The sequence below is a fragment of the Alosa sapidissima genome, chromosome 22 (assembly GCF_018492685.1).
Source record: "Alosa sapidissima isolate fAloSap1 chromosome 22, fAloSap1.pri, whole genome shotgun sequence".
Taxonomy (NCBI): Eukaryota; Metazoa; Chordata; class Actinopteri; order Clupeiformes; family Clupeidae; genus Alosa; species Alosa sapidissima.
In genome coordinates, this window is record NC_055978.1 from 8,483,300 (window position 1) to 8,555,388 (window position 72,089).

General features: G+C 39.7%; 2 protein-coding genes and 1 long non-coding RNA gene across 4 annotated transcripts; all 3 read right to left on the reverse strand.

Moving 5' to 3' along the window:
• Nucleotides 1–7,749: 7,749 nt before the first annotated feature.
• LOC121697813 lies at nt 7,750–12,065 on the reverse strand. Of its 2 annotated transcripts, XM_042079560.1 has the most exons (7): nt 11,931–12,065; nt 11,053–11,211; nt 9,450–9,700; nt 8,976–9,163; nt 8,379–8,471; nt 8,061–8,221; nt 7,750–7,950 (listed from the first exon to the last, which is right to left on the reverse strand). In XM_042079560.1, exons 1-6 carry the CDS (start codon nt 11,961–11,963, stop codon nt 8,169–8,171), a joined length of 777 nt encoding a protein of 258 aa, XP_041935494.1. In that variant the 5' UTR covers nt 11,964–12,065; the 3' UTR covers nt 7,750–7,950; nt 8,061–8,168. The 2 variants fall into 2 exon arrangements, with proteins under 2 accessions (XP_041935494.1, XP_041935495.1); XM_042079561.1 differs by lacking the exon at nt 11,931–12,065 and having other exon boundaries at nt 11,053–11,240.
• An 11,471-nt stretch (nt 12,066–23,536) lies between these two features.
• Nucleotides 23,537–33,719, reverse strand: LOC121697879. Its single transcript, XM_042079668.1, has 6 exons — nt 33,533–33,719; nt 33,129–33,392; nt 32,615–32,737; nt 32,502–32,536; nt 24,043–24,117; nt 23,537–23,787 (listed from the first exon to the last, which is right to left on the reverse strand). The coding sequence occupies exons 1-6, from the start codon at nt 33,717–33,719 to the stop codon at nt 23,701–23,703; spliced, it is 771 nt and encodes a 256-aa protein (XP_041935602.1). The 3' UTR covers nt 23,537–23,700.
• Nucleotides 33,720–56,496: 22,777 nt separating this feature from the next.
• On the reverse strand, nt 56,497–58,002 carry LOC121697381. The gene is made up of 5 exons (XR_006026439.1): nt 57,820–58,002; nt 57,559–57,672; nt 57,459–57,478; nt 57,171–57,260; nt 56,497–56,866 (listed from the first exon to the last, which is right to left on the reverse strand). It is a non-coding gene; the product is annotated as an uncharacterized LOC121697381 (long non-coding RNA).
• Between the last annotated feature and the right edge of the window lie 14,087 nt (nt 58,003–72,089).

Here is a 72,089-nt window from a genome sequence, read left to right on the forward strand (position 1 = left end):
AATTTTTGCAATACCTGTCTCAAGTCTTCAACCTGTGATTTATCACTAAGGCTTGCATCATACCACCTTCCCAGACTCTTCACTGGTTTCTCCAGAACTGTGGGAATCACCTCTTTATTTATAGCAAACTTCTTATCTATTATCTTCCCTTTAACAATCGAGACTCCTAGACTTACTTGGCTTCACCTTCATTCTGGCCCATTGCAGATAGCTATTTAACGTATCCAGCAACCTGTTGGTGCATGGAACGGTTGACGTCAAGGTTGTCATGTCGTCCATGAAAGCCCTAATCGGGGGGAGGCATGGCACTCCCTGCAACTTCTCCCCACCCACTACCCATTTTGAGGCCCTAATGATGTACTCCATTGCCATTGTAAAATCAAGTGGGGAGATGGTACATCCCACCATGATTCCTATCTCGAGTTGTTGCCACCCTGTGGTGTACTCAGCTGTAGTAAAACATAATTGAATATCCAGAAAGTATGCTCTTACTAGGCTTTTAATGCTACCTGGGATTCTGAAATAATCAAAGGCCTCCCACAACAGACTATGCGGCACTGACCCAAAAGCATTAGCCAAATCCAAGAACACAACGTGCAGGTCTTTCTTCTCACACTTTGCTAACTGAATTTGGTGCCAAATCATGCTGATATGCTCTTAGCACCCAGAGAAGCCAGGAATGCAATCCGTGTATGGTTCGTTCATTCATTATTTGGTTTTTAAACCAAAACAGAAAAACCAAATAATGGTGTGTTTTTTTGGTTTTTCTGTTTTAAAACCAAAATGGAAAAAACGAAAAAACCAAAACAGAAAAACTCGAACTGTCAGTGTCTGTTTCTGTTTCTGAAATCCAAAACGGGATAATGAAACAATGGTCGGTTGCCTAGGAGATGACCGAAACATTCTGGAGTGCGAAGTAGGCTAGGCTAACAAAAATGTCTGTTAATGGCTATGAAAATTACATTAAGGAATTATTTCGAGATGGGAAAACCCATTCCGAAATAGCAGCCGCATTAGCAGATGCCGGAGCACCACATCATTCCATAATGACAGTGCGAAGATTTTGTAAAGAAAATGATCTCCGCAGAAAAAACTTTGTGTCTGATGAACAGCTGGAGCTGGAGGTGATGTCAGCCATGAATCAGGTAAGCTCTTAAGTCTGTGTTCATTTTGTCTAATATTGTTATGGTGACAGTATTCACTATCGTTTAGTTTAGTTTATAATTTAGCCGATCCAGTCCGATATCCGAGCAGTTCAAAACAGCTGACAAAAAAGTGGTCAACTTCACCCCTCCCTTCCATCAATAGAGTGGTGAAGTCCCGCCCCTTCCGTTTGCCTCCATGGGACCTATCTTTCAAAAAAATTTGAACGGCAGTCTATGGCGAAAAAGAAATTATTTTCTGGTCCCGGTTGACTTGTGCCTTGAATTACCCATATGATGTTTGTCAATTTTAAAGACAATTTTTCATGTAAAGACATTTGCAGTTTGTTTGTAACTATTGAATTACAACATTGTGAAAGATCGTAATTCCAACGACTACAAACCCATCAGTCGCGCTAGTGACGTTAGCTCATTCACAGCCACACTAGATTGTATCAGCATACCAGCAACAGGTCTTAATTGGGCTTTCCTTGCCGAAGAAAATACCATGAGTCAGAGGATTAAACACATCAGGTAAGTTGTATTCGCCCATAGACTGTACATTACATACTGTTAAGTGACATAGCAGGCAGCAAGATGCAACCGTTAACTAGCATAACAGCTCTTATCGTTTCATTACGTTGGTGACGTACATCGTTCGAGACGAGAGATGTAGTCCACTGAGTGGATTCGCACAAAACCAACCTAACTTTTGAAGTCTATCGAACAACAGTACTTTCTTGACGTGAAAAAATATCTTTTAAATTCACACACATCATATGTGAAATTTGTGGCACAATTCAAACTGGACCAAAAAATAATTGTTATCTCTCCATTAACTCCCGTTCATAATTTTTTGAAAGATAGGTCCCATGGACCGGAAGTAGAAGGGGCGGGACTTCACCACTCTATACGTTAGACCGGCACATCTGGGAACTTGACTCGTGACAAACGTTCCCGCCCCTTTCGGGGGGAAAACAAACAACCCCTCATTAACTCCAACGCAAATTAGGGTCAATAAACGTAATTCGTACAGAAATCGCAGGAGTAAATAATAACAAAAAATACCACAAATCAATATGACCACTCAATACATAACCACTTTGCCGGTCGTTGACCGTGAAAGATACCTACAAAAGCTTATTTCAATTAATATAAAAACATGTCTCTTCAGTCTCCAGAGTACGAAGTGGTGCAACAACCCCACTCAGTGACCAGAAGTGTCATACGGTCTTCTCTTCTTATGGCTTGTAGCCATAATTTTCTTCTGTCAGGATTTTTTTTGAGGACATGGTAGGCAAAAGAAACTCAGGGAGGGGTTCTTAGCTGTGTGGTTGGTACATGTCTACCGGTTCACTCTGGCTTGTTCTGAGGGAATGTTTTCCCCTCAAAAGGGGCATGGCGCAAACAACCTGCTCTGTGTGACGCGGGTCCGGTTGTAAATTCTAAGCCTCGACAACATTTCCTCCCAGCCCCCTCAAATAAAATCAGTGCGCTCTCTATTGTGACCACTATACATGCTATTGCGTTTCTATTTTGTTGTTATTTCACGTATGGTCTTCTTTCGTTAGTTATAGGCTACATGTAGCGGCATAAAACTCACACAGCCTCCTTGCCCCGCTCTCACACACACACTCACACAATGGAGACTACCCTCCGTGGCCTCACGCATATACGCTGCAAATGAAATAGCCCGCAACAGGCACTCTCCCTCTCACGCTAAACTGTTGCCTTTTAGAAGCAAAACTGATGCCGCAGCTGGTCTGGGTTTGCTGAAGTAACCAAGGCTACAGGCTGCATTTATCACAGAAAATCAAGCGACATAGCCAGTAGGCCTAGTCTACACTATTTAGAGACAGGAGCTTAGCTTTACCGCGACAACAACTGTCACTAGTTCACATCGTCGTAGGCTGCGCCGATGCAGACTAAACGGTAGCACTAAATGTTAGCATACTGGAAGCCTCTATCCTTATGGATGTGTTAGAGCTGTAGGTGCACATAGTTGTTAGCGATTGACCAGGTTGCTTTTTCAAATGAAATACGTTTGTTAGGCTAGCCGATTGTCAAAATAGGGAAATCAAAGTGCGTGCCTATACATTACACAATTGTATAGGCACGCAATAGGCCTTTATCACGGCAGCCGAAGTAGGAAGTGAACAGCCCTGTTCCTGTGTGAGCACAGGTGTTTCTAATTAAGTGTCAGATTCGGCCACAGTTACTTCAACCAGAGGTCTCATTAATGTTTTTAGGAACACCTGTGGTTTGCCTGCCAACAGGAAATTGAACAGCCCTGCTTCAGCTGCCCGTGGGCTGCCGTGATAAAGGCCTATTACATAACATTAACAATCTTAAATCGCGGAGATAACATTCGTTAGACAGGTAAAGTTATCAGCAGCAACATGCATAAGAGCCTTAATAATGTAAGAACACAGCTGGGTATCGCCCCCCCCCAATAAACAAAATGCCCCCTTGGAAATCGCAAATGCCCCCTCTGTCACTGTACTCTGCAGCCGGGTCTGTGCACTACAACCGGCTCATGTAACGCAAAGCATCTGCTATCAACACTGAAGATAATGAAATAGATTGCAATGTGTGGTCACCGGAGAAAAAGATGAATTATATTCGCTTACCTTGCCTGAGGCTAGCTATGCTAACCTCCTTCCATGTTCTCTGTGGTGTCTTCATCGCTCTTCCACTCTCCATATTTGTTTGTAATGTCCATAAATTCCAACAGAAATCCAGTACACATCAGGCAAATTGTCTTTCGGTGATAAATCCAATGTGACTGAAAGACGTCTTCTCTAAGAAAACGAACTCGCATGGCTAACGGTGCAAAAAACTAGCTGTAGCAACTGCTATGTTGATAACTTTGGCATGATCTGTCTAGCCAACAGGTGGCTTTGTCCTCATTTAATTTTAATGTAATTTCAACTAAACTCGACTTAATGAAACGTGCTAAGGTCCATTAAGCACCACAATTATAGCCTACAGAGTCTCAAAAATACAGTATGACAATCAGGCTTGGAATTTCACCATTCTGGGGGCAAGGCCACTTGGCCTTCAGTTGGGCACATTTGGTGGGGGGCACAAAGGCCACATGTCAGGGCATCAAGGCCAAAGTTAACTATACAGTAGTAGGCTATAAAAATTATCAAAGTTATATTTAGCCTATTCACTGCAGTAGACCTGCATCATTGTATGAAACATTACAAAAACATGAAACATGACATATTACATATAACTGTAAATCATCTGATCGTCTAATAAAAACAGATATCTAGGCTATATATAAAATTTATTTTATATTTGGCCTGCTATGAAATCATGTATTGAACAATTTAAATTTAAGCACAGCTCAGCTTTAAGAAACTCAAATAGCCTAGATGCATGCTAGCATTTTGTGATCATTAAGGCTACTTTCACAAACTCTTAGTCAGTTGTCCTCTGATTTACCAATATCTAGGCGATATTTGTAACATTTATTTTGTATTTGGCCCGTTATGAAATCATGTGGAACAATTTAAACACATTGTAAAACTTAAAGCCCAAATTTGGAGACATCCATGCATGTCGAAATTTACTGCAAATTCAAAACTGGATTACTCTGGAACGTCTAACTGTACAGGGGACTGCTTTACACTTTTGTGTTCGGCAAGGTCTGCTGTTTATTCTGATATGTGGTTTGTCATGTGTTAAAAGAAGGGTTCGTGAAGTATTCTACCGAGATGAATGGGTAGGGAGATCATGGACGCAAAACCTTCAGTAGAATGTATTATTAAATTAAATTATATTATTTACTTTTCTCGCGAACCGTTCAACACAGCAATTATCGGCTAACATCGTTTAAAAGCTGAGAAAAAGCTCTTTCATGTGATACTTGTGATGTCTGTGTGATGAATAGGCTAGTTCGCGAGTAGTTCAACTAAGAAGAATGGGTGAATTTGGACGCACTTTCTTGCGCTGTCACTTTCTCTACTGCGTAAAAGACTAAATTAATTTGCGCTGTGAATGCTAAGATTATTTTGACAGGCCACAGGCTAAATAAAAATCGCTATTAGTAGGACACAAAGCAGAATATTGAAAGAAGGGGGCACCAAGGCCACCGTGGCCTGTAAACCTATGATTTTCAAAGGGGCTTCACGGCCAACGCAAGGGGCTACGACGGCCATGGCCGTCGTGGCCGCCGTGAAATTCCTACCCGGATGACAATGCACCTTTCCGCATGGGCCTACTCGAAGGTCAAAGCAAACCGGTTGTTTCCCACCTAGATTTGATTGGCTAGTCATGATCCCATGTAGCCATCAGTCAAATGAAATATACTGCTAAAAAAAAACATTTTAAGGGAACACTTCAATCATACACTGGATTGGTACTCTGACACTGTTTTGTTCTGAGCTCAAGTAAAACTTTTGAGGAGAGTATTTCATTTCTCAAGAACTAAGCTTAAATTCTGTGAATGTAGTTGAGAATGGAGAAAAGGATGAAGGTTTCAAAAAATGTGTTTTGAGCAATGTATATTCTGTGTTTGTTTTATCATAGTTAGGCCTCTGTCATAATGAGTGAAATAATATCTGCCAAACAACTATAGCATATTGCAGTAGTTTGAGTTACAGTTTTAGTTATTATTATGGCCTATTGCCACCAAGACAGTTTTAATCCCATTTCAGCATACAAGCTACTTGTAAGTGTTAGGGCTTAAATACTGATATAAAATGCAGGCATCCATAAAGCAATTTATACGTAGGTCTAATCTTGAATCTTTGACAACAGACTGGTCCAACCTTTGGCCGAAAATTCATGACTGGGTACCTGTCATCAGTTGGAGTGCATGCAGGAGAGACCAGAATTGGAAATATTTTAAGAGAAGTCCATCAGCCATACCATCAACTGCGACGAAATGTAAGATTTGTGAAAATTTATTTTGTGTGCGTTGCCAAATATGACAGAATTTTTTTTGTCTATATACCATGTAAGTATGAACCAAATATGGTGTCAAATTTGTTTGTGTCACTGCCTCTGTAGTTGCTAACAACATGAACAGCTTTTGGGAAAGACACCCCTTTGCTTGTAACCAGTGGTTAACCTTGTAGTTTTTTACCAGTGGATAAATGCATACTTGATTTGACTTTGGTTATTATATTAGTTGGTGACCAATATGTTAACTGTGCCTTTATATAATAGGGTGCTCGGAATCTGAACCCCATCCCTTATCATGCAGAAGGTATGGGCCATAAACGTCACATGGACCAGAACGAGAAGCTCGGCATGTTTGGTACTACACACGTAGTTGCTGTTGATGGCTTCAGCAGCAAAATAGTGGCACATTCCACCATGCCAACTAAGAACAATCTAATTATATATGAAGAGGTCTACAGGTGAATATTGCACTATATCTTGCACTATTTCTTACTGTATGAGAACTAAAAGTGTTTGCTAATAGCTAAAATTAATTTTAATTAGTGCCACATTGCCACCTAGAGGACAACAAGTGCAACAGTGGAAAAAAGAACTACAGCCACATTTATTTATAGGTTATAATTTAATATGCTCAGATTATCAAACATTAACATGGATGTTTTTTTTTTTTTCAGACATGCCATTCTGTCCCATGGAATGTGGGATCAGGTTAGGGTTGACCATGGGCGGGAATTTTATTTGACCCTGTTCATGCAGGAAAACCTGGCCGTACACCGCCATAACATATCCCGTCAACCCTACATCCAGTCCACATCTTCCATGGCAAGTGTGATTCCTTCTATTTAGTCAGGGGCAATTTCCATTAAATTCTTAAATTCTTACATTACAGACTTAAATTCTTTTCTTGCGGTCCACAAATGTCACCCGAGGTTCAACTTAGATTTGCATTCTTTTCTTTTCACGTCATCTTTACCACAGAACCTGAAAGTGGAACGTATCTGGCCTGAAGTAAATCAGAGAGTAAACTATCCCCTGAAGGAGGCCTTGGTGCTGCTGATAGACCAAGAGGCAATTGACATGCAAGACAGTTTTGTTCAATTCTGTGTTTCAAACTTGTTGTGTCAATTAAGCCAGACTGGAGTAAACCGTGTGGTGCAGGCCTGTAATGCACACAGGATTCCTGGTATGTCCTTGCAGAGAACAAATTTTCATAATGTGAATAAATAAGATCCTTTATAAAAAAACTAAAAAAATGTGCCTGTCTAGGTCGAGGAATACCCAACAATTTAGCTGGTGACGGGTGTCCAGTACGACTGGCCGAACACCTGCTGCCCAGTGCTTCAGTGGCAGCAGACAGGCTCTGGGAGCCTCACTCACCAGGGAATCAACATTTGGCACAGACCCATTCCGGAATGAACAAGACAGACTCGAAGCCGAAGCAGAAATTGTTGAGGCCTTCCCCGACCTGTCCATCATTTTAGACAACGTAGTAAACAAAAACTTTGCAATTTTCAATGACGCACTTTTTAAAACACTGAATGTTACTGAGAGGTACATGTTTTAATGAAATAAAGAACTTATAAACACTACACATTTTTTTTTATTAATGAAATAATGTTACATGTTTATTACTAAAGGATATTTAATAATTTAAGATTTTTACATAACAATTCACTTGCAATTCACTTCACAAACATCACTTCTTAAGAAAACAGGAGCTGAATAGCAGCCAAGGCTTCATCTAACCCCACCACTGAATGCCGATGAATGTCAAAAACAGCCCCTCTGCACTTCGGGCAGTAGTCGTGTTCCTCCATCCACCTGTCCACACACGCACTGCATCCTAGCAGGCTTCGACAGCACTCAGCAAAAATGGGTTCCTTCATCATTTCTGCAATTGTAGAACAAATGTAAAATGTAACAGTAGTATCATACGTAACTCAGCATAGGGAGTCTACAGTAGTCCAACATTTCCAAGGGATATAGGCTAATTTGACATACCTGTACACATTAGACAGCTGAAGGCAGTTTTAAATGCCTCCTTCTGAGTCAGGCTGAGTGGGGTTGTGAGGGTCAGTGGATTGCTGTTGACATAGTCAACCAGCTCTCTTAGCTTTCTGGACACAACTTCCAGATTGTCCTCCACAGACACAGTCTGGTTGCTGTAAAGTATGTGTGAGCACTCATTCAACCAGCACAGTATTGATGTCATGCATAACTAGGACTTGTCAAAATCTTTCAGGCATCTACACATACACATATGCTACATACATAAATCGCCAGAAAAAAAATTATAGACTTTGTCTGTTTAGCTAGTACCTTTCTCGCCTTCTTTTGTGGCTTCGCAGCCTCTCTTTTCTGCCTCGGGCACAGCAAAGACCTTTCTGGCATGTTGTCGCCAGAAAGCAGAACCTGTGTTGGGTATCCAGAGAATGTTATTGTTATAAAATGACCAGTACAGTATTTTTTTAAAAGGGTGTATTAAAAAGGCTAGGTACTGCCCATGGAATGGAAGGGGTGGGATATTCTCAATGCATGTTTAATCCCATCTAAATAGTATAGTTTGTGTTTAATAAGCTTTCCTGTCATAATACAGGCTAAAATGTATAGGCAGCTCCCCTGACACATGTTTTAGTCACAGTCTAGATGACCTCAGAGGTCAAACTGAGAATGTCTCCACATCTTAAATTAAAGCTTAGGTCATCAAGAACAAACCCTGAAAGTTGCATGCTTCTTTCATTTTTTGCACAATTATATGTTTAATAGCTTCAGTAATATGGTCCCTTGGTGAAAGTAATTGCCCCAGGTCTAGTCTGTACCAAATTCCAGCATTATTTTTCCTATGGACAGCACCTGATGAGCTTAGACAATGAGGAAATGGATCAATTGGCTATGGATGTGAAAAAAAGATCATACCTCTTGTGCCATCAGAATCTACAAGTTGATTCCCTTGGCTATCAACCAAAATGAGACTCTCTTGGCCCAAAGCTTCATTAACTTTGGTAGAGATGCTTGGCACCGTGGCCTCAAATTCGGAGAATTTGACTGTGACAGCTCTTGATGTCACCGGTTTTCCGTCAATTATATCTGCAATCAGGATACTCCTGAGAGAAAGAGTAAACATGTGTCTGCATTACAAAAATAGTCCTCTTTGAAATTATCCAAGTGCAAGAGAGTGCTCACATATGGGAGAATGCCATTTTTACAATTCAAATAAATAAAAAAAAAAAAAACATGGTTGGAAACAAGTGAAATGTGCATAAAAACTCTAATGCGCTATTATATATTAATGCGCTAAGATATTTTATTCGCTAGAGAGGGTGGATTACCCCGATCCGCATAAGGTATAACGTGAATAAAGTTGATGGAAACAGTTAAGACAAAACTCACTTCTGCATCATTTTGGGCCCCGAAGGCCTCGGAGAGATCCCTGCTGCAAATGGAGTGCTGGAGGGGCGCCGGAACGCAAATTGCACCTGAGGGCTTGCACTTGGCCGGCTGGCCCCATCCTCTTCAGTGGCATCACCATTGACCTCATAATGTCCCCCTGGCACCATTCGGTCTTGGTCAAATATGCCATCCTCTGATGGCAGGAACACCTGGTTATGGTCATCCAGTAAAAATATTGATGACTCCTGAACCTATGTTAATAAGAAATAATAATTAAATAATAAACAGCTTATTATAATATCTCAATCCAACTTCCAAAAACAGAATGGCATGCACGAAAGATCATCATTCTCAGACAAAGAATATGGTATAACTAGAAAATGATATCTCTGGGCCCCAAACACGATCAGGGGTGTCAAACTCATATTAGGTAGTGGGTCGGATTTGTTGGAATGAGACCTCGTGGTGGGCCGTCATGGTCATTAACATTTTCTGCATGGGTATCAGAGTGTTATTTGATGATATCACTTATGAGCAAACAAGTACAAATAATGCTGTCATATACTGCTGTCATATACTGCTCTTTCTCTCTTGAAATGCCCTATTTCCATGTTAGTTTTCCGCTTCTTCCATCCTGTGGATGGTTTGTAGTGCTAGGTTATCAATTTATCATATCATAGAAATATTGCTTATTACACATTGTTGAAGACAACTGGTATTTTTTCCTAATTTTCCCTTCCTACCTAAAACATCTGGGGGGCCGCATGAAACCTGCAGGCGGGCCTTATGTTTGACACTCCTGCACTAGATCAAGGGCTCCTACTACGCCTAATTCCACTCAACCAATCAGAGATTACCACAGCATTTTGGTGCGAATCGCTTCACTATATATACCGGATGGACTAAGCCTCATCGAATGGCAGGCACTGGATTTTGCCCTGCGCTTGTCTCTTCTTCAGAGAACGGTTCGCATTGTCTATGTGAACTGTGATGAATCAACAATCTCCAGCTCTCGAACTTTAACAAACTGAATGCCACAACTAAACTTAAAAAAAGGCCTATGTCTAATATGTGTCGGCACGGGATAGGAAAAGTTCTGAGCTACAGAATAACAACCCATAGTGCTAACCTAATGTCAAGTAGCCTAATGTGTGGAGACGGGATAGAAACAGACTACACTACAAATCGCGTTGAGGATAACTATTTATTTGGCAGCGTTGGGCAAGTTACTTGGTAGTTAAGCTACAGCCCAACACTGTTATTTAGTTAGCGATTAGACTAGTGTGGCCACTCTATATTAGGTCAAATGATTAACGACAGATAGGGACGTCCAATGAGACCCTTCAACCAACAAATCACTTTTAGGCTAGGCCTATGTTACCTTATAAAGTCCGTCTATGACAAATCGCGACAACAACAACAACAATTAGGCCTATAACAAATAATCTTAACAGCTACCATAAATTGGCTTGAAAAATGAAAGGCGTAAATAAATGAATAGGATACGCTACGCCACTGCGATATGATCTGTCAGGTAACGTTAGATGGAGTTTGTGAGGTAAAAAAATCAGCTTTTTAACAACAGCAACAAATTAAGTCTTACCTTGAAAATTAGGGAGATTTTCCCTAATGACAGGTCATCTGGCCTGAGATGAAGCCGCTTTGTGCCTCGAAAAAGGAGGTAGCTGTCCATTTCACAAGTTGTATTTGTCTGATGACTGACGGACGGAATGAATGAATGACTTGACAGTTGACAGATGGGCTTTAAAGGTCCAGTATGTAGGAAATAATGGAAAATAAACTGTAACCATTCCAAAAATGATCACCATATGTTGTCAGAGAGTGAGGAAACACGATGAATTGAAGTAATGGCTTATTTGACAACATTACTCTAACCCGTGAAACCCATGAAAAAAAATCAGTTATGGGGCGGAATCTCTTGGAATTTATGTTTTGAACGATTAATTCTAGAATTGCGTATTAATAATGGGCTAGCGCGTCCTCCTATTTGGGTTGCCAAATTAGCAAAGGCCAACTGTCAACAGCTGTCAGTTGTAGTCATGAACGCCTACAAGAGGCAGGCAAATTTCCAAAATTAAAACAAGAAACAAATTAAGTGGACATCGGAGGTGCTTCCTGAGATGGTGACGTCTTCGTCAAACGAAGAATATCAAGTCTGACGCAGAGCTGGCCATATTTCTCCACAACAGGTAGCCTATGCTCAACTTCATCTGCATCGCTAACTTCAGCTAAATATGTTACGTTGGTTAGAGAGGTATTTTTTGTTTTCACTGTTTCCGTAATGTGTAGCTGGGTCATGGTTGGAGAAACGTTAAAGCAGCTGCAGGTCAACTAACGTTAGCTAAGTCTTTATTACATCTGGCAACCCAGAAGAGGCTCGCATCGGGTAGTCTTGAGAACGTTCACCGGTGTTTTGATTTTGGCCAACAGAACGTTCGGTAACAATCCTACAAATCGCACCTTTAACTTCGCACTCCAGAATGTTTCGGTCATCTCCTAGGCGACCGACCATTGTTTCATTATCCCGTTTTGGATTTCAGAAACAGAAACAGACACTGACAGTTCGAGTTTTTCTGTTTTGGTTTTTTCGTTTTTTCCATTTTGGTTTTAAAACAGAAAAACTAATTGATACCGTGGTATCAATTAGTTTATTCCTTTCAAGTTAACTTTTCATTCTCCGTGCCACCACACTGAAGAAAACCTTACCTTCAACATTCAGTAGACTAATTTGCCTAAATTGATTAATCTCCACTGCATCCTTTTCTTTGGGAATAAATATACCCCCAGCCCTCCGCCAAGCCTTGGGAATACTCTGTTTTTTCCAAACTATTTTCATTAATTGCCATAGAAATCTTAAAACATCTGGTGCACTCTTATACAACCGGTAGGGCACTCCATTAGGTCCCGGGGCTGAAGAGGCCCTTGCACGTTTTATTACTTCTTGCACCTCTTTCCACCTTGGTGGACTATCGTCGCATTGGCTACTTTATTCACCAATAGGTGGGATATCAGTGGGAAGTACCATCTCTCTGAACCTCTCCCTATCTTTGTGCACTCCCTCTAAATACTCCTCAAGCTTCTGCTTCCAGGTTCCAAAAGACTCCCACTCTTCTGCATTACAAATAAAGACTTAAAGAAGCCCTATGCAAGTCTGGTTATTCCTTCGCTGTTTCTGGGTTTTTGCCTGATTTTGGCTCGCATTTTTCACGGCATAGCTCCCCCTGCAGCTTCGGTAGCAAGTGACTGCTACGCTAAAGCCCCACTAGCTAGCGAGCTAGCCATCAAGAAACCAAGCTAAACACATACAGGGCTCACAATAAAACGGTCGAGCAAACACATTGTTCAAGAGACTATCAAACCACATTACAAAAATGAAGTTCACCCAAGGGTAGGCTACAATTTCAGCAGCAACAAAGCCAAGTCGGAGTCCGTTTTGCAGTCTTCTTAGAAACTACAATCTTACTACATTTTCGAGGCCTTCCGCCGAGTCACATCCGGATTTCTTCGGTCCGGGACCAGAAAGTTGCATATTCGGTTTTTCCACGGAAAAGCACTAGGAGGAGACGAAGCACCCACCAAACGACCCAAAAAGTGTTGTAGAACCATCAGAACGACTCTCAACCTGCATAATTAAGGTCATTTTTGCTAAAATTGTTGCATAGGGCCTCTTTAACAAATTTAAATGTGTCTTTATAGAATGCTAGTCGAGCTCGTGATTTCTTCTTCCTATTTTTCCTAATAGGATGTTCTACCAGTCTGTTGTTGCCAGCGTCCTCTTCTATGCAGTGGTATGTTGGGGAGGAAGCACAAAGAAGAAGGATGCAGGGCGACTTGACAGGCTGGTAAGGAAAGCTGGATCTGTAGTGGGAGCTGAACTGGAGTGCATCACTTCAATATCTGACAAAAGGACCCTGAACAAACTGATCAACATCTTGGACAATGAGTGTCATCCACTCCACAGCACTATTGTTAAGCAGAAGAGCCTGATCAGCTGGAGACTTCGCTCACTGCCTTGCACAACAGACAGACTGAAGAAGTCATTTGTCCCCAGGGCCATTGAACTATTCAATGCTTCACTTAAGGGAAGAGGAGAGATAGACTTCTCCGCATATTCTGTCTGCCTCTTCACCCCCTCCATGTTTTGAACTGTCTGTCCACTAGCCACTTTTTACCACTGTCTTCTGCCTCACTGTTTGCGTGCTATATTAGCACATATGCACAACCCCTCACTCCATGCCATAGCCAAACTGTGGCCACACTTATACCTTTTCTTAATATAGTTATATATATATAGATATAGATATAGATATATAGACTTTATTCTTGCACTGTTGCACTGTTTGACTTACTCATTTGCACCATCACCATGACACTCACTCACACAGAGCACCTTACCTTACCTTACTATGCACAGAGAATCACAGGCTCAGTCCCTGCCTCAGTCATTGCAAGCGCCTCTTGATTGATTAATCACCCACTATGTGGATACTGTTTTTTAGAATTGATTTAGATTAAGTTTTATTTAGTATAATTTGTATTTTAGTATATTTAGTATATTCTTTATCTTCTACTGTTCTTATTGCTTAGTTGTGTTTTTTTTATATTATATACTTTTAATGACTTTTTCTGCTGTTAGTGAATGTGTGTGTGTTGTCTGTATGCTACTGAGACCTTGAATTTCCCCTGGGGATCAATAAAGTATCTATCTATCTATCTATCTACTGTATCTATCTAATATTTGCAGCTCTTCTTAGCACTGCCAACCGCTCCCTCACATCTGCCTGTAGGCAGTCAATACCTTCCTTCTCATCATCTGCCTGTAGACAGTCAATACCTTCCTTCTCATCATCTGCCTGTAGGCAGTCAATACCTTCCTTCTCATCAAAATACCTTCCTTCTCATCATCTGCCTGTAGGCAGTCAATACCTTCCTTCTCACCATCTGTAGCTTTTCTCCACCACTTCTTAACATCTTCCCACATTCTACATTCTGCTGTGCCTGCATGGCCATCTGACCCCAGGCCTATGACCATTATTCTTCTCCCTCTTTGGCTGACTGGCCTCTCTTTCTGCCTCAGTGCTAGAACTTTCCTCAACAACAGGGGTGCTGATGTCCTGCGAACTGTGGGTTTCTTCCTGTCGCTGAACTTCAACCGACTGACTTGATGCACTTCTTAAGAAGTAGCTATCAATGTATCCTGTGTTCCCTCTACCAAGCAGTTATTTTTCCCTTAATGAATTTTCAGGCTCTTTAATAATATATTATAGAATAGATAATAATAAAGATAAAATACTAAATACTAAAAATACTATAAAAAAAACTCAATCAAATATCCACACAGTGTGCTTAAGGATGATCAAGCATGAGGCTCTTGCAATGATAGGGCAGGGAATGAGCCTGTAGTTCCATATGCATGGTAAGGTGCTCTATGAAAGTGAGTATCATGGTGATGGCGCAAATAAGTAAGTCCAACAGTGCAGGAATACAGTCTAGAGACCAGCATAAAACAAATATGGACATGTGAGAATAATGTAAACAAGTAATATAAAAACTAAAAAGGAGGGCAATGGTACACCACAATTTAGCTAAAAATGTTGAGAAAACAATGCAATCAAGTATTTTGGGTGATGTGGAGTCACAAGCCAGCAGCAGATTAAATGCTCACGAGAGAGATAGAAAGATGCGGTTTTAAAAGGATGTGGTGGCTTATTTTAATCAAATAATACAAACTCAAAAGAATTCCAAACAACGTAGATAAATACTGCAGATGATGGCTTTAATACATTCCAGAGAATAGGTTCGCGAAGCCAGCTACATCTGATATTTTGTGCATAGGTCTTATACCCTTCCTTCTCATGTCGTCACTTGTTTGTGTGAACTCAGAATAGAAAATATCTCTTGTGTCATCTTTTACCACATTAGGAAGTACATACAGTACTGTATGTGCCTAGGTATTTTCCTTCTGATTACCTCTGATCCTGGTGAACAGCCGCTTAGGATGACCAGTGTCTCTAGGCCTGTCCTTATAGGTAAATGTCTAGCTGCATAACTTAGCTAAAATTAACCCCCTGCTGTTTCACCACATGGACCTCAGACAGTTATGACAGAATATGTTTTCATAAAATTACTGCGTAATAATAAGAATATCTTTTCATAAAGCTACATAACTAAATAAAACGACCACAAGGACGTGCAGATCGAAGCTGAGGCCTGACGGTAATTGTAAAGCAATTTACAAAAGATTCACTGAACAAAAATGCTGATGTGATACATGAAAATGTAGGTAAAATTGTGAAGAATGCAATGCAATCAAGCATTTTGGCTGACATGGGAGACACAAGCCAGCAGCAGAGCAAATTCTTGGCAGGCTACCTCCAAGAGTGAAAAAAAGATTTTAAAAGAATGTGCGAACGACAATAAGGACCAAGACCAAGAACAGACATTTAATCTGGAAAGGCAAGTTATTCAACTACACAATTGCGCACAGAACAACAGGCTGAATAGGTATCCGGTAGGTACTGTATGTTAACGTAACACAGTTATTCAGGTACACAGGTACCAGCTGTGTACCTGAAAACACCACTAAAACACCACTAACCACTCGGTGACTCGGTTTGAAAACGAACGTTAAGGGTTGTTTAAAGGACATGTGCATGCCCATAGCCAGCCACTCGAAAGCAGTCAAAGGTGATTCAAAACAAGTCAGAAAGTCGAGACAGGACCCATCGTCAAAATGTTGGTGTCCACCACACTAGTTCATCCAAAACAAACCAGAAAAGGGACTCAAAGTGCTAAATACTGGAGTTATCCTTTAAGAGGGTGAGTAGGAATTGGGGCTAGTAGACTAGTTGTAGTTTTTGATGAGGAAATTGTGGAAGTGAGGTCTAATATGTCGATAGGTGTAAATTCTTGTTTGAGGTCTCATCTGTGATTCTATTATGTTTTCACTATTGTGCAATGGAGTATGTATATTTGGTGAAACTGATTGGTTATTAATCTTATCTCTGATCGTTTCAATTTTGTCATTGAAAATGTTCATGAAGTTATTACTGTTTAGGCCAGGGGTGGGCAACTAATTTCCCCAAGGGGCCACATGACAAACTGGGACTGTTGAGGAGGGCCGGACCCAAAATACCGAACTCAAGTCTGAACTCAATTCTGTTCAATTCTATTCTGTTCTTGTATAACATTAAGTAAATCATATGGTTTTGATTACTACTCGTAAGAACAGATGAAAATGTGAGGGAGACGAAGGAAAAATGGAAATATTTAATATATGTCCAGTATTTAATCCTCATTCTCGAAAATGATTTTTTGACATTGATGTTTTTTTTTTCAGTTTTCAAAGACAATATCTATATAATTAGGCTAGGCCATGAAAATGTGAAGGAGTCAGTACAACCATAGGTCTGTGCCACCATTTCATCAACACTCAGCAATATTTCATCATTAAATCATTACCATCATTAAATTAACTCTATGCAAAATTAGACTATGAAAATGTGGAGCAGACAATAGTAGGCGGTCATTAGTTAATCAACATGCACAAAGAAAACTATTTTGAAAATGTAGCCTATGTTTTTGTTTTAACTTTATACACAAAACTGTGATTGGTCAACTCGCCCTGTGTGTTGAGCTGGCTGCTTCAAGCAACCTGTGGGTAGTAGCATCATACTAGTTCGCTAACATAAGCTATGCAAATAAACTCAGACATATTTTGGTTACAATGACGGGGTTATCCGATTGTAAACAGTCTATCTGTCCGTAACGTTTTGAAATGAACACTTCGTATCGACAACGAGCAGCAGTGTTTGACATTCTAACAACCGTTGCGGTGGTGAGCGACGCAGACACAGGAGACACAAAACTTTGAAAGGCTTACGGCGACGCATGTCGATGCAGAAGCATAAATTCTATTCACCAGCACATCAGTGATGGTGTTTACGTCGTATGCATCCACGCACAAATGTTGGTCGTACAAATAGCAGTCGCTTTCAAAGTAAAAGCAACGATATTGATTTGCGTGCATTATCTCTATGCTAGGCTCTTGACTACTGTTTTTTCACGGACCTCACGCGGGCCGGTGAGGGAATGCCCACGGGCCGGATCTGGCCCGCGGGCCGTATGTTGCCCATGTGTGGTTTAGGCTTATAGGGATAGATTGGGTTACTTCTTCGTCAGGCAGGAGATTGTGTTAAAGAGGAATTTTGTATTATTTTTATTTTCTTCAATCAGCAAGGAAAAGTAGGCTGACTTACATGTAGCCTCGTTGACTGCCTTTTTGTAAGTGATAAGGCTATCTCTCAACAGATCGACCTCGGCTGGGTTAAGTAAAGAGCCTTCTGATACCTCCTGAGTCAGGAATGAGGCAAGCGTAAGTGGATTTTTTCCTAAACAGTCTGCATTCGTTTTTTCAGATAGGCCGCAACTGAAGCATTGAGAACTTTGTAAGTGTACAGACTATAGGTAGTCTAGCCTATACAGGCGGGAACCAGTTACATTGATTTGTAACTGTAGAATATATATAATGCTAACATATTTGAAACTGTAGGATGATTTGTAGGTGTAAAACAGATCTAGATCTGTAGAATAGAGTGTAAATGACAATTACTTGTATAAATAATTTCTACAGTATCAAGTCGTGATAGAGGGTGAATGTGCTGAAAGGATTCATTCAGCCCAGAGGGAACTCAAGGAGATGGGAGTAGTTTACAAAGGCAAGGGGAAGACAAAGTATTTTCAAGCATTTCATGAAGGGGGATGCAAACTTTTGTACAGGCATTAATGTTATGTTTTTACTGTCACTTTCTTTTGATATATTGTCTAGCCATTTTTAAACTAAGAGACTAACGAGGATCAGGTGAGGGGCGGAAACACAGGATTAGGAAACAGAGACACACAAAACAAACAAATTTGGAACACATGGAACAGGGTGGTATTCCATCAACCTCGCTAAAGGCCAAACCTGACTTATTTCGATAAGTCTCGCTAATTTTAGTTCTGTTGCATTAGTGAGGTTAACATGAATCCCAGCTTGGTAATTATGGGAATTTATGCCACAGAACTAACCTGGTCTGTAGCAGGTTAACTTTCAAGCTAAATTAAAGTGATGGTTTGAAGTAATTTCACCCTAGGATCCTTTGCACCATGACCTCAAGCCAAACACCCTCCCAGAAGCTGTTTTCCCTTGGTCGAACATTGGCCGAGTAGCGCTATCAGGCGAATACAGAAACTAATGGCGGCTTGTGCAGGCGCTTATGGAACCAATAGAGTATCTTCTAAATCACCCAACTAATAATGCCCTGAATGGTATGAAACTTTTACAGTAGTACAAATATGTTCTGTACTCATAAAACGAGGCATTGGAAAGTTTGTAAGTACACCAGGAGTTTATTTATGGCTTCTACTCTCTGCTGCTATCTACCGCTGCGTCGACGTTACTTCCGTGATTAGGTAAAAGTCCTGGCAAGAAGCAATGCATAAGGATGTAGATCCAGGAATGCACTAATATTTTGTTTGCAACCAGTTTGCAACAATTATTAGTTAACACTAAATTGTAATCATTTCAGAAAAAAATATGAAAAACTTTGGATATACCAAAACACTTTTATGTAATTGCTTCCTGCCAGGACTTTTACGGGCTTTTCCCATTTATTTTATGTGGAGTAAACCCTTTTAATCTAAGAACGTATAGATAGTTTTGAATAGCCATATGCCAAAGTTGTTTTTGAGTTTATACTATTTATTATTCATTCACTCGTTTTGTTCAAGAGTGAAGACAATCAAACTCACAATTGATTTCAAACCATTAGCATTGTTGTTTTAAATGTATGCTTTCATTATTCTCCAATTTCTGTAGGCAACTATCTATTTTTTTCTATCGATGTTAAATTTGATGACTTTTGATGAAAATCCTGTAGATGGCGCTTGCAAATCGAACAGAAATTGTCTAGTATTGTCTTAATTTTACGACATCCTCTTTTCTTGAATCTACTGTTTTGGTCTATTTTTCTGCCTCGTACACGAGCAGAGATGAAGCTGACCTAAACCGCGCTTGAATAAGCCAAGATGCCGCTAACTTTAGTTAATGGAACGCCTTCAGCCGCAAGTGAAAGTCTACGCTAGTTCAAGCCAGGCTATTTCTGTTAAGCGCTGCCTTCATTAGCGAGGTTGATGGAATACCCTCCAGGACACAGAATAATGCCCATGAATAATGCTACAGGAATAGGATTAGAGTTTAATAATTTTATAAAATCTAATCTGTGGAGATCAGAGAACCAAAGGAGTTAGCTAGTCCTGAGGCTCTTTTACGTTTCGAAGCTGGCTGATGCTTATCCTCCTCTTCAAACTCAGTGTCAGACTCTAATTTTTCAGAAATGTTATCCTCACTTTCTGAAACTATTTGCTCTGCATCACCATCAAAACCCTCTGACACACACAGGACCTATGATTTCCACACTTTAACTAGTTCCGGGTCCAGTGGACCCGAACATCCTGTGTGTAATATAAATGTGAAGGGGGGATATGCAGGGGGGGTTCATTGAAAATGTTTTCTGATTTATGTTCCTCACAGAAAATGAGCCAAGGCCAATGAATGTTAGTTTAAAAAAACGGAGTGTCTATAGCCTTGGCCACACAACTGGGCTATTCACACCCTGTTACATAAAAACAAAAACATGTTGCTCGCGTGCCCAAAAAACATGGCCGACATTCGTTTTTTCGTCAGCAGAAAGTGAAGAATTCTGAACGGTTTCAGTACTAATATCTGTTCAAATTAAAATTGAGATGGAAAAGTTGTGTTTTATTTTCATAATCTTTGTTCAGTGAACACATACAATCGTCAGTTTGTTAGCTAACAGAAATGTCGTGAATATGACGTTTCGGCCTATAAACTATAAGTTTACCTGCAAACATCATTGTGTGGAAGCAGATAGTGCAGTGGTAACAGGCAAGGGCCGGCACGTGGGAGACCGGTGTTCGATTCCCGTGTGATGCGTTTTGGCAGAGTGAGTGTGCATGTGTACCAACGTCTCTGGAGAGAAGGCGCGCAATTTGAATAAGAAATCGGTTCTCAAACGGAAGTTTGGTTTGCAACAATTAGCTAGTTCATGCACCAGGGTGTAAATAGCATGCAGTACTATAAACGCCAGGGTAAGAATAGCATCCACTTCTAACTGTACATTGATGCAAACAGCATACCTTATTCAGAGTGTCTATTACACAGCTGAGCTATTCACACTCTGTTATGTAACAACAAAAAAAACATGTTGCTTGTTTTAAAAATATATATATATTACATTGTGTGATCAATATGCCAGATTAAATGCACAGGGGTGCAAATAGCATATACTGATATTTGTACCAGACGAGGTACTAATAGAACACATTGCTGTGTGCACCGGGGTACGAATAGCATACATTGATATTTGTACCAGACGAGGTACTAATAGGACACATTGCTGTGTGCACCGGGGTACGAATAGCATACATTGATATTTGTACCAGACGGGGTACTAACAGGACACATTAATCAGGGCTCTACAGTGCGCCCATTTCACTCGCACATGCGAGTAAAAATGATGCCGTGCGAGTGCAAAAAAATATTTAGGCGCACTGGTGCGAATGACTTCTAACCATGTCAATGTTTGTCTACAAAATACACCGCAACATCGAGAAATATTACTGGTGCAAACCATAGAATCACGTCGCGAATGCAGCATAAAAACTACACCTCCCATAGCAGTTTCGCGTTGTGACTCGCTTGTTGTGTAGTCGCTTCTATCAAATCCAAGGACGCGCAGGAAAAAGCGGAAAGTTAGACTAGCCAGCCAAGATGCAAAGATTGAAGAAATTAGTTCTTCTATCCACCGAATTCATTGGATATAGGAGGAACAGGATGAGATTCTGAGAATGCAGTGAGAGAAGGAAAGGTAACCTTTTAGCCCAGACGTATTGGCTGCAATATGCAAAATATAGCTGTAGCGAACCGGCACAAAAGTAGCCTCCCGTAATACTCCCGTTTTATTCAAAGGTAAAACGCTACTGACAACGCAGGCTTCCACGCATGCTTGTTTGTTTACACCGAATACAAGCTGAAGTGCAAAACGAAAGTAGTCCTAACGTTTGCCTACTGCCCCCATCAATGCAGATATTTCAAATAAAAACTATAAAAAAGTAAAAAGTATAAAACATATATCCTTGATTAGCCTATGTTGGGTTTTGTGGAAGAGGAAATGGACTGTTTTAGTAGTAGTATTAGGCAGTATGCAGTGACAGGTCACCATGGGCATATTTGGATTAGCTATAGATGGATTCACAAATAAATAAATTAGCCTACATTTGGCAGGATACTTGATATACAGGCTAAATGCAAATATGGCAATGTATTATATTATTTTACATTAACAAAATGTAGGAAAATAGAACAGACTGAAAATAAAGTAGGCACTGATCTTTAAAATCCTGTTACCTGTAGCCTAAATGCTGTCAGTCATTCTTAATATTCGCAATTGGTGCACTGGCATGTTTAACTGTTAGCTGCAGTATAATGTTAAATTATGTGTAAGTTAAGTACAGAACTGACTGTGCGCCCAAATTTTTGTCTGTGCTCCTACATTTTTTAACTTGGGCGCACAAGTGCTCCTGAAAAATTTTTTTAGTGTAGAGCCCTGACTGTGTGCACCGGGGTACGAATAGAATTCACTTCTTATTGCACCAGGGTACGAATAGCATACACTGCTAATTGTACCAGGGGTGCAAATAGCCTTACCCTTAAAAAAATAATTATTTGTATCATTTTTATTAAGCTAAAAACTGAAAACGGGTCCCACAGACCCGAACACCTTATAAGGGTTAATCTAACATTGATCGGTCATCCCATTCTATGCGAGTAGTGCTTATTGCTACAGTAACATGTCCTAGTCGCACTGTACCTTTATTGTTACCTTTTTTGTCACTTTGGATAAAAATGTCACACTACATGACCTTGCATATGATACAATTTGGTATTGCAATTTGCCTCGGGTGTACTTTGGAGTGGGTAAGACTGTTTTTAGTGGCAGGCTAACACATACCGTTGACTTGCGCTAGCCTAGCACCTACGAACTCTGGAATTAGAAGGACTGGATGAAATGTGTTGAAAACGTTCTCCACTGATAAATATCACACTTGCTTACTTGGAAATGAGGTCCTATGTCCAAAATCCTGAACCACCCCTTTAAGGGATATGTTCATGAGTGTGTGAAAAATGACATTGATTTATGGTATAATATTTAACTGTATAGTTTTTAGTTTCTGATTTCAATCTCTTTTCACCTAACAAAACCCATATGTCAGATTTTTTTTCATAAATGGCCATCAAATCTGAGGTCTCTACGATTCTAAATCTGATCAGACCCCCTTTGTGATTTGTGTGTGTGTGTGTGTGTGTGTTAAATAAAGATGGTTAATTTATCACTTCATTGTATGGGCCAATGACCTGGGAACATACAGTCCAAATTTGGTGAGTTTCTGATTTGCAGAATCCGGAATTTTCACAATTTCCAGTTTTGGGGAAGATTCAAATACCATCCAAAAAACTAGTTGTGCAGTAAAATATTTTTATACAACAATCAATTTCATAAACTAGACATATCAAAAATATAAAAAGACATGATTGGGTGGAGGTATCTCAAAAACTAGCCATTTGGCCCTGGACTAATAGGTTTGTCCATTCTATTGGCTCCATTCTATTTTAAAGACTTGTGCTGGCCACACAAGTCTAATTTAAGGCTCTCACAAATAAATAGTATGGCTATATTGTATATATTGTACATTTTCTGAATCATCAGAGTGCCTTGAGTATTGAAGTTGTTGAGTTTTGTGTCCCTGGTGTTCTTTCAAGCCACAGTGATAAAAGAAAGCATACAGTTTAGGCGGAAATTGGGCAGCAATGGGCTTAAATGAAAGCCTAAAAGGTCCCCTTTCCAATGATACCAATCACCATATTATAGAATATTGACAATAGCCCTACCATGAGCACAAACAAGATATACACCAGATTTTAAAAACGGAATTTATGTTAGGTAGTTAGTCATGAGCTGAAAAAAGTGATTTCGTTACCACCCCAGCACTGCTATCGTGATTTTTCTAGTACTAGGGGTGTATACCTTGCCAAAAAACAATGATAGCATTTGTCCCCCCAGATGATACCAATGGCCCAAATTTGGGGCCCTGGCTCATGGACTAAGTCTTAGTGGACATCAGACTCTGGCCTAGGAGGCTGAAGAAGGCTGTAGATGACGGCTGGAAATGGTTGTGGTTCAGGCGTTAGATTGCTCTGCAGAAACACAAAGACAATGGATGAGCACTTTTCACATTTCAAAACCAATCTTTTTTTTTTTCAAATTAAATAAATGAAAATAAAATATATGTTACATGTGGTTACATGTGGCCATTACTCAAAAGTAACAATGTTACCACTCAACAAGTGGATGTTTTCCAGCATAAACCTCATTAGCCTCTTTGCACATTATGTGAAACATAGGTGAACATAAAATACTGTGATAGTACGTAGCATCAGCTCATGTCTTACCAGTGATTTGACTCTTTCATTCTGCTCTCTGATGTCCCCTGTTGCTCTCTCTGGCACCTCTGTTCTATGTGAAAGCTGGTGTGTGGAATGGTGAACAGAAATACTTTACAGTATTAATTACAGTATACCAGCCGTGGCCTACTGGTTAGGGCTTCTTGTAACCGAAGAGTTGCCGGTTCAATCCACGACCCAGTAGGAAAAAATGTGGGCGGGGGTCGGGGAAGTGGTTGAGCACTGCTCTCCCATGCCCACATCCACGGCTGAAGTGCCTTTGAGCAAGGCACATAACCCCTCACTGCTCCCCGAGCGCCGTTGTAGTCCAGGCAAACTAACTTATTTAGTTAAAAGATTTTTTTTCAGCATAGATAATTTCTAAGAGGTGTCCATAACAACATACTAAAAGTCCTAAGAAATCCTAGTTGAGGAAATATGTTTAATTCTCATCAATCCAAGATGTGTGCCAGTAAGGCCAAACAACAATACACCCCAATGAGGCTATTTTATTCCTTTACTCCTACCACAATAAAACTTTACACAATGAAAGTCTACATGAAAAGTAAAACATTTTGTATTAGAAGTTTCTTTGAAAATGAATTTGAATATGTAAATGAGCAATATACTAATCGAATATGCTCAAAATACACCCTAATGGGCTTATGTTTTCTTTTACTCCTATCACAATCAAATCTCACACAGTGAAAGTATACATGAAAAGTAGAATTTTTGTTGTACAAGTTTCTTGGAAAAATCCATTTTAAATATGCAAATGAGCTCAACGCTAGGCCTAATTGATTTATGGCAAGTAGAAAAAAAGTTCCAAAGATGAAAAATACATAGCAGCTTTGTCCTATAGAAGACCTACGTTACAAAGTTTGAATAAAGTTTCTACGTGAAACGGTTCAAGCTGGGTCCGTGTAACGCTTTGCAGTGCTATGTTCTATTTGCAGAATTCACATGAAAAAATATAAAAATAGGCTTAAAAATCTGTTATCCATTCTTTAGGACGGCACAGTAAATGGGTTATTGTTGCTTATTTTGATTTTCAATTGAGCACAGTTATGGTTTTCTGTTCAGAATTTAAAAATTTAAATGATGCGTCAATTTTCTAATTTTACTTTTTTGCGCTTTTGGTTGGACTGAACCACGAGCACCGGGCTGAGAACACCATCTAGCTGGGCCAGGCTAGATGGTGGAAGAGAGCGCCACCTGAATTTGTTCGTGATTTTAACTCATTACTTTAGAGATTAATAACTAAAACTTCACCGATTTTTGGTAGATGGCACGTTAAACATAACTTTCAGCCTATGTTGAACATATATGCAGTATATTTGAATACCATGGCCATACCATAGCAAATAATCCCCCAAAGCGGAATGCTTTGCCATCGACGTCAGTCTATACAGGCTACCCCAAGCACCTTTTTGATATGGGACATTTTTGCTTATTGAACACTTTACGCTAGACTAGGTTTCATTAGGCTAAACGAAGACACAACAGTGAGTAGGCCTAATTTATCAGTTTATCTATTTATTAATTTCAACAGCAAATAGCCTACATTGCTGTAGGCTACTACGGCTCAAGTCCATTGGTAATGCTCATGTAGGTCTCCAAAGCCCTGTTTATTTTGTGTTGTTTAAGTTGTCCTACAGCAGCGTTTCTCAAGCTGTGGGTCGCGACCCACTACTGGGTCGCGAGACATGCCAGGTGGGGCACGAACTGACGTGAAAAACAGGAGTTTTTTTTATTTTATTTATTTATCTGTAGCCTGGGCCCAGGTAGCACCCGATGTGCAATGAACGCACTGTGTTAAGCGCTCGTGTCAAGGCAGCTTAGTTAGTCGCGACCTACTTGAGATTTTGAACGTTGTTGTGAGAGTGGTGAATTTCATCAAAACCCGGCCCTTAAAAGCGCGTCTATTCCGCACTTTGCGAAGAGATGGTAGCTGACCAAAAGGCTGTAGGGGAGACCGGGTATGGTTGTAACATGGGGAGAGTTGTAACATCACCAATTCCACCAATCAGGGATAAGATATGAGCCATGTGACAGTTTCTGACTGCTCAGACTTCCTTAACGATCACACATGGACATTTTCAAGTTGTTAGTGCCATTTATCCCGGAGTAAGGAGAAAAATTCAACATCTGAGGTAAGAAAGTAACTTTTCTTTTTTTTTTATTATTTTTTCTAGTGCTTTTACCATTGTAGATACAGTTGTATGAGTTACATCAGGTCAAACTATAGTTTCTCTAGTAAAGAATGGTGTAGCTCTCTCTTGCTAATGTCAAAGCACCATGCTAATACAGCTAGCTAAACAATGGATGACAGTGGTGGGGTAGGTTGTAACACAATTTTTTAATATGTTACAACCTGTGGAATGAGGCTAGTAGACCCATTTAATGTCTGTTTAATTTCATCTTTGTGTGTGTGACTGTTCAGCCCTCTCTCTCTTTCCATGAGAGACACAAATACATACACACACAAAAGTATAAACGCTGTGGTTTTTATATTTAGTTTAAAACGTTAATATGATCTTCATTCTCTATGTGAAGAACGGATTGTATGGTATACAATATGTTGGTGAATCTATTTTCACACCTTGTGTACCCTGTTTATGCAATAAATCAGTATATCAAATGGAATTCCATTGTTTTTCTGCATTTTTTTGTACCTGTTACAATCTACCCCAATAGGTGTTACAATCTACCCCAGTAGTGGGGTAGGTTGTAACAAAGGTACACACTGTATTTGTCATAATCTCACAAATTCTGTAATATAGTTGAAGAGATTTAAATGGTTGCCACTTGTAGTAGACAAATGTGGTTACTTTGCCAAAAAGTTCCAGAACTGTAGCTTTAAAAGAAATGGTAGTTTTAGGTGCTGAAGAAAAATGTGTTACAACCATACCCGGTCTCCCCTACTGTTTCACAGCGAGGCAAGGTGGCTTTCCCGAGGTAAAGTGCTGTCGCGCGTGTTTGAGCTCCGAGTTTCCTCTTCTTGGAGGAAGAGCGCATGTTTGAATCTGCAAGCACGTTCACTAATGAACATTTCTTGACGAAGCTGGCCTATCTTAGCGATATATTTGATATATCTTAGCGACACATTTGAGTTAAATGTCCAGTTACAAGGTAAATACAAGCACCTACCTCACCTGGCATATAAGATTACTGCATTCACCAAAAAAACTTATGGGACTATGGGACAGGCTCCTCGATCGCGACAGTATTATGCCTTTGCGATTTCTGAGCGAAATCGCTGAAACGTCTGATTGGGAGGCACTCTTGTGATCCCATGTATTAAACAGTAGGCCTACATCACATCCCTGCAAAGTCTATTTCAAACATATTTCCCAACCAGCAGTGCTCAGTATGACTGGATTATGGATCCATTTAATGCAGCATGTTGGTATTTCATTGAATATATTGTACAATGCTGTAAAATGGCCTATGCTTCCTAATATGTTGCTGGAAAACAGAAATATGTGTGTTATGTATTTATTTATTATTATATCTGCAGCACCAGCTGATTTTAACTCTGCTGAAGAGGATACATTTAGAACTTGTCATTATTTCAATAAATTTGACAATTTTAAGCTTGACCTATCACTTTCTTAGAGCGATGAGGGACAGGTAGGGCTCGAGAATGCCCCCTTGATCAAAGCGGGGAATGAAAGAAAAAGTTTGAGAACCACTGATCTAGTTTGTTAACTACCACAGTCACGAGTTGGATAGTCTGTCATTTTTAAAAAGTGGGTCCCCAGAAAAAAAGTTTGAGAAACACTGTCCTACAGTGATAACGTCTACGACAATCTAGGTAATTTAGCTCTTTACACATAGGCTTCAGTAACTGTTTGGTGCTGCTGTCAGTTGAGCATTGCATAGTTTAAATGTAGCCTATATTGAATAATTTGAAATGATACTTGAATTCAAACAGAAACTCTTCTTTAATAATTGCTTGTATAGCCTAGGCTACTTGAATATGGAGATCATATGCTCCATGACTACCTCTGATCAGTCAGATCAGCCAATGAGGTCTACATCACTTTCAGTGCTCCATGAAAATATATGCATATTTAAGAGAAAAGCAAAGATTTTGTATTTAATTAGGTGTGCCCGACCGATTTGAGGGCCGCTTGGGCCAAATATGCCCGGGCCGATTTTTGGTTCCAGTCCGCCCCTGCCTCCCAGAACAGTAGAACACGTAGGCCTCCCAGAACAGTAGAACACGTAGGCCTCCCAGAACAGTAGAAGACGTAGGCCTACTCAGTGTCAGGATGCAGCAATGTCTCCCTCTGCATCTGAAGTTCTGATCTCGAGCTGACATTATCAATCGCTTGTACCTTGATGCAAGCTGAACTGTGTTTGATAGCCCTCCATCTCTACATCCGCTGATAATGTGATCACCAACACCGCGCGCCAATATGTATCAGGTCACCCCCCCTACTCTTGTGGTTCAGCCCAAAAACAGTAAAAAAGGCAAAAATCCAATATTAACTGAATTTTGCTTTTGTTTCCAATCCAGTTTCTGTTTTTTTTATTTATCTTGCGTGACTAATGACTAATTTAGAAAATAGCATTGATTATCTATTTGCTGACCAGTTAAAAAAATTGAAATTTGGATTATTGAATACATTTTTTATTTGGATCAGATGGATGGAGCAAATAGAACAAATCACTGCAAAGGGTTACACGGACCAAGCTGAATAGCAAAAACCAAAAGTGATCAGCGAAAGAAGAAGAAGCCTAAGAAGAACAGGGGCCAAATAACTAACACATTCATGTCCATTCAATAAGTTGACCTATGCATAAACACGCTAAATTTGAAGTGTCTTGCCACACTTACCTGGGTCACTTGCCACAAAAAAGACTTTTAGTGACCTTAAGAATTGATTGCATGATCTTGCCTCTAGTTGCTTTCTAATTTTTTTTTTTTTATTTGCGAACAAGTCTTACCTAATGACATTACTTCACAGATAACATCAGAAGAAAGTCAGAATAGCCATCCCATCTTAGTCATTAGTAACGTGGTAAGATTACATTTTGGGCTGGTAGATTTACAAATGATTGGCACCAATCATTGTAATCACTGGGCTGGATTCTCATACAATTCTATATATTTTTACGTGGAGAAGGTTGGCCTCAGACACTGGAAACAGACACAGTGTGTGTGTGTGTGTGTGTCTGTGTTTGTGTGTGTGAGTATATGCATGTGCGTGTGAGTGTATGCATGTGTGTGTGTGTGTGTGCGTGCGTGTGTGAGTGAGTGTATGCATGTGCCTGTGTGTGTGTGAGTGAGTGTATGCATGCGTGTGTGTGTGTGTGTGTGTCTGTGAAACCTGAAATACTAGATGAAGTGTGCTGTAGTTGCAAGAAAGACTACAGCACAAAGAGATGCACATGCAAAAAACATGGACTCCCTTGCACTGCCATTTGCGGAGAATGTCGTGGTACTAGCTGCACAAACTCACAGTTGCCTCATTTATCAGATGAATATGACCCAGAGCGGAAGAACTAAGCAAAGAACAAACTAGGAACTAATATAGGGAGCCACAGAGAAGGGGTCGAGGATCCAAGCTGGATTTAAAAAACAAACATAAAAAAACTTTACAAATAAAAATAAATAAATAAATAAAAAACACACAAAAAAACCTCCCCTATTGTTGCTACCTTGTCATGGTGGGGAGGCGTGTATGCCTCTGTGACCCTGAAGACTATACCGGCGGGGGTTATACCCCTGGCAGATACTAAGCCAGGCAGTTTTCAGGTTAGAGGCCAGTCTAAAAGCAGCATTGCCATAACCCATTGGCAGTAGGATGATTGGATGAAGATTGGGCCGATGTATTTGTCATACAAATGGTGTTTCTGCCTATGCAAATTGTTACATATTCAATAAGTCTGGAGCTCATGCATATTCAAATTCATGCAGCTAAATATGCAGCTGTGCATATTCAAATTAATTTCAAAAGAAACTTGTAATACACAAAAAGTTAATTTTCATGTATACTTTTACTATGTAAAGTTTTATTGTGGTAGGACAGGGCTCTACACTAAAAAAAATTTTCAGGAGCACTTGTGCGCCCAAGTTAAAAAATGTAGGAGCACAGACAAAAATTTGGGCGCACAGTCAGTTCTGTACTTAACTTACACATAATTTAACATTATACTGCAGCTAACAGTTAAACATGCTAGTGCACCAATTGTGAATATTAAGAATGACTGACAACATTTAGGCTACAGGTAACAGGATTTTAAAGATCAGTGCCTACTTTATTTTCAGTCTGTTCTATTTTCCTACATTTTGTTCATGTAAAATAATATAATACATTGCCATATTTGCATTTAGCCTGTATATCAAGTATCCTGCCAAATGTAGGCTAATTTATTTATTTGTGAATCCATCTATAACTGTAGAGCCCTGTAGGAGTAAAGGAAAGAAATAAGCCTATTTGGGTGTATTTTGGGCATATTCGATTAGCATATTCGATTAGTGTTATTACTCATTTGCATATTAAAATTCATTTTAAAAGAAACTTGTAATACAAAAAAAATACTTTTCATGGATATGTTCATTGTGTAAAGTTTAATTTTGATAGGAGTAAAAGAAAAAAATAGCCCCATTGGGGTGCATTGTTGCCTGGCCTTGCCTGGCACACATCTCGGATTGATGAGAATTTAACATATTTCCTCAACTAGGATTTCTTATGACTTTTAGTATGTTCTGCTCTTAAATGTGGCCAAGACCAAAGAGATGGTGGTGGACTTTAGCAGGAACAGGACTAAGCCAAACACCCTCACCGTCCTAGGGGAAGAGGTGAGGTGGTGGAGAACTATACATATCTGTGGGTTCACATAGACAATAAACTGGACTGGAAGCATAACACTGAGGCTGTCTACAAGAAGGGTCAAAGCAGGCTCTATTTCTTGAGGAAGCTTAAGTCTTTTAATGTGTGCACTAAGATGTTACAAATGTTTTATCAGTCTGTGGTAGCAAGTGCAATTTTCTTTGCTGTCATCTGCTGGGGTAGCAGTATCAGTGCCAGTGACTCTAACAGACTGAACAAGCTGATTAGGAAAGCAGGCTCTGTGCTGGGGACTACTCTAGAGCCTCTAGAGTTGGTGGTGGAAAGGAGGATGTTGCAGAAATTGTTACACATCATGGACAATGCATCACGTCCCCTACACAGTACACTGGCAAAACAACAAAGTGTTTTTAGTTGGTGGTTTCGCCAACTCAGTTGCAGTAAGGACAGATATAAGAAAACCTTCTTACCCACAGCAATAGCACTGTACAACGACTCTCCTTTGAGTAGAGAGAGACAACTTATCTTTTAATCTTTTATATCTAATATGGAGGCAATTGTCTTATTAGGCAGTTACACTTTGGTACTTGGATGTGTGGTACCTTGACAGCTACCACATGCTATGTCTTGTGGGTGAAAGTAATTTCTTGTTTATGTATGTGGACTATATGTGTGCTTGTAGTATATCTATCTATCTATGTTGTTCTGGACACCTCATAGAAATGATCTATGCTGAAAAAAAATATTTTTTATTTTTAAAACGCTACTTTGCCTGGACTATTGTAGCAGGCAGCTCACTGCTCCGGGTTAGTGTGTGCTTCATCTCACTGTGTGTACACTGTGTGCTGTGTGTGTGTTTCACTAATTCATGGATTGGGATAAATGCAGAGACCAAATTTATATTATCTATTTATAAATATATATACTTTTACTTATTTACTTTTGTTTGTTTGTTCGTTCATTCATTCATTCTCTGATTCATTGAACCACCACTTTAAACATGATGGCCTCAGCATCTGTCTCTAACAGGCATGCATTACAGCAAACCACAGTAACTTATGCATAAACCTAATCATGTGAAAGCTCAATATATTCTCAGAAATATATTTTTTAAATATAATATTTTTTTAAGCACCAATTACCGCCCCTTTCGTTCAAAAATTCTAAAACAACAATGTGTTTTAATATTTCAAAATAACATTTGATAAATAAACCTTATATTTTCAGTAGCCATAGGTGTGTAGATTTGAACAAAATCTGGTTTGGTTCTTACCGGGGCTAATATCAGATTTTGTTTACCATGCGCAGAGTTTAGTGTTGGGCTGGTGTGGTGGCCTATTTCCGACCCTTTCACACGGCACCTTGAACGGTTAGACCGAGAATTCTCGTTGCAAATCAAAATTCCTCTGGAGCTCCAAGCAAATTTGTACACGCAGCCTTACATTTAGATACACTTATGGTGTGGGTGGTTGCGTTTCTTTCCACCGTCTTGGTTTGTATAGAAATGAATATTAAGTGACACATACATCTGGAATAGGGGACGGGCGGTAATAGGCCATATATTGTTAAATACATAAATATTTAAAGCATAATGTGAAATATAAAATAAGTCATAATTAGGAAAATATAGATATAAAACATAACAGATATAGAATTAATGTTTACCCATATAATATCTGCATAATCAGTTGAATCTGTTCCTGAAAAGAAAAAAAAGAACCAATTAAGAGAAATGTGACTCAGCCCATTCAGGCAAAATAATAGTGAGCAGAATCTACCTGTACGCCTCCGTTTGCTTCGACAGATGCATATCACTACACAGGCAGCAACAATCCCAGCAAAGATCAGTCCAGCAGTCAATAAAACCATCAGTCCAACAGTCCACTGAGTAGAGTCTTCCTCTGTAAGTCATTGGCATACATTAACTGTGCCACAAGCTTGACCAATATCAATGCAGAAACGTGTATTACACGGTAGGATGACGAGGGTTTGATTCCTGTGATTGGCTAGTGTCTCATCTAGGGCTCCAACTAACGATTATATATTTTTAAAGTTGAAAATCTTAAATAAATAATTATTTTCTTGATTAATCTACAGTTGTTTGATTGATAAAATGTAACATGCACAATGTTTCCAATGTTTCCAAAAGCCAAAGATTATCTCCTCAAATGCCTTGTTTTATCCACATGTCAAAGATATTTAGTTTACCGTCATAGTAAGGCAGAAAATGTTCAAGCTTAAGATCCTAAAGGTCCTAGACTAATCCTGTGATGTACAATCCGGTCATCTTACCTCTGGCAAATTCACAGAGTGATGACATGTCCAGAGTGACGTTGTGCCAGCTGACTTGGTTGCTATGGTTACAGACAATGTATCCATCTCTGGCAAAGACTACCAGGGTGGGAGTGATGAGGATGTCTCCCAGCTGAGTGCAGCTGCTTCTGTTGCAGCTGAAGGTCAGAGAGAGGTCATGACCTCTGCAGGTCACCGTCACATCACAAGAGTTACTGCTGGACCAGTTAGACACTAAAGTCAGTGCAGGAGCAGCCACAGGCTCTGAAACACAATTACATCTAAATATGAAACAACATACAAATATGGACCTCAACAGGCCAACAAATTAACAAAGAAATATTGTTAATGATGCAACCATTGCAACTAGTGTAAAGATACCCAGGAAAGAAACAACAACATACCAAGAACAAAAAGTTTATACACAACTATGGTTATGTTGAAATCCCATCTAATTTCACATGTATAAAGTCCACTGTCATTTTTCCGCAGATTCCTGAGTTCCAGGCTGAATGTTGTTGTATTGAAGATCAATCTGTCCTTGTATTTGTCTTCAATCTTAATATGATTTGTATTATGAAAAAATATCATTATGGGATGGAGTGGGTTCAAGTGAAACATTATATCATCAAACTCTGCTATGAGATTTCTCTGCATTTTGTCAAATATGACAGATCCTCCTTCCAATGCGAAGACAGATATCTCATGATTAACCACTATGGAATAGAAGAAATACAATTACATTAGTACTGTTCTTTTGGTCTTGATGTTTCCATCTGCATTAAATAAGTAATGACATTCTGAATAAAACTCCAAAATGGCATAGTTTTTGTGAATTGAAAATTCTGATCCTAAACACCAAAACAATTATCATTGTATTACTGAATAAATACAGAAACAACATATCTGAAAATATTTTTTTTTTAAATTTACAGCATAGGCAACTTTATATTTATTGGTTGTATATGAGTAAAATAAACTTAAGGTGGATTCACATGGAATTGTATTCCAATTAGAATCGGGGGAAAATGGGTCAATCAAAATGACACATACTATAAACACCTTGATCGGAATAAAACTGCCGATTCGATTAGAATTTTAATAGGAATGAAAAAGAGTTGGTTACTTCACTCTTATTCCGATTAAACAGCCATGTACGGTCAATCGGATTGCCCGCTGTCTTCTCAAGGAAAAGTAAAGCAGCAATGACTATTCTGATAAGATTCTAGAGCGCCAAGCACTTGATCATAATAGAAAGTACCCCACGTAAATAGATGAGACAAATTTTTCAATCAGATCAGTTTTATCGGAAAGACAAAAAATTGTCCATGTAAACCCACCTACTACATGTACTTAAGACTAGGATATCTGACTTTTGAGTTCAACTTAGAGTGAGATTTGTTGTTAAATAGGTTAACACTACTTTAGAGGACAAAACCATGGTGGGTCATTCCACGTCAATTCAACCAGGGCCAGGTGTACCTATGTTACCCAGGAGACACACTTTAAAATTACTTTTATGTAAGATCAATACTTTCCAAGATACAGCCAGTTTTACAGGGGGAGGGGGTGTCGATTTTGTTCGGGCTCTTTTTTTTGTCAAAGTTCACAAGCCCACAGCGCAAGAACTAAACCATGTAGGAGGCTCAAATTTTACATGCTGGTACATAAATAGGAATAGTATGTAGCAAAATCGTCACGTTTGGTCTGGATAATCCTGCATGGTCATAGCTGTCCCTCAAAATTGATACAAATTGTATTGGAGTTTTTGGCTGGGCTCTGTTTAAGCCTTCAGAAGACATATTTGTACTCAACATAGGCTCTTGATTTATTTTCCTTACTGAGATAAGTAGGAACACTCTCACAAAAAAACAATGAACAGAAAGTAATTCCTTCAGGGTCTGAACAGCAGACCTTAGAAGTTTAAAAAATAATTTTGGTTCTCATTTTCAGAGCACCTAAACACCTGCTTTGGGTGCTCTAAAATTTGTATCAACTTTGAGGGACAGCTATGACCATGCAGGATTATCCAGACCAAACTTGACTGTGAACTTGATTTTGCTACATACTATTCCTATTTATGTACCAGCATGCAAAATTTGAGCCTCCTACATGGTTTAGTTCTTGCGCTGTGGGCTTGTGAACTTTGACAAAAAAAAGAGGCTGGACAAAATCGACACCCCCCCTCCCCCTGTAAAACTGGCTGTATGTTGGAAAGTATTGATCTTACATAAGAGTAATTTTACAGTGTGTCTCCTGGGTAACATAATTACACCTGGTAATTTTTTCAGAATTTTTTGAGACCTAAGTGCGTGGGCGCTGGTTGAACTGACGTGGAATGACCCTGGTAAAATTATGGGTAAGGCTATTTGCACCCCTGGTACAATTAGCAGTGTATGTTATTCGTACCCTGGTGCAATAAGAAGTGAATTCTATTCGTACCCCGGTGCGCACAGCAATGTGTCCTATTAGTACCCTGTCTGGTACAAATATCAATGTATGCTATTCGTACCCCGGTGCACACAGCAATGTGTTCTATTAATACCCCGTCTGTAGGGGTGTAAAGATTAACCGATACGTATCGGTATCCGTTTTTAACGTGTAAGATACGGCTACATCGATACGTGAAGCCCCGTATCGGAAAAAAACTGAAATGAACCGGTCGTTATATCGATTTACTTGTGAATCGGTGCACAACCTTTTCTGCTCGCTCAGACGTTCATTTACGTTCCAAGCACCGCGTTCACCCCACTTCTGGTTTTAAAACTATACGTGGCACGGAATTGTGGGTAATGCAGTTCGTTTTTGGTTACATTCATTGCCCAAAGTTGTCAAATGACCTCATTACCCATACATCTATTGCAACTTAAGCATGTGACAACTTGCACTCGGTCGCTTTTGTTTTTCGAAATCCAGCGCGAAATTAAGAATTTACAGCATTCCTAAACAGCAATGATAGTCTGTAGAGTAGCCTTACCTTTGATGAAGGGATTTCCTTAATGTTAAATAATAATTTGGCCCTTGCTGCTAAAACGATGCATAAATTATTAGCCAATGATTTTGTCCATATTCACTCAGACTTGTGGCATTTTATAGCCTAGAAATCTAGATGCACCCTAGCGGCGGCAGGCTAGGCATTTTAGGTTTCTGCATTAGGTCTACTGTTGGAACAAAATAAGCCCTGAGAGTTAATTGATTTGTAGGCCTATTTTATTCTTTTAGAGTAGGCTAGGCCTATATGAGAAAAGGCCAAGAGTGTCTTAAGCACTGTTTTATTTTATTTCGGTATTGTCTTACCTCAACAAGGCTACAGCTCCATGAAAACAATCAGATATAAAATCTGTAAAGTCTATAAAAATGTATTTTTATGTTGTATTTGGCTGCTGTGTTTGACTGAAATGTAGACTATTTTTTTTCCATTTCAATACAGTATATGAAACAAACCTCAGTTTAGATAATCATATTCACACATTTTGTTGCCTAATTGACAACCATGATAATTGATAATATAAAATGAATGTGCACCTTGAGCAAATTATCTTTCAGAATGCTTTCCATTCTTGAACTGCATCGAATTGCATCGAATCGCATCGCATCGAATCGTACTGAATCGTTTTTTATAAACATGTATCTTTTCTTGTATCGAATCGTGCCCATGTATCTAGATGCGAATCGTATCGTCTTTTACATGAGAGATTCACACCCCTACCCGTCTGGTACAAATATCAGTGTATGCTATTTGCACCCCTGTGCATTTATTCTGGCATATTGATCACACAATGTAATAATATATATATTTTTTTAAAAACAAGCAACATGTTTTTTTGTTGTTACGTAACAGGGTGTGAATAGCTCAGCTGTATAATAGACACTCTGAATAAGATATGAAGTAGAAGTGGATGCTATTCGTACCCTGGTGTTTATAGTACTGTACGCTATTTACACCCTGGTGCATGAACTAGCTAATTGTTGCAATCAAAACTTCCGTTTAAGAACCGATTTCTTGTTCAAATTGTGCGCCTTCTCTCCAGAGACGTTGGTACACATGCACACTCACTCTGCCAAAACACATCACACAGGATTCAAACCCCAGTCTCCTACATGCTAACCCTTGTTTCTTCTTTCACAAGCAAATGGTGTTTGCAGGTAAACTTATAGTTTATACGCCTGAACATCATATTCATGAAATTTCTGTTAACTAACAAACTGACGGTTGTATGTGTTCACTGAACTAAGATTATGAAAATAAAACACAACTTTTCAATCTAAAACTTAATCTGAACAGATATTAGTGCCGAAACTGCAGAATTCTTCACTTTCTGCTGACGAAAAAACGAATGTCACATGTTTTTTGTGCACGTGAGCAACGTCTTTTTGTTGTTATGTCACAGGGTGTGAATAGCTCAGCTGTGTGGCCAAGGCTATTCGTACCAGGGGTGTAAATAGACACTCCGTAAAATTATCCTCTGCCTATTTTTTCATTGTTTTGTATAGTCCTATGTCTTCTTTTCTTTTCGTGTGTGTGCGTGCATGCGTCTGTGTGAGTGAGATACTAATGAGGCAAATTAGCAGAAAGTATAGATAACAAGTATAAATGATGATGCAGTGATGAATATGTAATATTCATCAGAGTTCAGTACATTGTATGTGTGTGCCAACAAATGTTACGTTTTCAACTATGTAAATAGTTACAATTATTAGGGGTCCAAGCATCAAAGTTGCCGTATTGTTTTTCTAAGGTAAAGTATTCTTTCTCAGTTTTGCCCTAAAAGTAGTTGAGCTTCAAAAACTGAGTGTAATTATGCCATATCTCAGGCTCTGTATTACATTTTTTTTTAAAAAAATTCCTGAAGCTCCAAAAATCCAATCGCACCCACCCACCCCCACCCATTTCCATTCCAAATTGTCCAGCCATTTTCAAAATATGCTGAAGTGAAACTAATCTATTTCCTTTTAGACCAGTGGTCCCCAAACTTTTTCTTCTTAGGGCCAGCTCACTATACCTGGCTCTAAGGGAGGGCCAGAGACTCGGAGTATATCAGTAACCATAAATAGCTTAGTGCTGTGAACAGCAGCAGTCTACCTTAGTTAAATATTCCATTACATTTAATCTTTAGGCTATTGCAATTTAATACCATTGTTAGCTGTTTTTATATTGCCATCATGCCATATCGGTGTAAAATGTAGCTCAAATGAAATAATACTAATAAAAAGACTTTAGCATTTCCAAAAGTATTAGCAGGGAGTCCCAAAAGTATATTTTGAACTCTGAACTCTGTGTCTGCAAACACAGCTCAAGTTGTGAAAAAGCAATATTCTACAAATAATTTAAAGTTCTCAATTTATGAAGTGGTGGCAGAAACATCTGAAATGACCACCATTCTAACTTTCACTCACCTGATGAGAACTTTGTGAACTGTATGAACATTTGAACGAGTGAATAAAAAATATAAATAATTATACCAGAGTATAAGTTCTAGAAATGTGACTTGAATAGAAGTTAGTTAGTTATTAACAATTAATTGATAAACTTTTAGAATACAACTTTTACGGGCTTTTCCCAAATCACGGAAGTAACGTCGACGCAGTGGTATAGTAGTAGATAGTAGCATCCATCAGGCAAGTCTTATTTAAATAATTTAATCTGATCCTAGCACTCACCAGCCGTTTTAAACTGACAAGTAACTGTTAAAAACAGCACTCACCGACGCACTTATTCTTACTGTACTCTAATGTTTTTTTAAACTGTCCTAAAATTGTGAGAATTGTTCTAAAACTTACTGTTTACCATGTTGTTAGTCGCTTTGGTTAAAAAGCGTCAGCCAAATGTAATGTAATGTAATGTAATGTAATGTAATGTAAATAAACTCCTGGTGTATTTACAAACTTTTCAATGCCTCGTTTTATGAGTAAAGAACATACTGTAGAAGTTTCATACTATTCAGGGCATTTTTAGTGATACGATATAAAAGTTGGTACCATTACGACTGCAGAAACTCATTCGTTTCTGACAGCGCTACTCGACCAGGGTTCGACCAAGGGAAAACAGGTTCTGGGAGGGTGTTTGGCTCGGGGTCATGGTGCAAAGGACCCTAGGGTGAAATTACTCCGAACCATCACTTTAACTCTGCATCTAAGATGACACCGAGGCTTGTTACGTTTTTTTTGACCTGGTGTGCCATGTTCCCCAGATTACTAAGAACAATGTCTCGCTTTGGTTTTGGTCCAACCAAAAGTACCTCTGTTTTGTCATCATTTAGTTTCATTTTTTTTTGCTCATCCACTGATTAATGGAGGTTAGGCATGCAGTGAGGGAGCAAAGGCCATCTGGGTTAGTTGGCTCCACAGAAATATACAATTGGGTATCATCTGCATAGCTGTGCAAGTTTACATTATGCTGACTTATGATGTTTCCCAACAGAAGCATAAATGGAACGCGATGTAATTAAAGCTGTTCAGATCTTTTCCAAGCATCTTGGAGACATATATGCTGACTGGGCTATGTCTATAAAGTTGATGACACCAATTTAATAAGTATTTCTGTTTGGGGAAACTTTAGCCTAGTTTATTTTTTTTTCAGTCCCTGGTTCCATACCATTCAATCTTGCTGCAAATGATCAGACGTGTGAAGCACCAGGCATAACTTAATTTCACGGCTACGTGGACCAGTAGGTTAATTGCTGAAGAGACCCATAGTTTGAGAAAAGCTGCAGATCATAGACAGAGAAAGCATAATGCTCTGAGAACAGTAGTCAAAGGTCTTTCTGCACAAACAACAAGTGCCTTGGTGCGTGCACCCCCGCTTTCACTTTGACTCCCTGCACTTCCACATTAAGCGCTTTCAGATATAACCTCCGGAGTATATGCGGAGGTTTGTCAAACGGAGGTCCTACCCTTCGGATGATTCAGATATGATGCTAACCTGCGGGCCTTCTGACCTTAATACCAGTGTTTCTTAAACTTTTTTTCTGGGGACCCACTTTTTAAAAACGACAGACTATCGCGACCCAACTCGTGACTGTGGTAGTTAACAAACTAGATCCTTATAGAAAGCTGTCAGCTGGGACTGGCTCCCTTGTGGGACGGTTGGGTGGATAAGCTAGAGGGGGGTGTCTATCAGGGCTGTAGTACTCGAGTCCGGTCTTGGACTCGAGACCGTTTTTCTATGGTCTCGGACTTGTCTCGGACTCGTTAGTATTTGGACTTGGTCTTGTCTCGGTCTCGGCCACTGGTCTTGCCAAATATGGCTTTTGCTCTCGACCGAGTCCAGGTGTCTTTAGGGCCGTCAAAATTAACGTGTTAATCGCCGCGATTCATTTTGAAATACATAATGCGTTACAAAATATTAACTCAATAGTGTTTACCTTTGTGGGGGGCTGATGTCACGTAACGGAAGCCGCAAAACCTAAAACCGCAAGCCTGAGAGTTTATTTTACTGTCTGTGGAGTTAGCTGAAGATAAAGAGGAACCAACATTTAGCCAAATAGTAGCTTTACTGCAAACTGCTTTTCACTCTTGTTAGATAACGTTTACAATGTCAAAATGCACCAACTGCAACAGTTACATAAAGATGATACTTTTCGGCTCCTCTCCATTAAGATCCAACTTGAACGTATGCTACTCCATTTAATTAAGAGCGCGTCTGAACGCACACGAGAAGGAGAGAAAACGATTGGCAGGCTCCAGCTGGCTTGTCGTTGTTGATGATAATTGACATCTCCTTTTTAATATAAGAAACTTATAAAAGGAAGGCAATAAAGACGAGGTTAGAGGAGATTGCGGATTTATCCGATTTCCACTACTGACCAGTTATAAACATGTATGTAGGCTGCACTCACTGTGATTTGAAAAATGGACAAAAATATGAAGAGTTGTCTTTGCCTTTGTGTAATGGAACTGGTGAGTCTTGAAGTCTTCAATAATTTGTTTACATGAAGCGCATATTATGCCGATTGAAACACATTCCATTCAGATAGCTAGGTGACTGGCTCAGGCTCATCATTCACTTTTAATTGCAAACAGAAAATGTCTAGCTAGCATCATGTCATTACATGCTTCTATTTCCAAAGGAATGAAAATTGTTTATACCAACTTAATATCATGCTTATCATTGTTAATATTGTACAATACATGTGGTACAAACAATATTAGAGCTTGTGGACTAGCTATAGGCTATATTTCAATGGAGCTGGTAAAAAAAAGATCATTATGAGAACGTGGCCACAATGGGCTTAAAGTAACAGTGCACCATTTACAAATGAGTTAAACAGCATCATATGTGTAGTATTTCTTAAGAAATTAATACTTTAAAACACAATTACTGTGTCAGTATTATCATTTAAATAATATAAAAGTGTTTTACTTTTACCTTTGTGGTTACTCATTAATTTTGTGATTTATGTTGAAGCTTTAGTCTTTAGGAACTTTTTAATTGCGGTTAATCGAGATTAATTCATTTCAAAATATATATTTTGAATCGTTTGACAGCCCTATAATAATATTGGAGAAGGGGAATGGCTACACTTACAAATCCTGGGTGTGTTCACACTGTTTTTGCTTTTAGATAATAATAATAATAACCCAAAATGATTGTCTTGATACTGTCATGCACAAGACTTTTTTTCCTATCCTGGACTCGGTCTTGACTCGGACTCGAACCTTTTTGGACTCGGTCTTGTCTTGGACTCGAACCTCTTTGGACTCGGTCTTGACTTGGTCTCGACTAGTCCTGGTCTTGGACTTGTCTTGGACTCGACAAAGGTGGTCTTGACTACAGCCCTGGTGTCTATCCTGAGGGAAGATACGCACCAAGAGGGACCTCCCTGCCACCACACCTCCCCTGTGACTGCCAGGGCCGGCTCCACTCTGTACACTTCACTTTTTAATGTCCAACATTGGGCAGCTGTGGCCTACTGGTTAGCACTCCGGACCTGTAACCGGAGGGTTGCCGGTTCAAACCCCGACCAGTAGGCACGGCTGAAGTGCCCTTGAGAAAGGCACCTAACCCCTCACTGCTCCCCGAGCGCCGCTGTTGATGCAGGCAGCTCACTGTGCCGGGATTAGTGTGTGCTTCACCTCACTGTGTGTTCACTGTGTGCTGTGTGTTTCACTAATTCACGGATTGGGATAAATGCAGAGACCAAATTTCCCTCACGGGATCAAAAGAGTATATATACTATATACTATACTATACTATACATTCACACCCCCATTCAAGAAAACAGTAACTAAATCATCTAGGAATAGGACCAGGTGGGGTGCTCTGTGGAGGGCCTGAAGAGGCCCTGCACAGTCGCGCCCCACCTCTTTTTAATGCATCTCATATTAGAGGAGGCACACAATCAGTTCAGAGGTAGGGCGAGGGCGGTGCTTGAGGGGAGACCTGAATAAGTACTCCCCCCTGCTCCGCACCTCGTTTACTGCACTTAGACATTAGAAGGCACACATACCACAGGGGTAGTGGGGTGTGTAGATGAGCTGCCCCATCAGTGGGATAACAACTGGTGTCAGGGGTAGGGGAGGGCGAGAGAGGGGTGGTTCTAACATCATGCACCCCTGGACGCCCCCCTCCTCCCCCCCTCGGAAGGCCCGCCCCCCGAAGGGTCAGCTTGCTCCTCAGCCTCGGTGAGGGCTGGAGCAGTCAGAGGAGAGATTTGATGAGCCTGACCCATCCCAACATAATCAAAACTTCATACCCACTCCCTCTTACCCCTCTTAGGATACAGTACCCAGACTTACAACATTTCATACTATGCAATGCTGCTGATTTCAATACAAAAACATTCATCACTCACACACTTACAGACACGGACATGTCTATTCATGCACACACACACACCTCCTCAACCCCCATTGTAATCTGTCCCCCGTAGCATAGTGTTTTGTCAAATACTGTCTTTATATGTTTCATGTTGTTTGTGTTTGCTTGCTGTTAAAGGGAATGTCAGATGTCATTTTCATTGGTTTAAATGATGTTACGCCCAAAACACAGCCTATGCCAAGGAATTCATTGCACTAATCGATACTTTCTTCCTAACACAGCATGTACAGGGGCCAACACACTCTCTCGGCCATACCCTCGACCTTGTTATCACAAAGGGTCTCGATGTCTCTACAGCTGTTAAAGACCTGGCCTTATCTGATCATTTCTGCATGTTCTTTGATGTGTCTATGTCCCCACACACTCAAAACACAGCTATGATGGTAAAAAGGAGAATCATAAATGATCAGACAAAGTGCTCTCTTTGAGCAAGCACTTTCACTAAAGTCAAGTCAACTGTCAGACTCTGAAGACTTATTTGATCACTTTAATGCAAAAATGGCAAACATTATGGATGACATTGCTCCATTACAATTCAAGAAAGTTAAGGACAAACAGAAAGCACCATGGAGGCAAAATCCAGCAGTTAAACTTCTAAAAAGAGAGTGTAGGAAGACTGAAAGAAAATGGCGTAAATACAAACTTCAGATCCACTATGAAATCCATAAAGAGATGCTCCGCACATATAACTCTGAAATATGCAAAGCAAGACAGTCTTTCTTTTCTAACATTATCAATAGAAGTTCAAATAACACTCGTATTCTATTTTCAACTGTTGATAAGTTAACAAATCCCCCCTCACAATTAGCGCCTGAACTTCTCTCAACTAATACAGTTTTTTCTGATTGCTTAAGCACATTTTTTGTAACTATGGCTTTTTTTGCAAAACTCTACACACAAATGGCAAAACCTCTCACCCACTCAGCAAAACATTGTAGTTCTCTTGCAAAAGCTAACACACCTTGCTTAACTCTTCACACCTTCGTAAAAAATTGTGTTTTCGTATCTAACAGTAAACACAAGCCATCACAATAGTAAGCACACAATGTGCCAACAACACACTGATGGTATGAATAAAAAACACATCTGGCTTTTGCTTTCTCTGTGCACAAGGTAGACTATGTCAGTTTGAGGTCATACTTTTGTCATAGTTCTGTAAACATACAGGGATCCCAACTTCAAGTACTAGTGTTTATTTACACACATCAAAACAAACACAAGTGTGTTTTTCCAAGTCAAAACACAAAATAGCATTTCACTGAGACAAAACAAATCAGTCTACATCGGGTCGTCTCTCTCAAAATTCTGTCTACATCACATGCAATGTCCTAGTCCAAGGCACCGGGAAAAATATATTCTGGAATGACGTATCCAGGCCTGACATGACAATATCCCCACATGTAGACTGTTTTTTTGTCTGTTTTTTTCTCTTCTCACTCTTCCTGCTCACTCCATCGTACCCATTGTACATTACCTGTGGCTTATTTATAGTGCTTAGGCTGATTGCAAAGTGAACTAATTATCTAAAACAGTTTTCAAATGAGAAAGTGTGCCAGAGAGTTGGCAAAATAGTGTAAATAATAGCCATTGTGCCTACAGTTGTGCAAAGTGTGTGTTACAAAATTGCAAACTGAGTTCAAAGCAGTGTTTGTGCTTTTAGTTTTGCGAACTCAGTGAGTGGTTTTGCCATTTGTGTGTAGAGTTTTGCAAAAAAAGCCATAGTTACAAAAAATGTGTTTAAGCATTCAGAAAAAACTGTAAATGCAATGAGTTTTCATCTTTTTTTAAAGGTAAAATTGACAAAATCAGACTCAACATATCTGCTCAATTACAAATTCAACAACCTGAACTTCCAGCAACAAACAGAGGGAAACTAAACTTGATGTCAGAGTTCAGCTCGATAGACTACGAAACACTTGAAAAAACGGTACAGAATCTCAGCTCTTCCACATGTGTCTTAGACACTCTGCCTACCAATTTCTTCAAAACTGTTTTTCACCTCATAGCGGCGGATGTCCTTCAAATTGTAAATGTATCACTGCTGTCTGGCACTTTTCCTAAGTCACTGAAAACAGCTGTTGTAAAGCCACTTCTCAAGAAGAATAACCTGGATGCCTCCATGCTAAACAATTACAGGCCCATATCCAATCTACCTTTTATTGGCAAAATTATTGAAAAAGTAGTCTTTAATCAATTAACCACCTTCCTAACATCAAATGGGTATTTTGATTACTTTCAGTCTGGTTTTCGGGCAAATCACAGCACTGAAACAGCTCTCATTAAAGTTTCCAATGACATACGCCTCAACACAGATTCAGGTAAAACATCAGTCCTAGTGCTACTGGACCTTAGTGCAGCATTTGACACTGTTGATCACAATATTTTACTACACAGAGTAGAACACTGGGTTGGATTTACAGGCATAGTTATCAGCTGGCTAAAATCATATCTACAAGAAAGGAGCTTCTTTGTTGCCATCGGAAACTGTACCTCAACACCAACGTCCTTGACCTGTGGTGTTCCCCAGGGGTCGATCTTGGGGCCACTATTATTCAACCTCTATATGCTCCCACTTGGACAAATCATTCAAAATAATTTGATTTCATATCATAGCTATGCAGATGACACACAAATTTACTTAGCTCTATCACCAAACGACTATGGTCCTCTTGAATCTATGTGTCAGTGTATAGAACAAATCAACACCTGGATGTCTCAACATTTTCTTCAGCTGAACAAAGAAAAAACTGAAGTAATTATATTTGGTAAAAATGAGGAAAGACTTAGGGTTGCCACTCTCCTTGACACAAAAGGGTTTAAGGAAAAGGATACTGTTAAAAATCTTGGTGTATTAATTGACAGTGATCTAAATTTCAACAGCCACATGAAAGCGATAACTAAATCAGCTTTTTACCACCTCAAAAATATTGCCAAACTCAGAGGGCTGATGTCAAAACATGACTTTCATGCATTTATCTCCAGCAGGGTTGATTACTGCAATGGACTGTTCACAGGCCTTCCTAAAAAGACTATTAAACAGCTTCAGGTGATACAAAATGCAGCAGCTAGGACTCTAACAAAAACTAAAAGAACTGACCACATTACTCCAATTCTTAAGTCCTTGCACTGGCTTCCAGTAAGTCACAGCATTGACTTTAAAGCACTATTGCTTGTTTATAAATCAGTAAATGGAGCAGGACCTAAATACTTGTCAGACATGCTTCAGCAGTACACACCTTCTCGTCCTCTCAGGTCCCAGGTGAAAAACCTGCTAGTAAAACCTACAGTTAGAACTAAACATGGTGAAGCAGCTTTTAGCTGCTATGCGGCTCAGCTGTGGAACCAACTTTCGGATGACATTAAAAAGGCCCCAACTGTACCCAGTTTTAAATCTAGACTTAAGACCAAACTGTTCTCAGATGCTTTCTGCTAACTGTGCCGAGTTACAAATTCTGAATCTGCCTTGATAATTATTCTACTTTGTCTTTTATTACTTTTTTTTACTACTTTTGCCTTTGTTTTTGCTTACTAATTATTCTTTATTTTTAAATGATTTTACTTTGTGTTTTATGTTTTCTTTTTATTATGATCTTTACCTTTTAACTATTCTTTGACTATATTGCCCTTCTATGCTTTTATTTGTTATTATTGTTTGGTTTTGTTTATGTAAAGCACATTGAATGACCACTGTGTTTGAAATGTGCTATATAAATAAACTTGACTTGACTTGACTTGACAGCCATGACTGATTAAGAAACATAGGAACCACCTTGTTGTGCCAGGCGCTCAACGTTTGATAACAAAACCACCCCCAATGTCGAATGGACAAACCCCTTAGCTATTCGCCAGTGACCATGCGTTTTCCCAGCCGGCACACGACCGACCTTCAACGTTGAAATATAGGGGAAATAACATCAGTTGTTGCGTCAATGTTGAAACAATGTTTAATGCTAAATGGTTGTAAAAGGGTATGTAGACAAACATTGAAACAACGTTGGTTGTAAAAAGGTCAAGAAAATCAATGTTGAATTATAGGTGAAATAATGTCAGTTGTTGTGTCAATGTTGAAACACTGTTTTAATGCTAATTGTAAAATGTTGACAAATGGTTGTAAAATAAGAAATCAAGGAAATCAGCACCAATGTTGAAATGGCGGATGTTGAAATAATGTTGCGATATCAACGTTGATTCAATTTGCAAATCCAACACATAATTCAACGTTGATTCACCCGTTATAATGTTTTTTTTAAAACGTTTATAACGTTTATTTACCGTTGAATCAATGTTGAAATGCCAGCAGGGTTAGATCGCCGATATAGGGCCCTGAATGTTTTCAATACAAGTGTAGTTTCACAATCAGGGTGTGCGCTTGACATTTTTCACACACAGAACCCCAAAATATGACATAATAATCCAACAATATATGTTATTATTAATGGCTGGACTTAGGAGAACCTTGACAACTGGAAAAAAGAATGGTAAAAATACAATTTATTGGCACAAAATGCACCGTTTTTTTATCCACAAATTTGTGTTTCATTTTAAATCTAATCAACTTCCACAAATCATATTATCGAAAGTATACTATGGACAGAACATTGTACCACATCAGGCCATTTTCACACATAGACAGAACATTGTACCACACTCGGGCCACATTTTTAGTGAACACATAGGGCCCTGTTTTGGGGATGCAAAACCCAGCGCAAAGTGTATAATTATCCCGGCGCAAAGCTTTTTTGTACCTTACACTCAAGTTTTGGGCAAAGGACAGTCACTTCAGCTGTTAAGCAATACTTGTTGGGAGATATAATAATAATAATAAAAGTTATTTATAAATTATAAGATCCATTAACAAAGTCTTCATACCTGATGGAAGTGTGGCACCCAGGAGGAACAGCAAAGTCAGTTGGTTTTCCATTTCACCACGGAAACAAGAAGCAGTTCACATAGAAGCAGATAACAAGAAACATTCTTCCAGAAAAGCGCAGCTGGTCTTGTTTTGCTACAGCCCCTTTTAACAAACTGCCTATTGACATTTACAAGACCAGGACGTGAAACGTATCTGACAGCTGTTGTTGACTTCTGTTGATTGTATTTTTTAAAGCATTTATCCTCACAGTGGCATAGTTTGCAATGTATGACGTAACAGTACCTCTTTAGTAAAAGAGAAAGATCTCCTGCAGTAGGATCCAAATGAAGGTTTACATCTGAAGTGAGGAAGAAATGCAGCTTGACGAGAAGAGGAAGATAAGCTGACATTTACAATCACATATAGGCTCAGTGTGTGCCTGCAAGAAACAATGTCCTTCCTGAAGGGGTTTCCTGTCTGAAAGAAAATGTAACCACAAACCACCTCACTTGCTTGAACTTGCTTCATTTCTTTGAAAACAGCAACCACATTATAGCACTGACCAGTATAATACAATGTAAATATTTTTTATTTTGTTGTATATATAAATAGGTCATTTCTTGCCTGATGCTGTGATTCAAGGTGCACTACATGGGGAAATAGCATCAATTCAAGAGGCTCATAGTTGCACATAAGTTGCACATAAGCAGTTGATGCATCTCGACTCATGACCACTGCTGCAATGCATGCTCAGTGCGGTCATATAGGTTAAGACAGGGGTTTTCTTTTTCTTGTTGTTTGTTTGCTGTTGCAGTAAAGCAGTCCACACAAGTTTGTACAGATCATATACACACAGGCATACTCACACATAATTATATACAGATATATTGGCCCAATATAATATATATATATATATATATATATATATATATATATATATATATGAATGACACCTATATATCTGTATATATTATATACATACACTATATCACTTGTAGTGTAAGTGCACCTAAATAAATAATACAAATAAAATACTTTAAAAATACTTTAAGTACACTATCTTGAGCCAAAAAGTGGGCTAGAAGTATATAACCAGTTTCTAGTTTACTTACAGTATAGTTCTCAGTACAGTTGCAGTAACAAATAAAGTATTCACGAGTTGATTATTATAGATTGAGAAGTGGGCCAATTTAGGCCAATGTAGTCTAATTTAGGATCCACTAATGTAAAACAATATTATAGTCCAGAACAAATTTGTAACAAGCTGAATTTTTCAGGATATGTTTAGAATACCTTTAGGAATGACATACTGTACTAAAAGTCCCCTTGAATCCCCCTTCTGCTCTCTGAGATATTCAAGATGGCGTCCAACATTTTTCCGTATCTCAGGCTTAAAACCTGATACAAATGCAATTAAAAGGTCAAAATATATGTTTTTTAGGGTAAGTAAGTCAATTGAATGGAGACATTTCATAATAATAAATCAATTCAGTCATCATCCTCATCATCAGAAATTGGTGTTGATTCTTCAGTTTCTCCCTCATCATCTAGTAAAGATGGCATTGGTGCTGCATTGTTGCATGTTTGACCACTGCACTTTGTACACAAGGCAGAGCAGTGTACCCCCATCTTCCTGCAGCCACATGACACTCCACAGCCATCTGCTCTACAGCCACAAGATATGTTCTGAATGAATGTTGCTTGGCTGCAGCACTTGTTGGAGGCAAAGTTGCCAGCTGGAAGGATGAGGAAAGTGAAGTTCTGCTGATTGCCTTATTGTAAGCAATGTATCGGAACTGATCCAGTGATTCACAACTGGAAGCTCCATACAGCTTCAGGTGTTTAGGACTTTATATGTACAAGTATAATAATATATGCTATATGAAGCCAGCATTATGTAGCGCCCCCTAGCGTATCTAGCTATTAGTTTGGAGTGCGCTCCCGAATTCTTCTGATAGCGAGAGATCTCTCTCTCTCTAATGTTAATTAATGCACTAATGTAATTCACTAATTATTACCTGTAAGCATTAGCAATATATAGACTATAGTAAATTAGCTCCATCAAGGGTGGTTACTTCACTTTTCTTAGCTGAGCACACGGTGTGACGACCGCCTGATGCTTGGGAAGATGGATCACCCTGTTTAGCTTTATTTAGAGACTGTATCAGCTTTTGAATCACTTTGCCCTGATTCTCTGCATTCTGGCATTTGGCAGAGTAATGGCCGTTTTCACCACAGCGATAACAAAAGTTCCCATCTGAGTCGTTATATGGTTTCTTTCTATTATCACTATGGGCTTGTCTTGATGGCTCTACTCAAAGAACTGAAGTAGGGGATTCAGAGACTTTAAGCTTATGGCCTGCCATTTGCTTTTGCAGGTTCTTCACTTGTTTTCTTAAAGATCTTAAGATCCCCACCTGTCTCGGGGGTGGGCATCTTTGTAATTGACACAGGTCCTTTGCTATCTGCTACAACCTGGCTAGGCAAAGTACTCATGGCAGTGAACATTGACTTGAGTTCTTTAATTTCTGTTCTCAAACGATCAACATCATCCTGTCTACTGTCTATAGCAGGGTTTGTGTGAACTCTCTGGACAGAGGTGTTCAGCTTCATCCTAGAAGACTCATACTCTTCTTCACTTCTGATCTCACTCAGCAGTTCCAAGAATGATGGAAGGTTTTCCTTCCTTTCGCTGAGTTTGAGCTGGACAAACATCATATCAGAGTGGACAGCACCTCTCAGCAGCTGCTCCACTCGAGCACGGTCAGCACGGCCTGTAGGGAGACCTCCACGACAAACTACCTTGGTCAACGACAACTCTACACGTCTAAGAAAGACAACTTCTCCTTTGGCTGCTGCTGTAGCAACCTAAAGGCAAAATACAGGTCTTCACCTGTCTCAGCCGACCCAAAAGCACTCTCAATGGCTTCTAAGCATAGAGCAGGACTAACCTCTGGATCAGCAGTCCGCACAGCCTTTACAACAGCTAACGCAGGACCTTTCAGACTTTCCATGATACGGCGTCGTTTCTCCTTAGTAGAACACTCGCTCTCCTCGACCATCAGACGCGCATGCTCTAACCAATGCTCAAGAGACTCTTCTCCAACTGGAGTTGGCAAAGTGCCTGAGAACACTCTCAGACGACGGTAACTGCTGTTCTCACCTGATGGTTTCCCCATCTTAGTTAACAAATCACCTACTGCACGAATAATAGACTCTGCTGAGCCACCCTCCGGTGGTTCTCCCAACAAACTCTTTAACGGGCTTGGAGAAATACTCCCGCCAGAAACGGGACTTTCCGAAGCAATAACTATCCTCCATTTCTCCGTTTTGCCATCCGGCACCAGTTCAGAAGGAACTTGAGTGGGGTCAATCCGCTCTTTGCACTCGCATAGCACTGTAAGACGATTCAGCTTCAAACTGAGAGTACGTCCTCTCACTCGCACTCGGCCTAAAGCTTTGATTGTTCCCATTGTTTCTTCAATCAATGCGTTTTCCACTTCTTCTAGAATCATCACCATTACAGCATGGTCTTCATCCAATTCTTCTCTTCTGCACCAGTCTTTGAGCTCTTTAACTAGTTCTACAGTGCTACTCTGAGGCTCCATTTTCTTTTAGGCTTTTAGGTTTTCTCAACAACTCTTTGACTTATTTGTTAAAGAAGCTAATAAATTCAGAGGCTAATGCTAACCGGTAAAGCATATATTAACCTATAATCAGTATCGGTATTTAGCTTCTCAGTAAATTTTAAGACTTAAATACTTTGAGAAACTAACAAAATTTTAACTGCTACTGCTAATGGGTATTAGCATCAATTTACAAATTAGTTAATTGCATTAATTAATCATCTCGGACGAGCCCCCATTTTATGTAGCGCCCCCTAGCGTATCTAGCTATTAGTTTGGAGTGCGCTCCTGAATTCTTCTAATAGCGAGAGATTTCTCTCTCTCTCATGTTAATTAATGCACTAATGTAATTCACTAATTATTACCTGTAAGCATTAGCAATATATAGGCTATAGTAAATTAGCTCCTATTAACCTCTTTATGCAAACGTCAATAAAGTGACTATAAGGCTAGTTTAAAGCTAAATTAAAGCAACTCTAAATGTGTTCAAATGTCTTCTGTATCTTTAAATAAAATTGAGCTTTTAAAGTTACATCACTATTTTAACCTTTTTAAATAGCTACATATATTACCAGGGTAATCAGTAACAAATGAAATATCATATGCATCAATATGATTTTGAATTAGACTACTGAAAATGTTCTAACCATTACTTACCATCAACAATATCAGTATCAAAATACCCAATGACATAAACCAATATCCAAGAAGTATTTTTTAACTATTTACTGAAAATGTAATATTTACAAATATACACACTGAAATGTAAAAGATAAATTCAAATTAATGCTTTTCAGCTCTCTTTTTCAATGCAATGCATTCACACAGTTCAGTCCAACAATATTTCAAGCACACTTTCAGTCTCAATAACCTAAACCTAAGCCGGCATCTAACTAAATGAATTCACTTATGAATGAAATGGGTACCCAACAACTAGTCGTTTGTAGAGAGACGTTAGGAATGATGCAGGCCTGGGGGCACAGACCTAGGCTCAACAGGCACCTCTGGACTGGGCGCATGCAAAGGGCCTTAAGGCCGCAGAGGCGAAGGCAGAGTTTCCACTCCACCTGGGTGTGCAACGTGAAGCGACTGAGACATGCGGCGAACGACTGCCGCAGTATCCGAAGTATCCCGAGGTCTTTATGTGGTCGGATAGAGAGTCCAGAATGAATTTCATCAAGCCAGTAGTGTGGAGTAACTCGCTCTGGAAATTCACAATTTCGTCGCTGTTTTTTTTTTAAAAAAAACAAAAATAGTCCAGTATTTCTTTCGAAATTGAAATGAAGTTGTATTGACTGGACAATGTTTTTTTTTTTTTTTTAAAAACAGCGACGAAATTGTGAATTTCCAGAGCGTGTTACTCAACACTCAGCAATCGACTCCTACGGACTTTCCCCTGAAGATGGCAGCAAAGATGGCAACATTCCCGGAAAGGTACTGGCTTCATTCATTCTGGACTCTCTATCCGACCACATAAAGACCTCGGGATACTTCGGTTTGGCTTTATGGACCCTCTACTCACTACCACATAAGTGTAATGTTGTTTGGAACTGTAGAAGAGGTATAAAAATAGCGTTTTGTAGTGGCGAAATGACATGACCGGGTCACTTCCAGGCTAACGAGTTTGGACTAAAAACGGTAAAATCAAACTCTCTCAAACCACATCCGAACGACATGATTTGGATGTCAACTCAACGTATGTACTCCCAATCATCCGTAAATTGATCTAAAGTGCATTTTACTCCGGATAATTCCTTTAATATCCTGAGCCCCCTCTGCCTCATGGGGGCAAGAACTGCATCCATGCACCTGGTGAAGGTTCGGGGGGCCAGAGAGATTCCAAATGGGGGGACTTGGAACTCGAAGACCTGACCCACGAACGCAAACCTCAGGAACCGCCAATGCCCTGGCCATGGGTATCTGAAAATAAGCATCCTGTAGGTCGATGGTAGCAAACCAGTCCCCTGCATTGATGGCCTGCCGCACCCTCGGAACTGTGATGAACCTGCACCTCAGAGACCGGAGGTGTACGTTGAGACCCCTGAGGTCTAAAATAGGACGAAGGTCCTCTGTGTGCTTGGGTACAGGAAAATAACGGGAGAAGAACCCCGCTTGAACTCCTGGCTTGAACTCCTGACTTCCCTTATTGCCCTTTTGTCCAGGAGGGTGGACAGCTCTGCACGTAAGGTCTGAGCGTGGGTCATGGTGGAGAGCACCCATGGATCTGCTCCTAAGGCCAGCCAAGCCTTAATGCATCGAGCTGAGAGGCGAGGCTGGCTGGCTCGGAGATTGTCAGGAATGACGAGGGCGCCTGGAGAGGCCACGGGCACTAGCACGCTGGCCCCCCCGGCCAGGTTGTGGGCGGCCACCCCGCCACTGGGATGCTTGAAGCTGCTGCCTGAGATCAGTCGGCCCCCAAGACGGATGCCCCAAGGTAGGTGTTGGCTGAGGCGTGAATGCTCTATGGCGCCTAGCGCCCCTGGTACGCCTGCCAAGAGACCCTGACACCTCTTCTGCACAGCGCCAGCTGTCACGCGCCTGCTGCAACAGGGTGGTTGCCTGTGGGCCGAACATGGACCCAGGCTCCACCGGCACTCTCAAAAGACGCTCTCTTGTCTGCCTGCTGGAGCTGAGATTGAGACAGCCAGAGATGGCGTCTAGCTACTCAGAACTGAGCCAAGGAGCGGCCCGATGCCACTGCCTGCTCCTTAGACACTGCAGCGAGGCACACAGAGGCTGACTGGAGCTCTCTCAAGAGTGGGATCACCGGCACTGCTTTGCAAGAGACCAGAGAGGTGTTGAACATACAGGGACAGAAGGGCCGCTGTGTTAGCCAGGCGGGCTTGCATCGCTATGGGCCTATGCAGCTTACCCAGCAGAGCCTCCATAGTCCTGCTATTGGTACTGAGGCAGGAGGGACCACCAAAGAGGGAGTTGGGGGAGGAGAAGAGGGGCTCCAAAGATTGATCCACTGGGGGGAGCGAGCCACAACCTATCAGCCCTTCGCCGTGCATGTTGGAAAGCACCTTAGCCTGGCCAGACCACCTACGAAAAGTAATTGGGGAGGAAAACTGGAGACAGACCAAGTCGCTAAAGTCTGGTAGGAGGGGAATGAGCGCCACCACTGGGTGCTCAGTCATGTCTGTGTGGAACCTAGACGCAGAGGAAAGGGGCTTCTCTGGAAGGGGAATATCAAGAGCGCTGGATGCCCTGCCAACGACCTCCTCAAACAGACGGGCCAGCTCGCCTCCCACGGGGCTGGCTGCACAGGGCAGTGCACAAGTCCCTTGCCAAGAAAGCATATTGGTGGCCCAAACACAACACACACTTATCAGGCCATCCAAATGTGCATGATCATTTAGTGCCACAGCTACTATCTCTTACAGCAATTCGAAAAGCTTGTAAGGAGATCACCTCCTGTGGTTGCTTCAAGGGATGTCTAAGCCAGCGCTGCAGTTGCAGGAAAAGTGACGTTATGCATGGAGTCATGCAGCTGCAGCAGCACCTGTCAGAACACTGCTGGAAAGGAGGAGGATGAGGATGATTAGGATAGCCTAAGTGTGTAACCTACAGTACCTCTTCATACCAAGAAGTTTAAAGAATTGAATAGAATAGAATGGATTAATTACTAAATAGGTGAATATGCATTATTAAATAAATAGTTAAAATACAGATAAATAGATAAATACAGATAAATAATATAAATAGATAGTTAACATATGGTAATCAACCTTGCTAAGCCATCAACCTGTTTCATGGTCCTCTTTTTACATGAATTATTCATTATCCGAGACAACAATTTTAACCATGTACATTAATTTCAAGCATTTTCTCTAGTCTTGATCTTAAATCTATGCATTGCATTGAATTCCCTATATGTGAAAACCTATAAAAGCACATTACATTCAGGTTTTTACCTTGTACAGTCCAAAAGATAAGTGATTAATTCGATTTTGACCTGGCGGCAGCGGCCATATTGGATTTCTCCATTTTGAGGCATTATGGGACATTTTTGAGCCTGGCATACAGAAGATTTGAATTCGGCACCCTTCAAAACCCCTAAAAATGTTGTATGCCAAAAATTAACATGATTTGCCTTCGGGACTTTAAATAAGCACATTTTCCAAAATCCTGCCTATCCTACTAGTCTATATGTTTTAAGCCTGAGATATGGAAAAATCTCCAAATAGCGGCAATTTTGGACGCCATCTTGAATATCTCAGAAAGCACAAGGGGGATTCACAGGGACTTTTAGTATGTTATTCCTAAAGGTATTCTGAACATATCCTGAAAAATGCAGCTTTTTACAAATTTGTTCCGGGTTTGACTCAATTTTGAGCTAATGCTCTTGGACTATTGATATTAGTAATAGACTAAATAGAGTTTAACAGAATAATAACAATAACAAAAATCAATGACAAATCACAGACATTGAACAGTCTTGACAGTGATCTATGTGTTGATGGATGGCCAACATCTCCTCATCAGAGGACCGCAGTGGGCAAGAGGGGACGCAGAGCTGGATCTTAGATTTGTGATAGAAAGGTGCAGAACCAGTCAGTGTCCTGTTGTCCAGAGTGAGGGATTTGATTTAATTCTGGCTGCTATAGAAAGCCAGAGATACATTTGTCCTCTTTGGCTGATTAATAAGAGCTTGTTCGAAAAGTTCACTCATTCACTATATAGTGAATGAGTGAGTGAGTGAACGAGTGAACTTTTCGAACAAGCCCCTGATCTGCATTTGGAATAATAATGGTCTCAATGACTGTTGCTACGGCCGATGTCATAGCTGGCTCTGAGCAGCAACATAAAGAGGGAGTTGGGACAACAGAGATAAAGTTAACCAATAATGTATTTATTTAAAAGCAATCAAAATCAATAAATAATCATTATCAAAAGAAGTGTCTAGGGGAAAGTAAAAACATATGAGACTATGTGCACGTGGGTGTGTGTATGTACAGGTCAGTATGATGTTAAAAAGACAGAGAGAGAAGCTGCCAGTGGGAGAGAGATCAGAGATGTTATAGGAGAGGGAGTGTGTGTGTTGTTGTGTGTTATTTTCTAGGCTGATTAGATATAAATGAAAATGTTTAAAGCATTTTTCTGCTTTAATCTATGCATAAATATGCCTCTCTTAGTCTTACACACAACCACAATTTTGAATTTCCCCTAGCTATCAATAAAGTATCTATCGATCTATCTATCTAATCATGAGGAAGACTGCTGACTTGACAGTTGTCCAGGAGACAAAGGTCATCCCTGACAGGGCTGGCTGAGTATTGATGCATATTCATCAAAAGCTGACTGGAAGGGACAAATGACGTGGGGTGGAGATCTGAGATCCAAAGGAGGCTTAGTGGACATCAGACTCTGGCCTAGGAGGCGGAAGAAAGCTGTAGATGACGGCTTGAAATGGTTGCGGTTCATGCGTTAGATAACTCTGCAGAGATAAAAGGGTACATGTATGAGCCTTTTTCATGTTTCAAAACAATATTCTGTAATTGTTGCACTCTTAAGATCTCATTCTTGATTTTATATTCATCTAAGATGCAGCAGTTTCACTGGGTTGGTTTGCACTTTAGGCTACTTGTGGTCCTACTCGAAAGCAACAGTGGGTTCATGTTAAATTATTTTAATCAGCCCACTCCCAAAATACGTATGAAGAAGAAGAAGAACATAGCTGAATATTGTGGCAGACAGTCCACGTGGCATCAGTAAAGCATACTCAGAGCTTGCGTAGTTACCAGTAATTTGGCTCTTTCATCCTGCTCTCTGCTGCCCCCTGCTGCTCTCTGCAGCACCTCGGTTAAATGTGAAAACTGGACAGTGGAATGCTGAACAGAAATATTGATTAGTTTGTGTGTGTGTGTGTGTGTGTGTGTGTGTGTGTGTGTATGTATGTGTGTGTATTATTTGTTTATTTAATATCTGTATGAAAAAACGTTGTAGTTCTCCTTTAAAACATAATGTGAAACATAAAATAAACCATATAACCACATACATTAAAAAACTATGACAAATATAGGATTTACCCAAAGAGATGCATCTGCCCCTTAAAAGAAAAAAAATGACCCATTTAGATTATGACACAGCTTTGTAAAGCAATGAAGTGTTGAATAAAGCTGAATGCACCTGTGCTCTCTAGGTTGCTGTTTAGACAGGCACTCATCACTACAAGGGCAGCAGCAACAATCCCAGCAGACATCAATCCAACAGTCAACGACATCCAGAGAGTAGAGTGTTCCTCTGAAAGCCATTAGTATACATTAACTGTGCCACACGCCTGGCAATAGAAGCTTTTATTATATGGTAGGATCTAATTCCTGTAATTGATCATTTCACATCCTAAACCTATCCTGTGACTCTATGTATAGTTCAATCTAGTCATCTTACCTCTGGCAAATTCACAGAGTGATGACATTTCCAGAGTGACGTTGTGCCAGCTGACTTGGTTGCTATGGTTACAGACAATGTATCCATCTCTTGCAAACACTACCAGGGTGGGAGTGATGAGGATGTCTCCCAGCTGAGTGCAGCTGCTTCTGTTGCAGCTGAAGGTCAGAGAGAGGTCATGACCTCTGCAGGTAACAGTCACATCACAAAAGTTACTGCTGGACCAGTTAGACACTAAAGTCAGTGCAGGAGCAGCCACAGGCTCTGAAACACAATTACATCTAAATATGAAACAACATACAAATATGGACCTCAACAGGCCAACAAATTAACAAAGAAATATCGTTAATGATGCAACCATTGCAACTAGTGTAAAGATACCCAGGAAAGAAACAACAACATACCAAGAACAAAAAGTTTATACACAACTATGGTTATGTTGAAATCCCATCTAATTGCACATGTATAAAGTCCACTGTCGTTTTTCCGCAGATTCCTGAGTTCCAGGCTGAATGTTGTTGTATTGAAGATCAATCTGTCCTTGTATTTGTCTTCAATCTTAATATGATTTTTATTATGATAAAATATCATTATGGGATGGAGTGGGTTCAAGTGAAACATTATATCATCAAACTCTGCTATGAGATTTCTCTGCATTTTGTCAAATATGACAGATCCTCCTTCCAATGCGAAGACAGATATCTCATGATTAACCACTATGGAATAGAAGAAATACAATTACATTAGTACTGTTCTTTTGGTCTTGATGTTTCCATCTGCATTAAATAAGTAATGACATTCTGAATAAAACTCCAAAATGGCATAGTTTTTGTGAATTGAAAATTCTGATCCTAAACACCAAAACAATTATCATTTTATTACTGAATAAATACAGAAACAACATATCTGAAAATATTTGTTTTAAATTTACAGCATAGGCAACTTTATATTTATTGGTTGTATATGAGTAAAATAAACTTAAGGTGGATTCACATGGAATTGTATTCCAATTAGAATCGGGGGAAAATGGGTGAATCAAAATGACACATACTATAAACACCTTGATCGGAATAAAACTGCCGATTCGATTAGAATTTTAATAGGAATGAAAGAGTTGGTTACTTCACTCTTATTCCGATTAAACAGCCATGTACGGTCAATCGGATTGCCCGCTGTCTTCTCAAGGAAAAGTAAAGCAGCAATGACTATTCTGATAAGATTCTAGAGCGCCAAGCACTTGATCGTAATAGAAAGTACCCCACGTAAATAGATGAGACAAATTTTTCAATCAGATCAGTTTTATCGGAAAGACAAAAAATTGTCCATGTAAACCCACCTACTACATGTACTTAAGACTAGGATATCTGACTTTTGAGTTCAACTTAGAGTGAGATTTGTTGTTAAATAGGTTAACACTACTTTAGAGGACAAAAACATGGTGGGTCATTCCACGTCAATTCAACCAGGGCCCACGCACTTAGGTCTCATAAAATTCTGAAAAAATTACCAGGTGTACCTATGTTACCCAGGAGACACACTTTAAAATTACTCTTATGTAAGATCAATACTTTCCAAGATACAGCCAGTTTTACAGGGGGAGGGGGTGTCGATTTTGTCCAGCCTCTTTTTTTTGTCAAAGTTCACAAGCCCACAGCGCAAGAACTAAACCATGTAGGAGGCTCAAATTTTACATGCTGGTACATAAATAGGAATAGTATGTAGCAAAATCGTCACATTTGGTCTGGATAATCCTGCATGGTCATAGCTGTCCCTCAAAATTGATACAAATTGTATTGGAGTTTTTGGCTGGGCTCTGTTTAAGCCTTCAGAAGACATATTTGTACTTAACATAGGCTCTTGATTTATTTTCCTTACTGAGATAAGTAGGAACACTCTCACAAAAAACAATGAACAGAAAGTAATTCCTTCAGGGTCTGAACAGCAGACCTTAGAAGTTTAAAAAATAATTTTGGTTCTCATTTTCAGAGCACCTAAACACCTGCTTTGGGTGCTCTAAAATTTGTATCAACTTTGAGGGACAGCTATGACCATGCAGGATTATCCAGACCAAACTTGACGATTTTGCTACATACTATTCCTATTTATGTACCAGCATGCAAAATTTGAGCCTCCTACATGGTTTAGTTCTTGCGCTGTGGGCTTGTGAACTTTGACAAAAAAAAGAGGCTGGACAAAATCGACACCCCCCCTCCCCCTGTAAAACTGGCTGTATCTTGGAAAGTATTGATCTTACATAAGAGTAATTTTACAGTGTGTCTCCTGGGTAACATAGGTACACCTGGTAATTTTTTCAGAATTTTTTGAGACCTAAGTGCGTGGGCCCTGGTTGAACTGATGTGGAATGACCCTGGTAAAATTATGGGTAAGGCTATTTGCACCCCTGGTACAATTAGCAGTGTATGTTATTCGTACCCTGGTGCAATAAGAAATGAATTCTATTCGTACCCCGGTGCACACAGCAATGTGTCCTATTAGTACCCTGTCTGGTACAAATATCAATGTATGCTATTAGTACCCCAGTGCACACAGCAATGTGTTCTATTAATACCCCGTCTGTAGGGGTGTAAAGATTAACCGATACGTATCGGTATCCGTTTTTAACGTGTAAGATACGGCTACATCGATACGTGAAGCCCCGTATCGGAAAAAACTGAAATGAACCGGTCGTTATATCGATTTACTTGTGAATCGGTGCACAACCTTTTCTGCTCGCTCAGACGTTCATTTACGTTCCAAGCACCGCGTTCACCCCACTTCTGGTTTTAAAACTATACGTGGCACGGAATTGTGGGTAATGCAGTTCGTTTTTGGTTACATTCATTGCCCAAAGTTGTCAAATGACCTCATTACCCATACATCTATTGCAACTTAAGCATGTGACAACTTGCACTCGGTCGCTTTTGTTTTTCGAAATCCAGCGCAAAATTAAGAATTTACAGCATTCCTAAACAGCAACGATAGTCTGTAGAGTAGCCTTACCTTTGATGAAGGGATTTCCTTAATGTTAAATAATAATTTGGCCCTTGCTGTTAAAACGATGCATAAATTATTAGCCAATGATTTTGTTCATATTCACTTAGACTTGTGGCATTTTATAGCCTAGAAATCTAGACGCACCCTAGCGGCGGCAAATTAATTTGCTCAGCCTGTATACATTTCAGTGATATAGGATGGCCCGCCAGGCTAGGCATTTTAGGTTTCTGCATTAGGTCTACTGTTGGAACAAAATAAGCCCTGAGAGTTAATTGATTTGTAGGCCTATTTTATTCTTTTAGAGTAGGCTAGGCCTATATGAGAAAAGGCCAAGAGTGTCTTAAGCACTGTTTTATTTTATTTCGGTATTGTCTTACCTCAACAAGGCTACAGCTCCATGAAAACAATCAGATATAAAATCTGTAAAGTCTATAAAAATGTATTTTTATGTTGTATTTGGCTGCTGTGTTTGACTGAAATGTAGACTATTTTTTTTCCATTTCAATACAGTATATGAAACAAACCTCAGTTTAGATAATCATATTCACACATTTTGTTGCCTAATTGACAACCATGATAATTGATAATATAAAATGAATGTGCACCTTGAGCAAATTATCTTTCAGAATGCTTTCCATTCTTGAACTGCATCGAATTGCATCGAATCGCATCGCATCGAATTGTACTGAATCGTTTTTTATAAACATGTATCTTTTCTTGTATCGAATCGTGCCCATGTATCTAGATGCGAATCGTATCGTCTTTTAGAGAGATGAGAGATTCACACCCCTACCCGTCTGGTACAAATATCAGTGTATGCTATTTGCACCCCTGTGCATTTATTCTGGCATATTGATCACACAATGTAATAATATATATTTTTTTTAAAAACAAGCAACATGTTTTTTTGTTGTTACGTAACAGGGTGTGAATAGCTCAGCTGTGTAATAGACACTCTGAATAAGGTATGAAGTAGAAGTGGATGCTATTCGTACCCTGGTGTTTATAGTACTGTACGCTATTTACACCCTGGTGCATGAACTAGCTAATTTTTGCAATCAAAACTTCCGTTTAAGAACCGATTTCTTGTTCAAATTGTGCGCCTTCTCTCCAGAGACGTTGGTACACATGCACACTCACTCTGCCAAAACACATCACACAGGATTCAAACCCCAGTCTCCTACATGCTAACCCTTGTCTGTGACCACTGCACTATCTTCTTTCACAAGCAAATGGTGTTTGCAGGTAAACTTATAGTTTATACGCCTGAACGTCATATTCATGAAATTTCTGTTAACTAACAAACTGACGGTTGTATGTGTTCACTGAACCAAGATTATGAAAATAAAACACAACTTTTCAATCTAAAACTTAATCTGAACAGATATTAGTGCCGAAACTGCAGAATTCTTCACTTTCTGCTGACGAAAAAACGAATGTCACATGTTTTTTGTGCACGTGAGCAATGTCTTTTTGTTGTTATGTCACAGGGTGTGAATAGCTCAGCTGTGTGGCCAAGGCTATTCGTACCAGGGGTGTAAATAGACACTCCGTAAAATTATCCTCTGCCTATTTTTTCATTGTTTTGTATAGTCCTATGTCTTTTTTTCTTTTCGTGTGTGTGCGTGCATGCGTCTGTGTGAGTGAGATACTAATGAGGCAAATTAGCAGAAAGTATAGATAACAAGTATAAATGATGATGCAGTGATGAATATGTAATATTCATCAGAGTTCAGTACATTGTATGTGTGTGCCAACAAATGTTACGTTTTCAACTATGTAAATAGTTACAATTATTAGGGGTCCAAGCATCGAAGTTGCCGTATTGTTTTTCTAAGGTAAAGTATTCTTTCTCAGTTTTGCCCTAAAAGTAGTTGAGCTTCAAAAACTGAGTGTAATTATGCCATATCTCAGGCTCTGTATGACATTTTTTAAAAATATTTTTCCTGAAGCTCCAAAAATCCAATCGCACCCACCCACCCTAGTGTTAATTTTGTCACCTATTTTTAATTTAGTCTTAGTCTTGTGACGAAATTACCTTTTTAGTCTTTGTCATATTTAGTCATTCAAATATCATTTTTGTTAGTCAAGTTTTAGTTGACTAAAAGTCTCGTCATTTTAGTCTAGTTTTAGTCAAAAGAAAACTAAAGGTATCTTAGTCTTAGTCAGTTTTAGTCAACACATTTTAGTCTTTTTTTTATAACAAATTATTTCTGATTACCATTTCAGTCAAATAGTGTTTCACACATCTCAATTTTCCAACAATATTGTGTGTCCACAGGGCTACTCGTCTGTTATAATTACTCATTCTGATTTTTTGTCAGTCAGTATGTTTACATGTACAGTTAAGTCGAGCTACAGTTATAGCTCGGCTGGGATTTGACCATAGACAGTAAAAGATTTGACTGGACCACTGTCATATTCGTAGACCAGTGTTTCTCAAAGTGTGGTCCGGGGATCACTGGTGGTCCGCAAGGTATCCCAAGTAGTCCGCGAGCAGACGTGGTAAAATATAATATAGATGAGTTGTTTGCAATATTGAACCAACTTCAATATGTATGTAGTAACAGTTCTGCAACTAAGATATGCCAGTTTAAATCATACAGTATGAATCCACACAATAAGCAAAGTACAAAGACAATAAGCAAGGTGGTTCAGTAGGCCTATTGTGTAGACTAATTATAGGCTACTGTTGAAGTAGGTCTAATCTTTTTTTTTTTTAGATAGGGTTAGTTAAGTGGTCCTGAAACTGAAAAGGTTTGAGAAACACTGTCATAGGCCAAAGTATTAATGTTTTACTCCGCCTCGCTAGATGGCGATATGCGCCCAAACACAACACATTCCCCAAACAGACTCTCCATCTTAGCCATAGCTAACTTGCTACCGAACTTTCCATATTAGCTTACTTGCTAGCAAACTTTGCATCATCAGTCTAACTAGTTAAATAGTTGACATTACATGATAAACATTTTCGTATGGGCATTCTGGGGGATGTTCATTTGTATGAGAGAAGCTTCAACTTCTGGGTATGTAGCATTGTGGCATAAAGCTTAGGTAGTTAGCTTGCTAACTCTGGCAGAAATCTCCAGTGTTCTTGTTCCATGTAGTTTCGTGTTGCAGCCACAGGGTTGCAGCAACAGCACGTAGACTAGCCTACAGGAAAGCTGCGTATGAACTCATTTGGAATATTTTGAAAACGTAACAGCTAGATATTCTGTCTTCTCATTTTGTAGACGAAAATGAAGAGAGATTTTATCTTAGTTTTTATTTCATGCAAAACATTTTAGTCTCGTCTTTTTTCGTCAATAATGCATCTTAAGATAGTCTTAGTCAGTGTTTCAGGACATTACTGCCGTCTCGTCATCGTCTCGTCTTAGTCATGAAAAAAAAGGTTGTTGACGAACATATTTCCTCTCTTCTCGTCTGACGAAATTAACACTAACCCACCCCCACCCATTTCCATTCCAAATTGTCCAGCCATTTTCAAAATATGCTAAAGTGAAACTAATCTATTTCCTTTTAGACCAGTGGTCCCCAAACTTTTTCTTCTGAGGGCCAGCTCACTATACCTGGCTCTAAGGGAGGGCCAGAGACTCGGAGTATATCAGTAACCATAAATAGCTTAGTGCTGTGAACAGCAGCAGTCTACCTTAGTTAAATATTCCATTACATTTAATCTTTAGGCTATTGCAATTTAATACCATTGTTAGCTGTTTTTATATTGCCATCATGCCATATCAGTGTAAAATGTAGCTCAAATGAAATAATACTAATAAAAAGACTTTAGCATTTCCAAAAGTATTAGCAGGGAGTCCCAAAAGTATATTTTGAACTCTGAACTCTGTGTCTTTGCAAACACAGCTCAAGTTGTGAAAAAGCAATATTCTACAAATAATTTAAAGTTCTCAATTTATGAAGTGGTGGCAGAAACATCTGAAATGACCACCATTCTAACTTTCACTCACCTGATGAGAACTTTGTGAACTGTATGAACATTTGAACGAGTGAATAAAAAATATAAATAATTATACCAGAGTATAAGTTCTAGAAATGTGACTTGAATACTTAGTTAGTTAGTTATTAACAATTAATTGATAAACTTTTAGAATACAACTTTTACGGGCTTTTCCCAAATCACGGAAGTAACGTCGACGCAGTGGTATAGTAGCAGATAGTAGCATCCATCAGGCAAGTCTTATTTAAATAAACTTATGCCTCGTTTTATGAGTAAAGAACATACTGTAGAAGTTTCATACTATTCAGGGCATTTTTAGTGATACTAGATAAAAGTTGGTACCATTACGACTGCAGAAACTCATTAGTTTCTGACAGCGCTACTCGACCAGGGTTCGACCAAGGGAAAACAGGTTCTGGGAGGGTGTTTGACTCGGGGTCATGGTGCAAAGGACCCTAGGGTGAAATTACTCCGAACCATCACTTTAACTCTGCATCTAAGATGACACCGAGGCTTGTTACTTTTTTTTTGACCTGGTGTGCCATGTTCCCCAGATTACTAAGAACAATGTCTCGCTTTGGTTTTGGTCCAACCAAAAGTACCTCTGTTTTGTCATCATTTAGTTTCATTTTTTTTTGCTCATCCACTGATTAATGGAGGTTAGGCATGCAGTGAGGGAGCAAAGGCCATCTGGGTTAGTTGGCTCCACAGAAATATACAATTGGGTATCATCTGCATAGCTGTGCAAGTTTACATTATGCTGACTTATGATGTTTCCCAACAGAAGCATAAATGGAACGCGATGTAATTAAAGCTGTTCAGATCTTTTCCAAGCATCTTGGAGACATATATGCTGACTGGGCTATGTCTATAAAGTTGATGACACCAATTTAATAAGTATTTCTGTTTGGGGAAACTTTAGCCTAGTTTATTTTTTTTTCAGTCCCTGGTTCCATACCATTCAATCTTGCTGCAAATGATCAGACGTGTGAAGCACCAGGCATAACTTAATTTCACGGCTACGTGGACCAGTAGGTTAATTGCTGAAGAGACCCATAGTTTGAGAAAAGCTGCAGATCATAGACAGAGAAAGCATAATGCTCTGAGAACAGTAGTCAAAGGTCTTTCTGCACAAACAACAAGTGCCTTGGTGCGTGCACCCCCGCTTTCACTTTGACTCCCTGCACTTCCACATTAAGCGCTTTCAGATATAACCTCCGGAGTATATGCGGAGGTTTGTCAAACGGAGGTCCTACCCTTCGGATGATTCAGATATGATGCTAACCTGCGGGCCTTCTGACCTTAATACCAGTGTTTCTTAAACTTTTTTTCTGGGGACCCACTTTTTAAAAACGACAGACTATCGCGACCCAACTCGTGACTGTGGTAGTTAACAAACTAGATCCTTATAGAAAGCTGTCAGCTGGGACTGGCTCCCTTGTGGGACGGTTGGGTGGATAAGCTAGAGGGGGGTGTCTATCCTGAGGGAAGATACGCACCAAGAGGGACCTCCCTGCCACCACACCTCCCCTGTGACTGCCAGGGCCGGCTCCACTCTGTACACTTCACTTTTTAATGTCCAACATTGGGCAGCTGTGGCCTACTGGTTAGCACTCCGGACCTGTAACCGGAGGGTTGCCGGTTCAAACCCCGACCAGTAGGCACGGCTGAAGTGCCCTTGAGAAAGGCACCTAACCCCTCACTGCTCCCCGAGCGCCGCTGTTGATGCAGGCAGCTCACTGTGCCGGGATTAGTGTGTGCTTCACCTCACTGTGTGTTCACTGTGTGCTGTTTCACTAATTCACGGATTGGGATAAATGCAGAGACCAAATTTCCCTCACGGGATCAAAAGAGTATATATACTATATACTATACTATACTATACATTCACACCCCCATTCAAGAAAACAGTAACTAAATCATCTAGGAATAGGACCAGGTGGGGTGCTCTGTGGAGGGCCTGAAGAGGCCCTGCACAGTCGCGCCCCACCTCTTTTTAATGCATCTCATATTAGAGGAGGCACACAATCAGTTCAGAGGAAGGGCGAGGGCGGTGCTTGAGGGGAGACCTGAATAAGTACTCCCCCCTGCTCCGCACCTCGTTTACTGCACTTAGACATTAGAAGGCACACATACCACAGGGGTAGTGGGGTGTGTAGATGAGCTGCCCCATCAGTGGGATAACAACTGGTGTCAGGGGTAGGGGAGGGCGAGAGAGGGGTGGTTCTAACATCATGCACCCCTGGACGCCCCCCTCCTCCCCCCCTCGGAAGGCCCGCCCCCCGAAGGGTCAGCTTGCTCCTCAGCCTCGGTGAGGGCTGGAGCAGTCAGAGGAGAGATTTGATGAGCCTGACCCATCCCAACATAATCAAAACTTCATACCCACTCCCTCTTACCCCTCTTAGGATACAGTACCCAGACTTACAACATTTCATACTATGCAATGCTGCTGATTTCAATACAAAAACATTCATCACTCACACACTTACAGACACGGACATGTCTATTCATGCACACACACACACCTCCTCAACCCCCATTGTAATCTGTCCCCCGTAGCATAGTGTTTTGTCAAATACTGTCTTTATATGTTTCATGTTGTTTGTGTTTGCTTGCTGTTAAAGGGAATGTCAGATGTCATTTTCATTGGTTTAAATGATGTTACGCCCAAAACACAGCCTATGCCAAGGAATTCATTGCACTAATCGATACTTTCTTCCTAACACAGCATGTACAGGGGCCAACACACTCTCTCGGCCATACCCTCGACCTTGTTATCACAAAGGGTCTCGATGTCTCTACAGCTGTTAAAGACGGCCTTATCTGATCATTTCTGCGTGTTCTTTGATGTGTCTATGTCCCCACACACTCAAAACACAGCTATGATGGTAAAAAGGAGAATCATAAATGATCAGACAAGTGCTCTCTTTGAGCAAGCACTTTCACTAAAGTCAAGTCAACTGTCAGACTCTGAAGACTTATTTGATCACTTTAATGCAAAAATGGCAAACATTATGGATGACATTGCTCCATTACAATTCAAGAAAGTTAAGGACAAACAGAAAGCACCATGGAGGCAAAATCCAGCAGTTAAACTTCTAAAAAGAGAGTGTAGGAGGACTAAAAAGAAAATGGCGTAAATACAAACTTCAGATCCACTATGAAATCCATAAAGAGATGCTCCGCACATATAACTCTGAAATATGCAAAGCAAGACAGTCTTTCTTTTCTAACATTATCAATAGAAGTTCAAATAACACTCGTATTCTATTTCAACTGTAGATAAGTTAACAAATCCCCCCTCACAATTAGCGCCTGAACTTCTCTCAACTAATAAATGCAATGAGTTTTCATCTTTTTTTAAAGGTAAAATTGACAAAATCAGACTCAACATATCTGCTCAATTACAAATTCAACAACCTGAACTTCCAGCAACAAACAGAGGGAAACTAAACTTGATGTCAGAGTTCAGCTCGATAGACTACGAAACACTTGAAAAAACGGTACAGAATCTCAGCTCTTCCACATGTGTCTTAGACACTCTGCCTACCAATTTCTTCAAAACTGTTTTTCACCTCATAGCGGCGGATGTCCTTCAAATTGTAAATGTATCACTGCTGTCTGGCACTTTTCCTAAGTCACTGAAAACAGCTGTTGTAAAGCCACTTCTCAAGAAGAATAACCTGGATGCCTCCATGCTAAACAATTACAGGCCCATATCCAATCTACCTTTTATTGGCAAAATTATTGAAAAAGTAGTCTTTAATCAATTAACCACCTTCCTAACATCAAATGGGTATTTTGATTACTTTCAGTCTGGTTTTCGGGCAAATCACAGCACTGAAACAGCTCTCATTAAAGTTTCCAATGACATACGCCTCAACACAGATTCAGGTAAAACATCAGTCCTAGTGCTACTGGACCTTAGTGCAGCATTTGACACTGTTGATCACAATATTTTACTACACAGACTAGAACACTGGGTTGGATTTACAGGCATAGTTATCAGCTGGCTAAAATCATATCTACAAGAAAGGAGCTTCTTTGTTGCCATCGGAAACTGTACCTCAACACCAACGTCCTTGACCTGTGGTGTTCCCCAGGGGTCGATCTTGGGGCCACTATTATTCAACCTCTATATGCTCCCACTTGGACAAATCATTCAAAATAATTTGATTTCATATCATAGCTATGCAGATGACACACAAATTTACTTAGCTCTATCACCAAACGACTATGGTCCTCTTGAATCTATGTGTCAGTGTATAGAACAAATCAACACCTGGATGTCTCAACATTTTCTTCAGCTGAACAAAGAAAAAACTGAAGTAATTATATTTGGTAAAAATGAGGAAAGACTTAGGGTTGCCACTCTCCTTGACACAAAAGGGTTTAAGGAAAAGGATACTGTTAAAAATCTTGGTGTATTAATTGACAGTGATCTAAATTTCAACAGCCACATGAAAACGATAACTAAATCAGCTTTTTACCACCTCAAAAATATTGCCAAACTCAGAGGGCTGATGTCAAAACATGACTTTCATGCATTTATCTCCAGCAGGGTTGATTACTGCAATGGACTGTTCACAGGCCTTCCTAAAAAGACTATTAAACAGCTTCAGGTGATACAAAATGCAGCAGCTAGGACTCTAACAAAAACTAAAAGAACTGACCACATTACTCCAATTCTTAAGTCCTTGCACTGGCTTCCAGTAAGTCACAGCATTGACTTTAAAGCACTATTGCTTGTTTATAAATCAGTAAATGGAGCAGGACCTAAATACTTGTCAGACATGCTTCAGCAGTACACACCTTCTCGTCCTCTCAGGTCCCAGGTGAAAAACCTGCTAGTAAAACCTACAGTTAGAACTAAACATGGTGAAGCAGCTTTTAGCTGCTATGCGGCTCAGCTGTGGAACCAACTTTCGGATGACATTAAAAAGGCCCCAACTGTACCCAGTTTTAAATCTAGACTTAAGACCAAACTGTTCTCAGATGCTTTCTGCTAACTGTGCCGAGTTACAAATTCTGAATCTGCCTTGATAATTATTCTACTTTGTCTTTTATTACTTTTTTTTACTACTTTTGCCTTTGTTTTTGCTTACTAATTATTCTTTATTTTTAAATGATTTTACTTTGTGTTTTATGTTTTCTTTTTATTATGATCTTTACCTTTTAACTATTCTTTGACTATATTGCCCTTCTATGCTTTTATTTGTTATTATTGTTTGGTTTTGTTTATGTAAAGCACATTGAATGACCACTGTGTTTGAAATGTGCTATATAAATAAACTTGACTTGACTTGACTTGACAGCCATGACTGATTAAGAAACATAGGAACCACCTTGTTGTGCCAGGCGCTCAACGTTTGATAACAAAACCACCCCCAATGTCGAATGGACAAACCCCTTAGCTATTCGCCAGTGACCATGCGTTTTCCCAGCCGGCACACGACCGACCTTCAACGTTGAAATATAGGGGAAATAACATCAGTTGTTGCGTCAATGTTGAAACAATGTTTAATGCTAAATGGTTGTAAAAGGGTATGTAGACAAACATTGAAACAACGTTGGTTGTAAAAAGGTCAAGAAAATCAATGTTGAATTATAGGTGAAATAATGTCAGTTGTTGTGTCAATGTTGAAACACTGTTTTAATGCTAATTGTAAAATGTTGACAAATGGTTGTAAAATAAGAAATCAAGGAAATCAGCACCAATGTTGAAATGGCGGATGTTGAAATAATGTTGCGATATCAACGTTGATTCAATTTGCAAATCCAACACATAATTCAACGTTGATTCACCCGTTATAATGTTTTTTTTAAAACGTTTATAACGTTTATTTACCGTTGAATCAATGTTGAAATGCCAGCAGGGTTAGATCGCCGATATAGGGCCCTGAATGTTTTCAATACAAGTGTAGTTTCACAATCAGGGTGTGCGCTTGACATTTTTCACACACAGAACCCCAAAATATGACATAATAATCCAACAATATATGTTATTATTAATGGCTGGACTTAGGAGAACCTTGACAACTGGAAAAAAGAATGGTAAAAATACAATTTATTGGCACAAAATGCACCGTTTTTTTATCCACAAATTTGTGTTTCATTTTAAATCTAATCAACTTCCACAAATCATATTATCGAAAGTATACTATGGACAGAACATTGTACCACATCAGGCCATTTTCACACATAGACAGAACATTGTACCACACTCGGGCCACATTTTTAGTGAACACATAGGGCCCTGTTTTGGGGATGCAAAACCCGGCGCAAAGTGTATAATTATCCCGGCGCAAAGCTTTTTTGTACCTTACACTCAAGTTTTGGGCAAAGGACAGTCACTTCAGCTGTTAAGCAATACTTGTTGGGAGATATAATAATAATAATAAAAGTTATTTATAAATTATAAGATCCATTAACAAAGTCTTCATACCTGATGGAAGTGTGGCACCCAGGAGGAACAGCAAAGTCAGTTGGTTTTCCATTTCACCACGGAAACAAGAAGCAGTTCACATAGAAGCAGATAACAAGAAACATTCTTCCAGAAAAGCGCAGCTGGTCTTGTTTTGCTACAGCCCCTTTTAACAAACTGCCTATTGACATTTACAAGACCAGGACGTGAAACGTATCTGACAGCTGTTGTTGACTTCTGTTGATTGTATTTTTTAAAGCATTTATCCTCACAGTGGCATAGTTTGCAATGTATGACGTAACAGTACCTCTTTAGTAAAAGAGAAAGATCTCCTGCAGTAGGATCCAAATGAAGGTTTACATCTGAAGTGAAGAAGAAATGCAGCTTGACGAGAAGAGGAAGATAAGCTGACATTTACAATCACATATAGGCTCAGTGTGTGCCTGCAAGAAACAATGTCCTTCCTGAAGGGGTTTCCTGTCTGAAAGAAAATGTAACCACAAACCACCTCACTTGCTTGAACTTGCTTCATTTCTTTGAAAACAGCAACCACATTATAGCACTGACCAGTATAATACAATGTAAATATTTTTTATTTTGTTGTATATATAAATAGGTCATTTCTTGCCTGATGCTGTGATTCAAGGTGCACTACATGGGGAAATAGCATCAATTCAAGAGGCTCATAGTTGCACATAAGTTGCACATAAGCAGTTGATGCATCTCGACTCATGACCACTGCTGCAATGCATGCTCAGTGCGGTCATATAGGTTAAGACAGGGGTTTTCTTTTTCTTGTTGTTTGTTTGCTGTTGCAGTAAAGCAGTCCACACAAGTTTGTACAGATCATATACACACAGGCATACTCACACATAATTATATACAGATATATTGGCC

Excerpts from the sequence above, each read along its gene's own strand:
- LOC121697879 (XM_042079668.1), bottom strand. The coding sequence starts at position 33,719 with ATGATATTTTTTCATAATACAAATCATATTAAGATTGAAGACAAATAC. Across the intron at positions 33,393-33,532 it reads GTATAAACTTTTTGTTCTTG|AGCCTGTGGCTGCTCCTGCA; the intron begins GTATGTTGTTGT and ends ATTGTGTTTCAG. Across the intron at positions 32,537-32,614 it reads AAGCAAACGGAGGCGTACAG|GAACAGATTCAACTGATTAT; the intron begins GTAGATTCTGCT and ends TTTTCTTTTCAG.
- LOC121697813 (XM_042079560.1), bottom strand. The coding sequence starts at position 11,963 with ATGACCGAAACATTCTGGAGTGCGAAGTTAAAG. Across the intron at positions 11,212-11,930 it reads TCTGGAGTGCGAAGTTAAAG|CCCATCTGTCAACTGTCAAG; the intron begins GTGCGATTTGTA and ends GGACCTTTAAAG. Across the intron at positions 9,701-11,052 it reads AAATCTCCCTAATTTTCAAG|GTTCAGGAGTCATCAATATT; the intron begins GTAAGACTTAAT and ends TTATTAACATAG.